Source organism: Cheilinus undulatus, linkage group 12 (assembly GCF_018320785.1).
Source record: "Cheilinus undulatus linkage group 12, ASM1832078v1, whole genome shotgun sequence".
Lineage (NCBI taxonomy): Eukaryota > Metazoa > Chordata > Actinopteri > Labriformes > Labridae > Cheilinus > Cheilinus undulatus.
The window spans coordinates 8,091,337-8,163,013 of NC_054876.1; the positions used below are offsets into that span (position 1 = coordinate 8,091,337).

General features: G+C 38.7%; 5 protein-coding genes across 5 annotated transcripts in view; all 5 read left to right on the plus strand.

Annotated features, from left to right (window-relative positions):
• Positions 1-1,719: 1,719 nt before the first annotated feature.
• LOC121518500 (matrix metalloproteinase-18-like) lies at positions 1,720-8,493 on the plus strand. Its single transcript, XM_041800839.1, has 10 exons — positions 1,720-1,877; positions 2,023-2,270; positions 2,355-2,503; positions 4,268-4,396; positions 4,484-4,645; positions 6,288-6,417; positions 6,515-6,648; positions 6,742-6,901; positions 7,753-7,856; positions 7,946-8,493. Exons 1-10 carry the CDS (start codon positions 1,770-1,772, stop codon positions 8,053-8,055), a joined length of 1,434 nt encoding a protein of 477 aa, XP_041656773.1. The 5' UTR covers positions 1,720-1,769; the 3' UTR covers positions 8,056-8,493.
• A 6,140-nt stretch (positions 8,494-14,633) lies between these two features.
• On the plus strand, positions 14,634-21,287 carry LOC121518502 (matrix metalloproteinase-18-like). The gene is made up of 10 exons (XM_041800841.1): positions 14,634-14,744; positions 14,891-15,138; positions 15,224-15,372; positions 17,374-17,502; positions 17,590-17,751; positions 19,551-19,680; positions 19,796-19,929; positions 20,040-20,199; positions 20,984-21,087; positions 21,178-21,287. The coding sequence occupies exons 1-10, from the start codon at positions 14,637-14,639 to the stop codon at positions 21,285-21,287; spliced, it is 1,434 nt and encodes a 477-aa protein (XP_041656775.1). The 5' UTR covers positions 14,634-14,636.
• A 6,462-nt stretch (positions 21,288-27,749) lies between these two features.
• On the plus strand, positions 27,750-35,595 carry LOC121518658 (matrix metalloproteinase-18-like). Its single transcript, XM_041801122.1, has 10 exons — positions 27,750-27,862; positions 28,004-28,251; positions 28,337-28,485; positions 30,438-30,566; positions 30,654-30,815; positions 33,879-34,008; positions 34,108-34,241; positions 34,351-34,510; positions 35,293-35,396; positions 35,486-35,595. The coding sequence occupies exons 1-10, from the start codon at positions 27,755-27,757 to the stop codon at positions 35,593-35,595; spliced, it is 1,434 nt and encodes a 477-aa protein (XP_041657056.1). The 5' UTR covers positions 27,750-27,754.
• A 9,626-nt stretch (positions 35,596-45,221) lies between these two features.
• On the plus strand, positions 45,222-55,909 carry LOC121518657 (collagenase 3-like). Its single transcript, XM_041801121.1, has 10 exons — positions 45,222-45,320; positions 45,418-45,665; positions 48,070-48,218; positions 51,099-51,227; positions 53,133-53,294; positions 53,378-53,504; positions 53,593-53,726; positions 53,816-53,975; positions 54,055-54,158; positions 55,800-55,909. Exons 1-10 carry the CDS (start codon positions 45,222-45,224, stop codon positions 55,907-55,909), a joined length of 1,422 nt encoding a protein of 473 aa, XP_041657055.1.
• A 13,949-nt stretch (positions 55,910-69,858) lies between these two features.
• mmp30 (matrix metallopeptidase 30) overlaps positions 69,859-71,677 on the plus strand; it is an 11,296-nt gene continuing 9,477 nt past the window's right edge. The window contains exons 1-3 of the mRNA XM_041801841.1: positions 69,859-70,070; positions 70,157-70,305; positions 71,606-71,677. The exon at positions 71,606-71,677 is cut by the window's right edge and continues 54 nt beyond it. Of these exons, the coding sequence (XP_041657775.1) occupies positions 69,874-70,070; positions 70,157-70,305; positions 71,606-71,677 (418 nt within the window). The 5' untranslated portion in view covers positions 69,859-69,873. The remainder of the gene's footprint in view (positions 70,071-70,156; positions 70,306-71,605) is intronic.

Here is a 71,677-nt window from a genome sequence, read left to right on the forward strand (position 1 = left end):
CTCATTGTTTCCACTTGTATTTCTCTTTTTCTTGGACTAAAAAAAGCAGCTTTCCCATTATAATCATGTAACTCCACAAGGTCTCAAGAAATTTGGGGAAAATGTACATTATCATAGGGAAATGGGGTGTAAAAAAATTTTCTACTCTTTTCAGTCATATGTTTGGTCCATCCAAGATCAGAACTGCTAAGATTTTAATCAAAGAACTTATTCTTTGTAGAAATTTTTTAAATTTGGTTTGTGGTGTGTCCTAAGGTTATTTGAGAATCCCTGCTCCAAATCACTTTCCCAAAAACTATGATACCTCTATTTTTTATGGGATTCAGTGCATAGACCTGAAAAACACATTTTTGTGCCAACCTGCAGAACTGAAAACACAGAAGCATGATTCTGGGGCAGCGCTAACTGGCGTACGCCTGTTTATTTGTCCAAGACACTGGCATGATTTTAGGAAAAGGGAAATTGAGACAATTTTGATTATCAACATTGAGATAGCTAGCAATCTGCTTATTTGTGGTCATTCTTGGTTGATTTGAAGCATTTTGAAGGCACCCCGATGATTCCTAAAGACACTCTCTGATCAAACCTGAGGTAGTCATGTATACAGCATTATCTAACATCATTTACCTGATTATGAAAAATCACATAAACACATAGTACATTATTGCATAATCATCCGCATGTAAACTGTTTAGCCTAGTATGGAGTCATTTTTGTTGTAAAACTCAAAAGCACATTTTAATGCTTAAGAGTATTACTTATTGATTTAAAGCTGAGAATTTTCTTTGAAAAACCATTAAAGCCTGCCTTTGTGCTCTAAATGTCTGCTGGGTCTCAAATTCAGTTGCTTGCTCATAATTTCCCGTGTGTAACAGCCACTCTCCTCTCATCCAGGTTGCTTCCACTTGCTTTTGAAACTGCCGCACACTTATTTTTCTATACCTGCATAGGAAACCTTTTCTGTGTGTACATATGTCTGCTGTTGGATTTTCTTTGATGAACCCACCAATAGGAAGCAGGTAGAGGATTGTTGCTGCTGTGCTGTTCTCCAGGAGTCCTCTACTTTGACTTCACATCTTAAATCCCATACTTCTGTTAGCGTACTTTATTACAGTACACTTGAATGCAGTATAGAGCCCTGAATCACAGTGGGTTAGTATTGACCCAAATCGCACACTGCTGTTTTGCACTGTTGCTGTTTTGGGACATTTATGCCTGTATTTTGCAAGGATAGTGAAAAGATTTTGATGGAATAACTTCCTACATTTGCTAGTCATTGTTTTTCGAACAGTTTTAAGTATTTTTGTTTTTTTTTTATCATGTTCATTATGTTCTCTCTGCTTGTCTACTATCTTTATGACCTTGACATTAAAATGAGGAAAATACAATGTATTTTCATAAGATTAAAGCTTTGAATGATCTGATTTTCCTTTATTTATTTATTTATTTATTTATTTTTTAGTCCAGAGTTATTTTGTAACAAGGACATATTCTAAAACTACACCTGCAGGAGATTGTGACAATACAGTAGTAGTATTGTGGAATCATTTCCTGAAAATCTTCCAAATTATAGTGTTATGTCATTAAATCAGAGTGTCTTTATGTGGGAAACTTTTTTATATGATGAGCAATAAAAGTGCCACTTCCTCTCTTAACCAAGTAAGGAAAACTGAGTCACTGAGTCCAGGAGGTAGTTCCTCAACACGCCCTGTTTCTGCCTTTAAAAGAGCTGCCTGCAGAACAGGGAGACATTCAACCAAAGACATTCAATGAAAAACATGAAGACTCTTAACATATGCCTTCTACTGAGCCTTGCTGTCACTGTTTACAGTGCACCGCTGCAACAAGCTTCTGTGCAAGATGAGACGTTTGCAGAGGTATGTATGCTTGATTCTGACCATGTTTTATGCTTTCTAGGAATCCTCACTCTAGAAATGTGAACGCTGTGCTGCAATAGACAGACAGAAAGAGCTATGCACTGATGCATGGTTAAGTTTCCAACTCCTGTCCTTTTTTTTGCAGGGCTACCTGAAGAAATTCTTCAACCTGACAGAAGAGACCGGTCCAACTGTGAGACGAGGAATCAGCCCTCTCAACAAGAAGCTGGCTGAGATGCAGAGATTCTTTGGTCTTCAGATCACCGGGTACATCGATGCAGACACCATGGCCATGATGAAGAAGCCCCGCTGTGGTGTCCCTGATACCAACATCGGCCAGTTCTCCACCTTTGGAAACAACCTGAAGTGGCAGACAAACAGCCTCACATACAGGTGAGTGACCTAAAGAGAGAAAATGTGAGAGAAATAATGCATTGCATGACAAAAACCATTAAAACATGATTTTCTGTCCTCCAGGATTGAGAACTACACTCCAGACATGTCTGTAGCAGAGGTCGATGACTCCATACAGAAAGCTCTGGATGTTTGGGCCAAAGTCACTCCTCTGAGGTTCACAAGGATCTACAGCGGCACCGCAGACATCATGATCTCCTTTGGTGGCGGATGTGAGTCCAGAATTACTTCTTCTTTACCTGTACCAAGTTATATACCCTCTTTGTATAGTTAATGCTGTTTTTGAAAAGGTTTTATCCTCGGAGTAGACTGCAGCCTCTTGGTTTTAAAAGTAAAGCAATGTGGAATTGTCCTATACATGCATTCTTTCCAATAAGGGAGACTCTGCTGGGTGCAAAAAGTTTTCTAACAGTGTTATATATGCCCATGAGAAAATGAAACTTTGCAAATATTTTAAATCACTAATGTCCCATATACAGTTAAAAAAAAAAAAAAAGTTGCTTTACAAGGTTTTTTTAAAGATTACTTTTGGGCATTTTGCCTTCATTTGGATAGGACAACTGAAGAGAGAGACAGGAATATGTAGAGAAAGTGGGGAAAGACCTGCACCCAACAACACTGGGACTGGGAATCAATGTACATTACTCATGTCCAAAGAACCAGAAGACTGTCTGGAACTTTTATTCTTTGCAGGAGCCTGTAGTGGGGTGCCAATAGTCTGATAGTAAATAACAAGATTTTATAAAGTTGGTATTTTGCTGGTTTCAAGTCTCCTTTAACATTACATGATGTTAAACTTGTACATTAAGCTAATGTCCAAACATTAGTCTGCATATTTGAAGTGGACAGTTGGCTTTTCGGTTTAAATGTGACAAAAGGTCTCAAACCCAGACTTTTTGTAGGAGGGGACTCAACTGGGTGATTGTGCATGGCTTAAAATATGTGACATCCATTAAATTCATTGCCAAGGTTAACCTTTTATAGTAGCTTAACTACAAGTTGTAAGTCTTAGTTTTTGAATTATGGACTGCATGGGGCCCTTTCTGCTCTGACAATGTCAAAATTATATTGCAAATATCCTATAAAAATCATGATTAGACACATGATATACAACAGCATATTGGAGCCACCCTAAAGGATAAAAATAAAGAGGATCCATTTTTTTTAAGGAAAGTGTAAAGAAAAAGCTCATATTTTTGAGATTATAACATCAGCAAGATGCCAAACTCAGAATTTCAGAGTTTAGAAGTCATACATTTTGCTATTATATACACAAAATTTCACATTTTTCTAGCCATAAATGGAAGACAGTATAAAGTTGTTAATTTATGAGAAACCATGAAGAAAAGCAGTGGCATGTTTCACTCTTATGATAATGATGAAGTGATTATTCTTGGCTAAAATTACAAGCAACTATTTACTGATCTGTCCCAATAAGAAGTATCATTTTATTACACCCTCAAGTGCAGGACCCGTGCAAGGAAAATGGATTTATCTTGTAAGATTTACTTTGATTTAGTTGGCTATCTTCGACTTAAAAATATAAAAATTCTAACTGTTTAAGTAAATAAACAGCTTTTAGAGTAAAAATCTCATGTTATTCGCATAAAGGTACAACTTTAAAATTGGTAAGTTAAGTTTTTTCCTCAAAATGATCAGATCTTCTTAATAGATGAACAAATTGTAGAAATAATGGAATGTACATAGATCTTTTGCCAAGAACAAGAGTATGCAAGTCAATTATGTTGAAGTATTCTCAGTGAAAACAGTTAAAATTAATAATTAATTTTTTCCAAGTTGGTCCTGGGGGGCTTCGCTTTCCTTAGAAACAAGTAGGCAGGCCCTAAGGAAAAAAGGTTGTGAACCACTGACTTTTGGTGTATAGCTATCTTGGATTTATAAGATTCTGTAATTGCAATGTGTCAGTCTAGATGGAGATGTGGCATGACTTGACATGATGTAATTTCTTCTAACAGCTCATGGTGATTTTTACCCCTTTGATGGTCCTGATGGAACTCTGGCCCACGCCTTCGCCCCGTCCAACGGCATCGGAGGAGACGCTCACTTTGACGAAGATGAGACCTTCACCTTCCGCTCTCAGACAGGTCAGTTTATGGTCTCTTTAGCTTCCTTCTGTTTCTGATCTACTCTGGAGCTCTTTATGAATTTAACTCTGGGATTTTTTGCTGCAGGTTACGTCCTCTTCATGGTGGCTGCCCATGAGTTCGGTCACTCTCTGGGTTTGTCTCACTCTGATGACCCCGGTGCTCTGATGTACCCCGTGTACAGCTACAGAAACCCTGACACCTTCGTGCTGCCCCGCGATGACGTCAAAGGAATCCAGTCTCTCTATGGTGAGTGCTTTACATTTTACTTACAGTTTTACATCCATGTTAAGTTTTGCACTCATAAAAATAAACATCTACAAAAACACAATTAGTCCCAGTACAGCAACAGAAAATACTGACATACTGACTGACTTTAGTGTTATGCAATATAAGACTGTGTTTTTATGAAGTTTCTTCAATAAGTTTCTGAATCATGAAATCTATGCAGTAGTCTCTGTTCTTGGACATGGTGGAAGTGTCCATTGAATGTCCCAAAGTCTTGCCAACTCTGGAAAGAAATACCTCTTTCTACCCCACTAACTCAGTTCTTCAAATTCTGCCATCCAAGATACAGTAGGTGCTCTTGTAGAGGAAGAGCAGAGCTAGCCTGCAAACTGCAAAGCTAAAACTTGTTGAGTATATCAGATTATGCTTAAAAAAACATGAAAAATTAGGTAGTAATCACTGCTCCGGGACTCTGGGATGGCTATGGATGTGTCATATTAAAGGCAACACTATTTAAGGGGAAGATGTGCTCCTCTGTACTTTCAAAAATGCATTTCAGACTCTTCAAAGTCTTGCATCTTGGAAAGATACTGTTGCAGAGAGAGGGCAAAGCTAGCCTGCAAACAGCAGACAGCAACTGCAACCTTGTTAAAACTAGCCACTAAACAATGAAAACTATATATTAAGTTTGTTAGACAACAGAAGACTGCATTATTAAGCCCCTGGCCAAATTTAATTAATGAAAAAGCTGCAAAAGATTATTAAATAATGCTTCAACAACATGAGAAATTAAGCATTAGGAGTGCTGTAGTTATTTCCATCAAATGAGCCAAAAGCAAGCGTATTTATTGAAAATATTGGCCTCTTGCTACTTAAAAAAATGCTTCTCAGATGATTCAGAGTCTTGAATTCCTTCTGCACTAGCAGAATTAAGATAGAGGTAGCTAGAAAAACTGACATGTTGTTAAGAATATTTAAAAAAATGCTTCAAAAACATGAAAAATTAATCTGTGCTCTGGGGTGCTCTAGTCATGCACATAAAATGAGCCAAAAGTATGCCTACTTGCAGAAAAGATGCAACCTTTCCACTCTTCAAAAAAAGCATCATAGACTCTTCAGAGTCTTGCATCCATGAACACTGCCCTTGCAGAATGAAGATAGAGATGTTCTTTTAATTGGAGTGATAAAAAAAGTTGCTAAGGAAATTAAATAATGCTTCAGAAATACAGAAAAGTGAGCATTAATCTCTCCTCTGGGATACTGTGGTCATGTCTGTTGAATGGGCCCAAAGCATGCCTTTTTGGAGGAAAGATGCACTTCCCTAATAACGAATTTCAGACTCTTTAGATTCTTCAGATTGAGGGAAGATGACCTTGCAGAATGAGGGCAATACTGCAGACTATAATATTGAAACTTTTGGTCAAGCAGGAGAAAGAAAGATGTTGAAGTGCCTAGTACTTTTTAGTGTTGTAGAGCTTAGCCAGCAAGGAACCCCAGAGCATCACAGAGCCCTATATTTGGCCGAATCTAAATGCGATGAAAAACTTTGAAATGGTCTTGGTAGTTTCCAGCATATAAGACTTATTTTAACACAGATTCTTTACCTCAGAAAAAATCCCCATTGAAAATGTCAAACAACTCAATAATTCTATCAAACCTCCAGGTTCAAATCCTGATGATGATAACAACGAGCCTGGACCTGAGCCCCCCACCACCCCTGACTCCTGTGATTCGACCATGGTTCTGGACGCCGTTGCCACCCTGAGAGGAGAGATGCTCTTCTTCAAAGACCGGTATGAAGACACGCAGTAATTCACTTAAACATCTAAATTAAATCATTTTTTACATAAGATCTGGATCTTTAACTTTTTTATTTGTGTTTGTTCGCAGCTTCTTCTGGCGTAGCTACATTCAGAGCCCGACCCCTCAGCAGACCCTCATCACAAACTTCTGGCCAAACGCTCCCGTCAACATCAACGCTGCCTATGAAAGCAAAGTGTTGGACAGTGTCCTGCTCTTCAAAGGTACTTCATTCACTCTCCTGATCCATTCAGAGCTCATGATAATGCCTCTAATTTTCACATATGATTACTAAAACATTTGTTATCTCCTCACAGGCCGTAGGGTTTGGGCTTTCAGCGGCTATGATCTTGTGCAAGGCTTCCCTAAGTCTATCTCCAGCTTTGGCCTCCCTGAAAGTGTGGACAAAATCGACGCAGCTTTTTATGACGCTGAATCTCGCAAGACTCTGTTCTTCGTCGGCAGCCAGTACTACAGGTATGTTCAAATACGTGACATGAGATTTATTCCTACACTGATTAAGGCATGACTATCATTTATCAAAGAAATCAGAAGTTTTAATAGATTGTTATCTCATTTAAAAAAAAATATTTCCATCAGACAACTCACTTTGGAGTTTGGAAATTGTTATTGGCTTATTTTTATTAGCCATTGTTTTGTGTTGTTTTTAAATTTGGACTAAACCAAGATGTCACTGTAAATGGTAAACATACTGAAAACTAAAATAATGATGGTATCTTGATTTGTAACACCCCGACAGCAGCAAATAGTTGTGTCAATGGTATTCCCAGGGCAGAGCCAGTGGTAGCCAGGGCTGACCCAGGCCACTGAAATCTGGTTGACCTCCCCAAAATCCATAAAATGATTGTCTATTGCAATGTCAGTCATTAACTCTCTATATAGACATAGATCAGATTGGTTATAGTAACTTTAATATCCTCAAGGGAAGGTATGTGGAAGTGGTCCCACCATCCTTAACATTTTATGAGGCCCTCAGTGGAAAAAATTTGGATACGCCTAGTTGACATCATTTGTTTCCATTCTGGGGTCTAGGGCATGTATGAACTGTTACCAATGTAACACTTACTGGGTGGTTCATAAAAGTTGGTGTTAAAGGGCCAGTTTCAATGGGATTTTATCACTAAAACAATTATAGATTACAACAGTCTTTCACAGCACTGCATCATTTTTCCTTACATGTTGGCCCTTGGAGGCTCACTATTTCTTTTAAATGCAAGTTGATGGGCTTCTGAGAAAACATTATGGAAACCACTAGTGTACATGATGGTGTTCATGCATCGGTCTAATTCCTGCTTGTGTTTCTTCAGCTATGATGAGGCCAAGAAGAGAATGGACAAAGGCTTCCCCAAGAACGTGGAACAAACCTTCCCTGACGTGACCCGCCCGGTGACCGCAGCCTTCCAGTACAGAGGTGAGCAGAACTGAAATCTAAACCAGTGAAATCTACAGGACAAGTAAATTTTGTGTAGAAATTTACATTTATCCTATTTTTGGTTGCAGGTTTCACCTACATCTACAGTGGATCTTACATGTACGAGTACAGCCTGAGGACCGGCAGGTTGTACCGTGTGCTGAGGAACAGCTACTTCTTGCGGTGCAACAGACGTTAGACCAGTTCAGGTGTTTATAAAACTGCTCTGAGCGGCAATGAAGGCATTGTTGTTGTGTAGTTATAATATGTATTTCAAAGCAACATGGCTATACATTTACAGGTACTGGATTTATGTCCATCCTGAGAACAGCACCTTACATTTTTTAGTATTTCTTTTTTAAGAGCAAGCTTTTTAACAAGTCTATTACAATTAATTTATGTTTCTATTTATGTGGTAATCTTTGCTTATTTATTAAGCTATTCACCTGACTGTTTGAAATGTGTTTTATGAAATTTACCTGTTGACGTTGAAACATGTTACATTAATAATTTAACATTGTTACATTACATGTCAAATTGCACTGAATTTAAACACCACTGAACAAGACAGATGAATGTATGCCTTTAAAATGTACTCTTTTCTACTGATTGATTAATAAAAGTTGTATGAAAATAGTTTGAAGTATCTTTTTGTTGTTTATCCATTTCATACTCATTATAAGTGAAGAGATTAAATAGAGATTAATTCACCAACAACCACAATCTCTCAGACTCGACATCTTGCATGGTCAAACATGAATTTAGAGCAAAGAAGCTCAGTGTGACTTGCTGTTTGCTACATGCTACATCCATTCAGTTGAAAAGGATCTGGCTGCAGACCTCTATGGTGAGGTGTTCAGCTGCAGACCTCTACACTGGAGCGACCTTAACCATGGTGCAGGATGGGACGTATGTTTGTCAGAGGTTACGATGACTATTTTTCACAACAGTAGAATATTATGAATAAAAAAGTTAAATTTACTAAGGGGCATTAATGTTTATATAACACACCATCAACTAAGGAAAACCCAAAAAGGGCTAGGGTTAGGAACTCAAACCCTAAAGGTTAGGGGGAGAGATGGGGCATGAAATCAACAATAACACCCCACAAATTAAGAAAAACCCAAATCAAAATTGCCAGTATCTCTGGGCCTCTGGACAACACAAATATCTGAGAAAGTATTAATGTGAAGTGAGGACAAGTATGACCTCTGGTGGCACCAAATGGCCCCTTGACTGTGAGCTTCTGTTTCATCCATGTGTCATTGACATGTTTACACAAAATAACGGTTTAGATATTTCATTGTGGACTAAATATGTGTGTATGTATTCATTTCCTGTGAATGAATACAGCGTGTGCTTGTGGTTTGCACTGAGAAAAGCAATAGAAGTGCCACTTCCTGTCTTACTCACATGAGGTCAGTCAGGACTCATGAAATAAAAATAAACAGAAGTCCCCTGTTTATCAGTGTTTTATGACAGTCCTCTGTTGATCAGATAAACCTGTAGATTTGTGAATTTTAATGTGTGTGTTGTTTGTGCTGCTATCCTAGTGAGGACTTTGAACAGACTCTTGATTCCATGCTGACAGCCAGATTAAAACTTGTATCCTCAACCCTCTAACCTCCACAAAGCTATACAGATGACCCCCAGATGAGGGCGTACCTTGTTTATGGAGGTTTAAAGTCCAGTCATTGCACACATCCAAGTATGCAAATAGTGGCAGTGCAAATTTCATTTTATATCTGAGCAGGTGAGCACACAGTGTTCAAATCAGTTTCAACTTTATGTTAAACTGATTCCATTCATATCTATGTAGCATATAACCTGGTACACCAGATGGATTTGTTTCATACATCCATCTGGGGCCTATAGCACGAAGCAGGATTAATGTCTTAAACAGCTAACTTCAGGGTTAACCCTGGGTTATCGATAGCACAAAGCCGGTTCATTTATTATCGGGGTAGATCACCATGGTGACTTACTCTGAATGGCTAACCTGCCCCGGAGCAGGGTAAGTTGGAGGTTGAATCTGATCCTTTAAAATGCCCACCCCACTGGCCAATCAGCTTCTCCGAAACGATGGCCAGCCCTTTTCTCCTGAACCCGGTAGACAGAGGAGCACAACCAGTGAGGAGAGCATTAAGACGTGAAAGAGTGTTCCGAGACCGTTTAAACCCACTGGATCAACCCGATGATGCGCTTTATGCGAGGTACCGGGTCTCGCGTCCCGGACTCATCTACCTGTGTGAAATCTTGGAGCCGTTTATTGCCTGTGCGACCCGCAGGAGCAGTGCACTGACTGTCCCGCAGACATTGTACATTGCCCTGCGGTTCTTTGCAACGTCTGTCTGTTTTTTAAGTTCTTCTTCCTGTTGGCTGTAACAGTGTAAATCAGAAGGGGAAATGTGGTGAATATGAAGCTGCTCCCATGTGGAATTAGGGAAGTGATTGTCCAATATGATATGAAATCATACGTAACATACAGTTAGAGGTAATATACTAGGGAGAGATAATCAAACTTCATTTATATAGCTCCTTTCACACATTCAAATGCAACACAAAGTGCTTGACCAATAAAGGTGATGTAATGCTAATGTGAAACAACACATTATTCCATCATGTCATTCCTACACTTCATTCATTGTGTTTGAGGGCTTTCTTTCTATAAAGAGGGAGAGTGTATTTGAGTCCAGCTGCTGATTAACAATTTGTTAATTTAGGTCAGACATCAACTCGGTATGCATGATTTCAGTGCGGCGACAACTTTAAGCTTAATTGTAGCATGATGTTAAGACATGAAACAGACCAACTTATCAGACGCAATGATGTTTTTATACTTATTTTTAATCTGCCCCCACGTTCTTTTCACTCAGAAGGATTACATCTGGGGGAATGAGATGATGATTGTAATGCACGCAGTTCATTTGCAGAGTATATTGTTCATGAGATTCATGAGTGTGATCAATGTCAGACTGAGCCATTGATGAGTAACTTACGCATTTACACAGTCCGCTATGCGCTGCCACGCATTTTGCCTGTGATTGGCAGCCGCTACGGTGTTTCCTTTTACCAGGATTCAGACTTTTTCCTCCTCGTACTTCATCATTATTAATCTTTGCTCCTCACATTGAAGTAGGGTGCCCTGTCATTTGCTTCCTTGCGATTCTCCATCTGTTTAGCGCTCAAGGTTGCGATTGTTCAGCTGCCTCTGTGCCCTCCCTTTATACGTGCGCATTCACGGCTCTTGATGAGACAAACCTGGGTTGAGTTACCGTGTGGATAACCCGCGTCATGCTATCGATTATCCTGATTGCCATTGTTGGGGTTAGTCACCCCTGGATAGATGTGAGTTACCCAGCATAAGTTGATCATGCTTCCTGCTAAAGGCCCCTGGTAAACCATTTATAGACGGCGTTTGGGAAAGGGCCGTCAAAAAGAAAACTTGCAGGGTGATTGGATGAACGTTCTGTGTGTCACATCTTTATGGACCAATCAAAGCAACAAAACACGGGATGTAGTTGCTACCGAACTACGCCCCTACCGAAGGAGTAGACGCCATAGAGAGCTGCATAACGTGAACCATGGAGACTGTAGACATATCAGTACACGACGTTTGTTGTTTTTGCAAAGAAATCAACTCAATGCTGTTCTTTTTTCTTCTTGTAATGAAGAAATATCATCAAGTTCTGATAAACTGCTGCTTTAGCAGCATCCACGCTAATGTCTTCCACCATAATGGCACCGGCCTCTTGTTGCTGCTTGTTTACGTCACGACTCCGCTGCACTGGAAAGTACTGTCCCTCGTCACTGATTGGTCCTGCGACTTTCTAACCGGCCCCGAATGGTTCAGACGAGAGCTTTGCAAGATGGATTCGCCAGGGAGAAACACAGAAACAGGCATATCCATCTGCTTTGCAAGGTTATGCAGCATATACGCAGGAACTAAATAGGTTACTCAAAACCGTGTCAAAGAAGACATCAAGTTAATAAACAATATTTCTATGAAATGATTAAAAACAATCTAAGACAAAACGAGCAATAAAACAATGAAAGCAATCAGTGCAAGAATTAAAATAAGTTGCATAAACATCTAAGATGCTCAACAGAGATCATGAAAAGTTAGCATGGTGTTATTGACTTCAGCAGCATGATGATAGCTGTTTTAGGTTCTTTGGAAAGACTTTCTTACACATACTGGCTGTTCTTGACCTAATGGAGCAATTTCTCCTACCAGTCAGCAGGAGATCAGGCAGCAAGCAGGATGAAAAGTGTAAATTGACATTTGCATCAGATGGAAATAGGAAAGACTCCTGCAGTGCATGCCAAAATGCTCTGTGCCAGTTGTGAATTAGGGCCTTCAAAACAAGAAAAACATAAAAACACAAGTTAAAATGATAGCCTATACTGCTATAGAACCCCACACACAAACACAGGTTTGTGTTTGTTCTTGTCTTGATTTTGGCTTTAGGTTTGGAATATTTGATATAATTCGTGAACTCCCTTTGCCAGCAATGATCTGGTAGGGGTCCTTAGAAAAGTCTCCATGCAACACTCAGTGACACCTACACAACTCTTCTGGCTTGCCAGCATGCTATGGAGAAGACACAGAGTACCTGACTCTGAGAGGGACTAGAATTGAGTTGTCAATGATGTCACTGTTCATAAACAGTGGCTTCACCAAAGCCTTTGGAAATAGGGTTAGGGTTATGCAAAGGAGAAGGCTTAGTGTGTTTAAATTAGTGCCTAACACAGAAGCATTTGGGAAATTAAATGATTTCTGTTTTACGACATAGCGTACATGTGAGCCAGCATGATTTCTTGGCCTAGTTTTACCTAAAACTCCTTATACTACACATTAATAGCCAATATGCTGGGGTGTTCTCTCATTATAATTTAAGGAGCAACTTTCACAGAAATCACCCGAAGCTAATGCCACTTCCATAGCCAAGCACCTAACGACCCAACTTCAAAAATCCTGAAATGTCCCTTTAATGTGTGGTAACCTTGCAAAGCAGATGTATTGTTCAGACTCAATGACTGTCATCACACAAATCCATCTTGCAAAGCTTGCATGTTGTGGCAATACATCATGTATTTTTTTAAGTCTTGGTCCTGGTCCTTTTTTTCCCACCAAAAAACAAATAAAAGCTGGACATCAAAAATGGCCTGAAAGTGGCAGTCTCACAGCTGCACCCAAAACTATAGCAGAAGATCTGTAGCACCAACCAAGCCCACAGTATTCACAGAAATTATTGCAGGACTTGGTGTATAAATCTTCAAGATGTTCATTGAGTTTTAATTTTTAGGGAAATGTTCATCGTTAGCAAGCTTGATTTTTAAAACTCTGACAATGTATTTGTAAAACATCTAAATGTTTTTAAAAGTTGGGTGGGGGGACGACCTGAGAATATTTTTACCTGCCAAAAGGGGGCCTGAAGTTAATGACAGCTTTAGCAGGTTTTTACTGAAGGTGTTTTGGTAAATGGTATCTCCTTATAAGGTCAGCAGACAGACTTGTTAGTCGTTGAATGTGTTGTACATCCTCTGTTAACCACAATGTTTCTATAAATAGGCCGGTTTCTGTTGAAGGCTGTAAGTCTGGTAAAACGTGGTGACATCAACGTGTCAAACAAGCACAAAAGGTGCAAACAGCATCCTGGAAACAGAAATGAATATTTTTATGGATATTACTTCAAATGTAAAAAATATGCATTTTTAACTCTAAATTAAATTGTAAGTAGTACTCAGTAATACTAAGTAATAAGTTATACTAAGTGTGATCACAAAGGGGACATATCTTCGATGCAAAATCTCAGTCTCAGTTAAAGCATACGTATACATATATACATACACAGAAACATACACGTCATGTAACATGTTCAACCCCAATTCCAAAAAAGTGTAAAATGTAAATGAATATCTTATGGACCTATATATCATTCACACAGATCATTAAAAACATCAGATGTTTAAACTGAGACAATTTGCTTTTCATAAAAATTCTATCTTATTTTGAGATTCCATGCAGCAACACATCTCAAAAAAGTTGAGACGGGGCATTAAAAGGCTGGAAAAGTAATTGGCAACAATGAAAAACAGCTGGAGGAGCTTTCTGCAACTTAGTAGATTAATTAGTAACAGGTCAGTAACATGACTGTATATAAAAGGAGCATGTCAGAGAGGCAGTTCAGTATTTTACGTACTGTACTGTACTGTATTTGCTTATTTATCCAGTCTTAATAATGAATGATAAACAAGCTTGTTGCTATTGTCAAGAGCAGTTACCTTACCCCAGCAGAGCAACTTTCACAGAAATCACTGGAGGCTAGGGGAAAGAAGGGGAGGTTTTTACTATGTTTATCATGTTGTCTCTGCTTGTTTACTGTCTTTATGACCTTGACATTAAAATGAGGGAAATGCAATGTCTTGTCATGATAAGATTAAGGCTTTGTATGATTTGATTTTCCTTTTTCTGTCAAAAGTTATAATGTAACAATGACATATACTAACACTACACCTGCAGGAGATTGTGACAATACAGTAGTAGTATTGTGGAATCTTTTCCTAAAAAATCATCCATGTTATAGTGTTATGTCATTAAATCACAGTGTCTTTATATGGTAAACTTTTTTACATGATGAGCAATAAAAGCGCCACTTCCTCTCTCTAAGGAAAACTGAGTCAGTAGGAACAGGAGGTAGTTACTCAACACGCCATGATTTCTGCCTTTAAAAGAGCTGCCTGCAGGACAGGGAGACATTCAACCAAAGACATTCAATGGAAAACATGAAGACTCTTAACATATGCCTTCTACTGAGCCTTGCTGTCACTGTTTACAGTGCACCGCTGCAACAAACTTCTGTGCAAGATGAGACGTTTGCAGAGGTATGTATGCTTGATTCTCACCATGTTCTATGCTATCTAAGAATCCTCACTCTAGAAATGTGAACGCTGTGCTGCAAGAGACAGACAGAAAGAGGTATGCACTGATGCATGATTAAATTTCCAACTCCTGTCCTTTTTTTTTGCAGGGCTACCTGAAGAAATTCTTCAACCTGACAGAAGAGACCGGTCCAACTGTGAGACGAGGAATCAGCCCTCTCAACAAGAAGCTGGCTGAGATGCAGAGATTCTTTGGTCTTCAGATCACCGGGTACATCAATGCAGACACCATGGCCATGATGAAGAAGCCCCGCTGTGGTGTTCCTGATACCAACATCGGCCAGTTCTCCACCTTTGGAAACAACCTCAAGTGGCAGACAAACAGCCTCACATACAGGTGAGTGACCTAAAGAGAGAAAATGTGAGAGAAATAATGCATTGCATGACAAAAAAACATTAAAACATGATTTTCTGTCCTCCAGGATTGAGAACTACACTCCAGACATGTCTGTAGCAGAGGTCGATGACTCCATACAGAAAGCTCTGGATGTTTGGGCCAAAGTCACTCCTCTGAGGTTCACAAGGATCTACAGTGGCACCGCAGACATCATGATCTCCTTTGGTAGCGGATGTGAGTCCAGAATTACTCCTTCTTTATCTGTACCAAGTTATATACCCTCTTTGCATAGTTAATGGTGGTTTTGAAAGATTTTATCCTCGGAGTAGACTGCAACCTCTTGATTTTAGAAGTAAAGCAATGTGGAATTGTCCTATACATGCATTCTTTCCAATAAGGGAGACTCTGCTGGGTGCAAAAAGAATAGTCTAATAGTACAATATAGGCCCATGAGAAAATGACACTTATTTTTGCAAATGTTTTAAATGAATTAAGGTCCCATTTTTAGTACCATAAAAAATGCTTTACAAGGTATTTTAAAGATTACTTTTGGGCATGTTGCCTTCATTTAGATAGAACATCTGAAGAGAGACAGCACTATGTAGAGAACATTGGGAAAGACATGCACCCAACAACACTGGGACTAGGAATCAATCCAGCCACCATTATCGAGGACACTAGCCTCTGTATGAGGGCGCCTGCTCTACCAGTTGAGCTAAACCAGCACCCTGTACAATGATGATTAACCATGTCCAGAGATTATACTGTAGATTAGAGGTGGACAGTCACCTGTTGGGTTCAGTAAGACTGTCTGGAACCTATATTCTTTGCAGGAGCCTGTAGTGGGATGCAAAAAGTCTGACAGTATATAACAAGATATTTTAAAGTTGGCATTTTGCTGGTTCCAAAAGACCTTTAACATTACATGATGTTAAACTTGTACCTTAAGGAACTGTCCAAACATTACACTGTATATTTGAGGGTTAGGGTTAGGGGTAGGTGTCCTTCATGGAGTGGACATCTGAGGTGAACCTTTTGCCTTTTGGGTTTAAATGTGACAAAAGTGGCATCTCAAACCCAGATGTTTTTGCCGGACAGGACTCAACTGGGTGATTGTGCATGGCTTAAAATATATGGCATCCATTCCTAGTAAATGCACTGCCAAAGTAAACTTTTTATAGTTGCTTTAGTACAAGTTATAAGTCTTAACTTTTTTTGGATTATGGTCCCATTTTAAGTGAGATAGGAAAAAAGGCTGGTGTGCTTTATGACACTGGAGTCCAACTCTGGGACCCTAAGATCTCAGGGAGGGTGCAGGGCTCCATCTACTCTGATGTTGTCCAAATAAGATTGCAAAGATTTACAAATTACAAATTTACAAATTTAAAATCATGATTAGAAACATAATATACAATGGCATATTGGGGACACAATAAAAGATATAACTAAGGATCCATTCATTTTTTAAAGAAAGGTGTAAAGAAAAATCTCATAATTTCTCAGATTATAACGTCATATAGTTGCAAGAAACCAAACTCAGGATTTGAAAGTTTAGAAGTCATACGTTATGACATTATATGCTGCAAAATTTCACATTTTTATAGCCATAAATGGAAGACAGTATAAAGTTGTAAATTTACGGGAAGCCATAAAGAAAAACAGTGGCATGTTTCATTCTTATAATGATGCAGTGGTGATTCTTGGCTAAAATCACAAGCAACTCTTTACTGATCTGTCTCAATAAGAAGTATCATTTTATTAGACCCTCAACTGCAGGACCCGTGCAAGGAAAATGGATTTACCTTGTATGATTTTCTTTGATTTAGTTGGCTAATTTTGGCTTTATAATATCAAAACTACGAACTTTCAGTTAAAGTAAAATATGCAACTGCTGAGTTTTTTCTCAAGTTACCCTTTCCTCTTAATAGAGTGGTCCTAACAAACTGTAGAAATAATGGAATGTACATAGATCTTTTGCCAAGAACAAGAGTATGCAGGTCAATTATGTTGAAGTATTCTCAGTGAAAACAGTTAAAACTGATCATTTATTTCCAAGTTGGTCCTGGGGAGCTTCACTTTCCTTAGAAACAAGTAGGCAGGCCCTAAGGAAAAAAGGTTGTGAACCACTGACTTTTGGTGTATAACTATCTTGGATTTATAAGATTCTGTAATTGCAATGTGCCAGTCTAGGTGGAGATGTGGCATGACTTGACATGATATAATTTCTTTTAACAGCTCATGGTGATTTTTACCCCTTTGATGGTCCTGGTGGAACTCTGGCCCACGCCTTTGCCCCATCCAATGGCATCGGAGGAGACGCTCACTTTGACGAAGATGAGACCTTCACCTTCCGCTCTCAGACAGGTCAGTTTATGGTCTCTCTAGCTTCCTTCTGTTTCTGATCTACTCCAGAGCTCTCCATAAATTTAACTCTGGGGTTTTCTGCTGCAGGTTACGTCCTCTTCGTGGTGGCTGCCCATGAGTTCGGTCACTCTCTGGGTTTGTCTCATTCTAATGACCCTGGTGCTCTGATGTACCCCACGTACTCCTACAGAAACCCTGACACCTTTGTGCTGCCCCGCGACGACGTCAAAGGAATCCAGTCTCTCTATGGTGAGTGCTTTACATTTTACTTACAGTTTTACATCCATGCTAGGTTTTGCACTCATAAAAATAAACATCCACAAAAACACAATTATTTCCAGTAAAGCACTAGAAAATATCTATATATTGATATTAGTGTTATGCAACAGAAGCCTGTGTTTTTATGAAGTTCCAAAAATTAGTTTCTGAATCATGAAATCTAAGCAGTAGTCTCTGCTCTTGGACATGGTGGAAGTGTCCATTGAATGTCCGAAAGTCTTGCCAACTCTGGATAGACATGCCTCTTTCTAACCTACTAACTCAGTTCTTCAAATTCATCCATCCAAGACAGATACTCTTGCAGATGAAGCAAAGCTAGCCTGCAAGCTGCAAAGCTAAAACTTGTTAAATACACACCACAAAGCATATAAAAATAAGTAAATTTGGTTAAGTATAGAATAATTTATCCACAGTCATATTCCAGGGATTAAAGTGAAAAAGTTTCTGGGTATATCAAATTAAGCTTAAAAAACATGAAAAATTAGATAGTAATCGATGCTCCGGGACAGCTATGGACGTGTCATGTTGCAAACACAACACTATTTAAGGGGGAAGATGTGCTTCTCTGTACTTTAAAAAAAGCATTTCAGACTTTTGAAAGTCTTGCATCTTGGAAAGATACTCTTGCAGAGAGAGGGCAAGCAAGCCTGCAAACTGCAGACAGCAGCCACTAAACAATGAAAAATGTGTATAAAGTTTGTTAGACAACAGAAAACTGCATTTTTAATCCCCTGGTCAAATTTAATTGATGAAAAAGATGCAAAAGAATATTAGGTAGTTCTTCAAAAACATGAGAAATTAAACATTTGGAGTGATGTATTCATGTCCATCAAATAAGCCAAAATCATGCATGTTTATTTAAAATATTTGCCTCTTTCTACTTACAGAAAATGCATTTCAGAGGATTCAGAGTATTGAATATTTTCTTCATTAGCAGAATGAAGGTAGAGCTAGTTAGCAAAATTGAAGACTGTTATGTTTAAATTCATTGAATCTATCCAAAAAGCAATGTAAAAATGTATTTTTAGTTTGGTAGACAACAGAAGACTGTCATTAATCTACAGGTCAAATTTAATGCTGAAAACATTGCTAAGAATATTAAATGATGCTTCAAAAACATGAAAAATCAATCTGTGCTCTGGGCTGCTCCAGTCATGCACATAAAATGAGCCAAAAACATGCCTACTTGCAGAAAAGATGCAACCTTTTCACTCTTCAAAAAATGCATTGTAGACTCTTCAGAGTCTTGCATTCAGGAACACTGCCCTTGCAGAATGAAGATAGAGATGTTCTTTTGTCTTACATCAGAAGACTGCTATCAATGTACAGGTCAAATTTCAGTGATAAAAAAAGTTGCTTCAAAAATATGGAAAATTGAGCATTAATCTCTACTGTGGTCATGTCCATTGAATGGACCTAAAGCATGCCATTTTGGAGGAAAAATGCCCTTCCCTTTTAATAATGCATCCAGGGAAGATGCCCTTGCAGAATGAGTGCAATACAGACTATAATGCTGAAACTTTTGGTCAAGCAGGAGAAAGAAAGATGTTGAAGTGCCTAGTGCTTTTTAGTGTTGTAGAGCTTAGCCAGCAAGGAACCCCAGAGCATCACAGAGCCCTATATTTGGCCAAATCTAAATGCAATGAAAAACTTTGAAATGGTCTTGGTAGTTTCCAGCATATAAGACTTATTTTAACACAGATTCTTTACCTCAGCAAAAATCCCCATTGAAAATGTCAAACAACTCAATAATTCTATCAAACCTCCAGGTTCAAATCCTGATGATGATAACAATGAGCCTGGACCTGAGCCCCCCACCACCCCCGATGCCTGTGATTCGACCATGGTTCTGGACGCTGTCGCCACCCTGAGGGGAGAGATGCTCTTCTTCAAAGACAGGTATGAAGACACGCAGTAATTCACTTAAACATCTAAACTAAAGTCTTTTTTCTTTGTTTTGTTTTTTTTACATAAAGTCTTGATCTTTACCTTTTTTATTCCTGTTTGTTGTCAGCTTCTTCTGGCGTAGCTACATTTACAGCCAGAGCCCCCAGCAGACCCTCATCACAAACGCCTGGCCAAACGCTCCCGTCAACATCGATGCTGCCTATGAAAGCAAAGTGTTGAACAGCATCTTGCTCTTCAAAGGTACGTTATTTACTCTCCTGATCCATTCAGAGCTCATAATCAGACTCTGATATCATAATTGCCTCTAATTTTCACATATGATTACTAAAACATTTGTTATCTTCTCACAGGCCGTAGAGTTTGGGCTTTCAGCGGCTCTGATCTTGTGCAAGGCTTCCCTAAGTCTATCTCCAGCTTTGGCCTGCCTATAAGTGTGGACAAAATCGATGCAGCTTTTTATGACACTAAATCTCGCAAGACTCTGTTCTTCGTTGGCAGCCAGTACTACAGGTATGTTCAAATACATGAGATTTATTCCTACTCTGATTAAGGCATGGCTATTATTTATCAAAGAAATCAGAAGTTTTAATCAATTGCTATTTCAATTTAAAAATATATTTCCATCAGACAACTCACTTTGGAGTTTGGAAATTGTTATTGGCTTATTGTTATAGCCACACCATTGAGAGCCAGAGAGGCCAGGAAACTACCTTGACTTATCTTTAAAAACTTAACATTTGTAAATAATCAAACAATTCCATTTTTCTGAACTCAGTTCTGTCAGTTGAAGTAAATTACTTCTTTAGTTAAAATTGGTGCAAAGAAATACTGAATCTGTTTGCCTATGAATGGATATCTCCCCTTTGTGTTAGCATCAAGCTAACAATCTCTGTACATCTTATTCCATCTCTTAGAAATCAAAAACATCCTTTTGAATAATTGAGTGATTTTCATAGAGTAGGGTTCCTTAAAATGGTTGTTCATAGTTTACATCACTTTTGTCCAGACTAAAGTACAGCGGGCCAATGCAGCCCAACTTTGTTAAGTGGCCTGCAGCAAATTCTATAACTAAAAGGAAATATGGTCCAAATTAGAACATAACGCTTGTGATGGACTGTTTTGTACTTCTTATTTTCAGCACAATGCATTATTTTTCCTTGTTACATGTTTGCCCTTGGATGCTCACTATTTCTTTAAATGCAAGTAGTTGGGTTTCAAGGAAAAAGTTTTGAGAACCACTAGTGTACATGATGGTGTTCATGCATCAGTCTAATTCCTGCTTGTGTTTCTTCAGTTATGACGAGGCCAAGAAGAGAATGGACAGAGGCTTCCCCAAGAACGTGGCTCAAACCTTCAGTGACGTGACTGGCCAGGTGACCGCAGCCTTCCAGTACAGAGGTGAGCAGAACAGAAATCTGAACCTGTGACATCTACAGACCAAGTAAAATTTTTTGTAGAAATTTACATTTTTCCTCTTTTTGTTTGCAGGTTTCACCTACATCTACAGTGGATCTTACATGTACAAGTACAGCCTGAGGTCCCGCAGGTTGTACCGTGTGCTGAGGAGCAACTACTTCCTGGGCTGCAACAGACATTAGACCAGTTCAGGTGTTTATGAAACTGCTCTGAGCAGCAATGAAGGCATTATTGTTGTTTAGTTATATCATGTATTTCGAAGCAGCATAGCTATACATTTACAGGTACTGGATTTATGTCCATCCTGAGAACAGCACCTTACATTTTTTAGTATTTCTTTTTCAAGAGCCAGTTTTTCAGTACTTTTATTTAAATTAACTTGTTTCTCTATTTATGTGGTAATCTTTGCTTATTTATTAAGCTCTTCACCTGACTGTTTGAAATGTGTTTTATGAAGTTTACCTGTTGACGTTGAAACATGTTACATTAATAATTTAACATTGTTACATTACATGTCAAATTGCACTGAATTTAAACACCACTGAACAAGACAGATGAATGTATGCTTGCAAAATGGTACTCTTTTCTACTGATTGATTAATAAAAGTTGTTTGAAAATAGTTTGAAGTATCTTTTTGTTTATCCATTTCATATTTATTAGAAGTGAAGAGATTAAATAGAGATTAATTCACCAACAACCACAATCTCCACTTTCAGACTCGACATCTTGCATGGTCAAACATGAATTTAGAGCAAAGAAGCTCAGTGTGACTTGCTGTTTGCTACATGCTACATCCATTAAATTGAAAAGGATCTGGCTGCAGACCTCTATGGTGAGGTGTTCAGCTGCAGACCTCTACACTGGAGCGACTTCAACCATGGCGCAGGACAGGACGTATGTTTGTCAGAGGTTACGATGACTATTTTTTACAACAGTAGAATATTATGAATAAAAAAGTAAAATTTACTAAGGGGCATTAATGTTTATATAACACACCACCAACTAAGGAAAACCCAAAAAGGGTTAGGGTTAGGAACTCGAACCCTAAAGGTTCGGGGGAGAGATGGGGCATGAAATCAACAATAACACCCCACAAATTAAGAAAAACCAGAATCAAAATTGCCAGTATCTCTGGGCCTCTGGACAACACAAATATCTGAGAAAGTATTAATGTGAAGTGAGGACAAGTATGACCTCTGGTGGCACCAAATGACCCCTTGACTGGGAGTCTCTGTTTCATCCATGTGTCACTGACATGTTTACACAAAATAACGGTTTAGATATTTCATTGTGGACTAAATATGTGTGTATGTATCCATTTCCTGTGAATGAATATAGCGTGTGCTTGTGGTTTGCACTGAGAAAAGCAATAGAAGTGCCACTTCCTGTCTTACTCACATGAGGTCAGTCAGAACTCATGAAATAAAAATAAACAGAAGTCCCCTGTTTATCAGTGTTTTATGACAGTCCTCTGTTGATCAGATAAACCTGTAGATTTGTGAGTTTTAATGTGTGTGTTGTTTGTGCTGCTATCCTAGTGAGGACTTTGAACAAACTCTTGATTCCATGCTGACAGCTAGATTAAAACTTGTATCCTCAGCCCTCTAACCTCCACAAAGCTATACAGATGACCCCCAGATGAGGGCGTACCTTGTCTATGGAGGTTTTTTAAGTCCAGTCATTGCACACATCCAAGTATGCAAATAGTAGCAATACAAATTTCATTTTATATCTGAGCAGGTGAGCACACAGTGTTCAAATCAGTTTCAACTTTATGTTAAACTGATTCCATTCATATCTATGTAGTATATAACCTGGTACACCAGCTGGATTTGTTTCATACATCCATCTGGTAAACCATTCATAGACGGCGTTTGGAAAAGGGCCGTCAAAAAAAAAAAAAAAAAAACTTGCACGGTGATTGGTTGTACGTTCTGTGTGTCACATCTTTACAGGCCAATCAGAGCAACAAAGCATGTGATGTAGAAGCTACCCAGCTGTGCCCCTACCAGAGGAGTAGACACCATAGAGAGCTGCATAACGTGAACCATGGAGACTGCAGACATGTCAGTACATGACTTTTGTCATGTTTGTAAAGAAATCAACTCAATGCTGTTCTTTTTTCTTCTTGCAACAAAGAAATGTCATCAAGTTCTGATAAAACTGCTGCCTTAGCAGCATCCACGCTAATGTCTTCCACCATAATGGCACCAGCCTCTTGTTACTGCTTGTTTACGTCACGACTCTGCTGCACTGGAAAGTACTGTCCCTCATCACTGATTGGTCCTGCCACTTTCTAACCGGGCCCGAATGGTTCAGACGGGAGCTTTGCAAGATGGATTTGCCAATGAGAAACACGGAAACAGGCGTATCCATCTGCTTTGCAAGGTTATGCATCATATACGCAGGAACTAAATAGGTTACTCAAAACCAGTGTCAAAGAAGACATCAAGTAAATAAACAACATTTCTATGACATGATTAAAAACAATCTAAGACAAAAAGAGCAATAAAACAGTGAAAGCAATCAGTGCAAGAATTAAAATGAGTTGCATAAACATCTAAGATGCTCAACAGAGATCATGAAAAGTTAGCATGGTGTTATTGACTTCAGCAGCATGATGATAGCTGTTTTAGGTTCTTTGGAAAGAATGTCTTACTGTCAAGATTACGGAAAAACTGGAGGACCCAAATGCAGATAAAACAAAACTGATGTAATTAACAAACAAAAGAACTTACTACAAACCAAAGTCCATGAAACAAACTAAAAGACACGGGAGGCACGAGGAGTAACCGGAGTAACAACGGGGAAGACATCAACAAATGAACCGTCACAGACACAGAGAGACACAGAGTTTATATACACAGGGAGTGATTAACAATGGCGGACAGGTGTGGACAATCAGACACAGGTGAAACTGGTGAAGATAATCAAAGTGGAGGGAAACTCAGGCAGGAAGCAAAACTTGAATCACACACAAGGGAAGGCAACTACAAAATAAAACAGGAAACATGGAACCTAACACAAGAAGCACACAAGGACTGAAAACTGGACACAAGAAGCTAAACTACAGAAACACTGAAAACACAGGAGGATACAAAGAACCAAGGAGGGAAACTCAAACACAGGGAGTAAAACTAGAACATGAAACAACAAAACAAGAAGCACAGGGAAACTTAACATGAAACAGGGAATTAACTAAACATAAAACACAAGGAGCAAAAACTGAACATGAAACAGGGAAATAAACTAGACTGAAATACATGGAGTACTACACATGAAACACAGGGGAAAACCTAAACATGGAACACAGGGAATACTAAATACAATAAAAAAAGTAGACACATGGAAAATAACAAAAGCCCAAAATACACAGAAACACAAAGACTATATAAAGCACGAAATGAACTGAAGTAAACACTAAAAGCTGAACAAAGGAAACACAAGGGCTACAGATAACATCTAAGAACTAAACCTAATACAAAGTCAACCTAGAAATCACAGAATTCACAAAGGAAAACTATAGGAAAACTCAGAAACATAATAAACCAAAACCTGGGTCATGACACTTACACATACTGGCTGTTCTTGACCTAATGGAGCAATATCTCCTACCAGTCAGCAGGAGATCAGGCAGCAAGCAGGATGAAAAGTGTAAATTGACATTTGCATCAGATGGAAATAGGAAAGACTCCTGCAGTGCATGCCAAAATGCTCTGTGCCAGGTGTGAATTAGGGCCTTCAAAACTAGAAAAACATAAAAACACAAGTTAAAATGAGAGCCTGTACTGTTATAGAACCCCACACACAAACACAGGTTTGTGTTTGTTCTTGTCTTGATTTTGGCTTTAGGTTTGGGATATTTGATACAATTCGTGAACTCCCTTTGCCAGCAATGATCTGGTAGGGGTCCTTAGAAAAGTCTCCATGCAACACTCAGTGACACCTACACAACTCTTCTGGCTTGCCAGCATGCTATGGAGAAGACACAGAGTACCTGACTCTGAGAGGGACTAGAATTGAGTTGTCAATGATGTCACTGTTCATAAACAGTGGCTTCACCAAAGCCTTTGGAAATAGGGTTAGGGTTATGCAAAGGAGAGGCCTCTATGTGTTTAGATTAGACCCTAACACAGAGGCTTTTTTGGGGGTAAAATGAAGTGCTTTGTGTTTTACGGCATAGCGTACATGTGAGCCAACATATTTCCTTGGCCTATTTTCCCTAAAACTCCTTAAACTACTCGGCTAGAAGATACCCATTCATAGCCAATATGCTGGGGTGTTCTCTCATAATAATTTAAGACGCAATTTTCACAGAAATCACCCGAGGCTAAATCCATTTCCATACCCAGGAACCTTACCCAGGTGCGGCGCAGCAAGGCCAAGCAATACTGGCTGATGACTTCACGATGCAAAAGAGGAGCTGTTCAGTGATGTCACCTCAGATTCTACCGTGTTATTGCAGTTCTAGTCGAAGACATCGTTAGCATTGTGAACTGGAGTGGAAACCACAGTGGGTACCACTGCTAGCCTTGGCCACACTCTTTCCTTTTGCAGCATCAAACCAGTGTGAGATCTTTTTTTTTTTTTTTTTTTTTTTTCGGCTGTTACCTTAATTAAGACCAAAAAAAAAAAAAAGCTGGACATTGAAAATGACCTGAAAGTGGCAGTCTCAAAACTGCACCCAAAAACTGTAGCAGAAGATCTGTAGCACCAACCAAGCCCACAGTATTCACTGAAATTATTGCAGGTGTATAAATCTTCAAGATCTTTATCAAGTTTTAATTGTCAGGAAAATGTTCATCTTTAGCAAGTCTGATTTTAAAACTCTGACAATGTATTTGTAAAACATTTATATCTTTTTACAAGTTAATATGAACTGTGAGGGGTGGACCTGAAAATATTTTTACCTGCCAAAGCGGTGCCTGACAGAAAGAATTTTGGAACTTCTGCCTTACAGGAACAAATGTCCATCCTTGGGTAAGATGTGAGCTAAGTTAATGACGAAGGCTTAGCAGGTTTTTACTGAAGGTGTTTTGGTAAATGGTATCTCCTTATAAGGACAGCAGACAGACTTGTTAGTTGTTGAATGTGTTTTACATCTTCTGTTAACCACAATGTTTCTATAAATAGGCCGGTTTCTGTTGAAGTTGCAAGTCTGGTAAAATGTGGTGACATCAACGTGTCAGACAATGACAACAGGTTCAAACAGCATCCTGGAAACAGAAATGAATATTTTTATCAATATTACTTCAAGTGTAAAATAAATGAATTTCTAACTCTAAATAAAAAAATAAAAAACAGTACATTTGAGTTATACTGAGTGTGATCGGTAGCATATTTTTGAAGCAAAATCTCAGTCTCAGTTAAAACACGCGTATATATACATACACATAAACATACACATCATGTAACATGCACACCCACAATTCCAAAAAAGTTGGGGCACTGTGTAAAATGTAAATTAATATCTTATAAACCTATATATCATTCACACAGAGAATAAAAACATCAGATGTTTAAACTGAGACAATTTGCTTTCCATAAAAATTCTATCTTATTTTGAGATTCCACACAGCAACACATCTCAAAAAAAGTTGAGACAGGGCATTAAAAGGCTGGAAAAGTAATTGGCAACAATGAAAAACAGCTGGAGGAGCTTTTTGCTACTTAGTAGATTAATTAGTAACAGGTCAGTAACATGACTGTATATAAAAGGAGCATGTCAGAGAGGCAGTTCAGTATTATATTTACTGTACTATACTGTATTTGCTTATTTATCCAATTTTAATAATGAACTAGAATGGCCGTTTGAGGTGGCAGACCCACGCCTAAGCAGTGCCACCGAGGAACTTATGCTCCCATTGATTACCATGGTGTTCAAAATTTCGAAGTCCGAGAAAAACTGAACGGGTGCGCGGATCATCACCAAAATCTAACAGGTTCTTCCCTGTCACTATCCCAATATTCCCTGAAAGTTTGGTGAAGATTCACAGAAATCACCGGAGGTTAATGTCACTTCTATAGCCAAGCACCTTATAAGACCCAACTTCAAAAATCCTGAAATTTTCCTTTAATGTGTGGTGTGATGTCACCTCAGATTCAACAATGTTACTACTTTTCTAGTCTAAGACATTGGATTGTGAAAAGATTTTGATCAAATAACTTTCTACATTTGCTAGACAATGAGTTCCAAATAGTTTTGAGTGATTTCTTTTTACTATGTTTATCATGTTCTCTCTGCTTGTTTACTGTCTTTATGACATTGACATTAAAAAGAGGGAAATGCAATGTCTTTTCATTATAACGCGATGATTTGATTTTCCTTTTGTTTGTTTTTTCTTTTGGTCAAAAGTTATAATGTAACAAGGACATATTCTAACTACATCTGCAGGAGATTGTGAGAATACAGTAGTAGTACTGTGGAATCTGTTCCTAAAAAATCTTCCAAATTATAGTGCTATGTCATTAAATCACAGTGTCTTTATATGGTAAACTTTTTTACATGATGAGCAATAAAAGCGCCACTTCCTCTCTCTAAGGAAAACTGAGTCAGTAGGAACAGGAGGTAGTTACTCAACACGCCATGATTTCTGCCTTTAAAAGAGCTGCCTGCAGGACAGGGAGACATTCAACCAAAGACATTCAATGAAAAACATGAAGACTCTTAACATATGCCTTCTACTGAGCCTTGCTGTCACTGTTTACAGTGCACCGCTGCAACAAGCTTCTGTGCAAGATGAGACGTTTGCAGAGGTATGTATGCTTGATACTGACCATGTTTTATGCTTTCTAGGAATCCTCACACTCTAGAAATGTGAATGCTTTTGTAATAGAGAGAAAGAGTTATGCACTGATGCATGGTTAAGTTTCCAACTCCTGTCCTTTTTTTTGCAGGGCTACCTGAGGAAATTCTTCAACCTGACAGAAGAGACCGGTCCAACTGTGAGACGAGGAATCAGCCCTCTCAACAAGAAGCTGGCTGAGATGCAGAGATTCTTTGGTCTTCAGATCACCGGGTACATCGATGCAGACACCATGGCCATGATGAAGAAGCCCCGCTGTGGTGTTCCTGATACCAACATCGGCCAGTTCTCCACCTTTGGAAACAACCTGAAGTGGCAGACAAACAGCCTCACATACAGGTGAGTGACCTAAAGAGAGAAAATGTGAGAGAAATAATGCATTGCATGACAAAAAAACATTAAAACATGATTTTCTGTCCTCCAGGATTGAGAACTACACTCCAGACATGTCTGTAGCAGAGGTCGATGACTCCATACAGAAAGCTCTGGATGTTTGGGCCAAAGTCACTCCTCTGAGGTTCACAAGGATCTACAGTGGCACCGCAGACATCATGATCTCCTTTGGTCGCACCTGTGAGTCCAGAATTACTCCTTCTTTATCTGTCCCAAGTTATATACCCTCTTTGCATAGTTAATGGTGGTTTTGAAAGATTTTATCCTCGGAGTAGACTGCAACCTCTTGATTTTAGAAGTAAAGCAATGTGGAATTGTCCTATACATGCATTCTTTCCAATAAGGGAGACTCTGCTGGGTGCAAAAAGAATAGTCTAATAGTACAATATAGGCCCATGAGAAAATGACACTTATTTTGCAAATGTTTTAAATGAATTAAGGTCCCATTTTTAGTACCATAAAAAATGCTTTACAAGGTATTTTAAAGATTACTTTTGGGCATGTTGCCTTCATTTAGATAGAACATCTGAAGAGAGACAGGACTATGTAGAGAACATTGGGAAAGACATGCACCCAACAACACTGGGACTAGGAATCAATCCAGCCACCATTATCGAGGACACTAGCCTCTGTATGAGGGCGCCTGCTCTACCAGTTGAGCTAAACCAGCACCCTGTACAATGATGATTAACCATGTCCAAAGATTATACTGTAGATTAGAGGTGGACAGTCACCTGTTGGGTTCAGTAAGACTGTCTGGAACCTATATTCTTTGCAGGAGCCTGTAGTGGGGTGCAAAAAGTCTGATAGTATATAACAAGATATTTTAAAGTTGGCATTTTGCTGGTTCCAAAAGACCTTTAACATTACATGATGTTAAACTTGTACCTTAAGGAACTGTCCAAACATTACACTGTATATTTGAGGGTTAGGGTTAGGGGTAGGTGTCCTTCATGGAGTGGACATCTGAGGTGAACCTTTTGCCTTTTGGGTTTAAATGTGACAAAAGTGGCATCTCAAACCCAGATGTTTTTGCCGGACAGGACTCAACTGGGTGATTGTGCATGGCTTAAAATATATGGCATCCATTCCTAGTAAATGCACTGCCAAAGTAATTTTTTATAGTTGCTTTAGTACAAGTTATAAGTCTGAATTTTTGAATTATGGTCCCATTTTTAGTGAGATAGGAAAAAAGGCTGGTGTGCTTTATGACACTGGAGTCCAACTCTGGGACCCTAAGATCTCAGGGAGGGTGCAGGGCTCCATCTGCTCTGATGTTGTCCAAATAAGATTGCAAATATTCTTTTAAATCATGATTACAAACATGATATACAACAGCATATTGGTGCCACCCCAAAAGATACAAATAAAGAGGATCCATTAATATGCTTAAATTAAAGTTTAAAGAAAAATCTCATAATTTCTCAGATTATAACATCATATAGTTGCAAGAAACCAAACTCAAAATTTCAGAGTTTAGAAGTCATACGTTATGACATTATATACTACAAAATTCCACATTTTTCTAGCCATAAATGGAATACAGTATAAAGTTGTTCATTTACGAGAAACCATAAAGAAAAACAGCAGCATGTTTCATTCTTATAATGATGCAGTGGTGATTCTTGGCTAAAATCACAAGCAACTCTTTACTGATCTGTCCCAATAAGAAGTATCATTTTATTAGACCCTCAACTACAGGACCCGTGCAAGGAAAATGGATTTATCTTGTGTGATTTTCTTCGATTTAGTTGGCTATCTTTGGCTTTATAACATCAAAACTTTGAACTTTCAGTTAAAGTAAAATATACAACTGCTGAGTTTTTTTCTCAAAAGTTACCCTTTCCTCTTAATAGAGTGGCCCTAACAAACTGTAGAAATAATGGAATGTACATAGATAGAGAAGTATTCTCAATGAAAACAGTTAAAACTGATAATTAATTTATTTCCAAGTTGGTCCTCGGGGGCTTCGCTTTCCTTAGAAACAAGTAGGCAGGCTCTAAGGAAAAAAGGTTGTGAACCACTGACTTTTGGTGTATAACTATCTTGGAATTATAAGATTCTGTAATTGCAATGTGCCAGTCTAGGTGGAGATGTGGCATGACTTGACATGATGTAATTTCTTCTAACAGCTCATGGTGATTTTTACCCCTTTGATGGTCCTGGTGGAACTCTGGCCCACGCCTTCGCCCCGTCCAACGGCATCGGAGGAGACGCTCACTTTGACGAAGATGAGACCTTCACCTTCCGCTCTCAGACAGGTCAGTTTATGGTCTCTCTAGCTTCCTTCTGTTTCTGATCTACTCCAGAGCTCTCCATAAATTTAACTCTGGGGTTTTCTGCTGCAGGTTACGTCCTCTTCGTGGTGGCTGCCCATGAGTTCGGTCACTCTCTGGGTTTGTCTCACTCTAATGACCCTGGTGCTCTGATGTACCCCACGTACTCCTACAGAAATCCTGACACCTTTGTGCTGCCCCGCGACGACGTCAAAGGAATCCAGTCTCTCTATGGTGAGTGCTTTACATTTTACTTACAGTTTTACATCCATGTTAGGTTTTGCATTCACAAAAATAAACATCTATAAAACACAATTAGTCCCAGTGAAGCAATAGAAAACATACATATATATATATATATATATATATATATATATATATATATATATGTTAATGTTATGCAACAGAAGACTGTGTTTTTTCATGAAGTTTCTGAAATAAAGTTTCTGAATCATGAAATCTAAGCAGTAGTCTCTGCTCTTGGACATGGTGGAAGTATCCACTGAATGTCCGAAAGTCTTGCCAACTCTGAAAAGACATGTCTCTTTCTAACCTACTAATTCTTCAAATTCATCCATCCAAGATGGATGCTCTTGCAGAGGAAGGGCAAATCTAGCTTGCAAACTGCAAAGCTAAAACTTGTTACATACACACCACAAAGCATGTAAATACGTTGAATTGGTCAAGTATAGAATAATTTATCCACAGGTCATATTCCAGGGATTAAAGTGAAAAAGTTTCTGAGTATATCAAATTAAGCTTAAAAAAGTATTGAAAGATTAGGTAGTAATCGCTGCTCTTTCTACTTAAAAAAATGCATTTCAGATGATTTAGAGTATTGATTTTTTTCTGCATTTGCAGAATGAAGGTAGAGCTAGTTAGCAAATTTGAAGACTGTTATGTTTAAAAACGTTGAAACTATCCAAAAGCAATGTAAAAAAATGTATATTTAGTTTGGTAGACAACAGAAGACTGTCATTAATCTACAGGTCAAATTGCATGGCTGAAAAATCTTGCTAAAAATATTAAATAATGCTTCAAAAACAAACAAAAAAAAATTGTCTGTGCTCTGGGCTGCTCCAGTCATGCACATTAAAATGAGCCAAAAGCATGCCTACTTGCAGGAAAGATGCAACCTTTCCATTCTTCAAAAAATGCATTGTAGACTTGTCAGAGTCATGCATCCAGGACCAATGCCCTTGCAGAATGAAGATAGAGATGTCCTTTTGTCATATATCAGAAAACTGCTATCAATATACAGGTCAAATTTCAGTGATAAAAAAGTTGCTAAGGAAATTAAATAACGCTTCAAAAATATGGAAAATATAGCATTAATCTCTACTCTGGGATATTGTGGTCATGTCTGGTGAAAGGGCCTAAAGCATGCCTTTTTGAAGGAAAGATGCACTTCCCTTTAAACGATGCATTTCAGACTCTTCAGATTCTTGTACCCAGGGAAGATGCCCTTGTAGAATGAGGGCAGTACTGTAGACCAGGGTTCCTCAATTAGTTTTTCCTGGGGGCCAACATTTTTCAAGGATAGAAAGCTGAGGACCAGACATGATTTCTTGGATGTTCACACATAAGCTTTATATATATATATATATATATATATATATATATATATATATATATATATATACAGTGCTTAACAAATTTATTAGACCACCCTAACCCCAACCAAAGTAAGGTTTAAGCCACAGCTGCCCTAAATGAATAGCATTTGGTAATTACCAAAATCATTTTTTATGTTTCTGCAATGGTTAATACACCAATATGTAGAAGCTCATACACTGAAATGATATTTTTAATGCTAAAATATAGTTATTGTTATCCATGAATTTTCAAATTTACTGATTTACAAACAAACTGAAAAAATAGTAAAGCACATGAAAATTTCTTGATTAATATGTCAAATTATAGTTATTTACTGTCATTCCTGAACAGAAATATGAGTTTTAGTGGTTGAATGTTATGCTTGATTAATTTCTGACTTCTCAGAGAAGCCCAGTGAGCCGGCTCAAATTTGGGTGAATTCAGTTTGAAATTCCTCATTCCTGTTCAAAATAGTAAAAGCTGAGTGAAAATGAAAGAGTCCGCATTAAAGCACTTCATGATGCTGGATGGTCTTTGAGACAAATATGAAAGGTGGTCTAATAAATTTGTTAAGCACTGTATATATACACCCACACACAGAGTATGGCTTAATTAGCAACACTTTAGACAGAGGATTTATTTGCAAGGAATCTTAACAGGTCAGTCATGCTGTCCTTGTATCAGGTGGCATTTTTTTTTTCCGCACTTTTAACATTTTTAAGACCCACTGATGACGAGATGATGATGATGATTGATGAGACCTGGAGTCAAATACGCGTAGGATTTATAAACTATGTCCTGTTTGACAATAATGATCAAGACCTTAATTGCACATCTGATTGACATAAAATGAAACTGTATGCAAATAAATGTTGTTGATATTAGTTTGGCATTAAAGATTCTTTATTATGAGGGATTAAATCAGGCTGACATTGAACTTGAAATTGAAATTGAATCACCAAAGCAAGATACGATGTCTGTGTTTGGAGCCGACGGGCAATTGTGCAGGGAAAGTGTTTGCTATCCTGAGAGCAGCTGTTTAAATCCCCCACAGGAAGAGAAGTTTGGTTTTACAAGGCAAAAACCTCTGACATTCTTTAAGGCCTGAGATGCAGAAAACTAGTCAGAGGTGCGGGAAGGGCTGGACTCAGTGAGAGTCTGTGCAGCTGCGCACGGTGGTTAAATTCTTCATCTTCAACAAAATAATCAATATTAAATGAGACAATAAATACTTCTTCAGTCTTAAAAATCATGCGGTCTGTATCAGCCTCTTTTTGGGCAGCATGTTTGCAGAGCTGAGGTGATGAAGCAGTTAGCCGTGTGTCTTTTTACGATGCTCCTCCCTGCTCTAAAGAGAGTTCAACATACTATATCTAACTCATTTATTGCATAGTATTACTCCCTTTCCTCACTATAATTATAGAAAGATCATGATAAATGAGTGAAAATTTGTATTTTAAACACCTAAGAGGGTAAAAATTAAAAATTAATATATTTTTTTAAATTTCCATCTTTTTTCCAAAATGTCTCGCAGCCAGATGACGCCTACCGGTGGGCCAGAAGTGGCCCACAGGCCACCATTTGAGGATCGCTACTATACTATACTATACTATACTATAGTATATAAGACTTATTTTTTTACCTCAGCAAAAATCCCCATTGAAAATGTCACACAACTCAATAATTCTATCAAACCTCCAGGTTCAAACTCTGATGATGATAACAACGAGCCTGGACCTGAGCCCCCCACCACCCCTGACGCCTGTGATTCGACCATGGTTCTGGACGCCGTCGCCACCCTGAGGGGAGAGATGCTCTTCTTCAAAGACAGGTATTGAAGACAAGCAGCAAATTTTCTTAAACATCTAAATTAAATCATTTTTTACATAAGATCTGGATCTTTACCTTTTTTATTCCTGTTTGTTGTCAGCTTCTTCTGGCGTAGCTACATTTACAGCCAGAGCCCCCAGCAGACCCTCATCACAAACGCCTGGCCAAACGCTCCCGTCAACATCGACGCTGCCTATGAAAGCAAAGTGTTGAACAGTGTCTTGCTCTTCAAAGGTACTTTATTCACTCTCCTGATCCATTCAGAGCTCATAATCAGACTCTGATATCATAATTGCCTCTAATTTTCACATATGATTACTAAACATTTCTTATCTTCTCACAGGCCGTAGAGTTTGGGCTTTCAGCGGCTCTGATCTTGTGCAAGGCTTCCCTAAGTCTATCTCCAGCTTTGGCCTGCCTATAAGTGTGGACAAAATCGATGCAGCTTTTTATGACACTAAATCTCGCAAGACTCTGTTCTTCGTTGGCAGACAGTACTACAGGTATGTTCAAATTCATGAGATTTATTCCTACACTGATTAAGACATGACTATCATTTATCAAAGAAATCAGAAGTTTTAATCGATTGTTATCTCAATTTAAAAATATATTTCCATCAGACAACTCACTTTGGAGTTTGGAAATTGTTATTGGCTTATTGTTATAGCCACACCATTGAGAGCCAGAGAGGCCAGGAAACTACCTTGACCTAACTTTAAAAACTTAACATTTGTAAATAATCAAACAATTCCATTTTTCTTAACTCAGTTCTGTCAGTTGAAGTAAATTGCTTCTTTAGTTAAAATTGGTGCAAAGAAATGCTAAATCTGTTAGCCTATGAATGGATATCTCCCCTTTGTGTTAGCATCAAGCTAACAATCTCTGTACATCTTATTCCATCTCTTAGAAATTAAAAAAAATCCTTTTGAATAATTGAGTGATTTTCATAGAGTAGTTTTTCTTAAAATGGTTTTTCATAGTTTACATCACTTTTGTCCAGACTAAAGTACAGCGGGCCAATGCAGCCCAACTTTGTTAAGTGGCCTGCAGCAAATTCTATAACTAAAATGAAATATGGTCCAAATTAGAACATAATGCTTGTGATGGACTGTTTTGTACTTCTTATTTTCAGCACAATGCATTATTTTTCCTTGTTACATGTTTGCCCTTGGGGCTCGCTATTTCTTTAAATGCAAGTAGTTGGGCTTCAAGGAATAAGTTTTGAGAACCACTAGTGTACATGATGGTGTTCATGCATCAGTCTAATTCCTGCTTGTTTCTTCAGTTATGATGAGGCCAAAAAGAGAATGGACAGAGGCTTCCCCAAGAACGTGGCTCAAACCTTTAGTCATGTGACTGGCCAGGTGACCGCAGCCTTCCAGTACAGAGGTGAGCAGAACAGAAATCTGAACCTGTGAAATCTACAGAACAAGTAAATTTTGTGTAGAAATTTTCATTTTTCCTCTTTTTGTTTGCAGGTTTCACTTACATCTACAGTGGATCTTACATGTACAAGTACAGCCTGAGGTCCCGCAGGTTGTACCGTGTGCTGAGGAGCAACTACTTCCTGGGCTGCAACAGACATTAGACCAGTTCAGGTGTTTATGAAACTGCTCTGAGCAGCAATGAAGGCATTATTGTTGTTTAGTTATAATATGTATTTCAAAGCAGCATAGCTATACATTTACAGGTACTGGATTTATGTCCATCCTGAGAACAGCACCTTACATTTTTTAGTGTTTCTTTTTTAAGAGCCAGCTTTTCAATACTTCTATTAAAGTTAATTTATGTTTCTATGTATATGATAATCTTTGCTTATTTATTAAGCTCTTCACCTGACTGTTTGAAATGTGTTTTATGAAGTTTACCTGTTGACGTTGAAACATGTTACATGAGTAATTTAACATTGTTACATTACATGTCAAATTGCAGAATGGAGAATTTACAAAAAAATTCTTCTGCACTGAAAGTTCCCAAGAGCAAAGTGGTCTCCATGATTCTCAAAGCTGTCCTGGCTTTCAAGGGGAGTTTTTTGCAAACTTAATATCGGCTTTCATATGTTATGCACTGGGGAGAGGCTACTGCCTAGGCACAATCCCTCCAAAATGGGCTGCATTTCTTAACTCCTAAGTCAAAATTACCAGTATCTCTGGGCTTTTGGACAACACAAATATCTGAGAAGGCATTAATGTGAAGTAAGGACAAGTATGACCTCCTGGTTGCACCAAATGGCCCCTTGACTGTAAGCTTATGTTTAATCAATGTGTCATTGACATGTTTACACAAAATAAATAACAGTTTAGATATTTTATTGTGGACTAAATATGTGTGTATGTATTCATTTCCTGTTAATTAATATAGTATAGTGCATGCTTGTGGTTTGCACTGAGAAAAGCAATAGAAGTGCCACTTCCTTTCTTACTCATATGAGGTCGGTTAGGACATAAAATAGAAATAAACAGAAGTCCCCTCTTGATCAGTGTTTGGTGACAGTCCTCTGTTGATCAGATAAACCTGTAGATTTGTGTATTTTTATGTTTGTGTTGTTGTGCTGCTATCCTAGTGAGGACTTTGAACAGACTCTTGATTCCATGCTGACAGCCTGATTAAAATTTATATCCTCAGCCCTCTAACCTCCATTAAGCTATACAGATGACCCCCTGATGGAGGCGTATCATGTTTAAGGAGGTGCAAAGCCCAGTTGTTGCACACATCCAAGTAAGCAAATAGTAGCAGTGCAAATTTCATTTTATATCTGAGCAGGTGAGCACACAGTGAAAAAATCAGTTTCAACTTTACGTTAAACTGATTTCATTCATATCATGTATCATATATACTATTTTTCTTATTTTTACTGTGTATGATTGCCTTTAATCAAATTAGTCTAGCTGGACATTTTTACCTGACAAACCTTGAACAAATGTAAACTTACTTTGAAGTTGCCAGCCTCTTGTCTGCTCAATTGACTTATCTGTCACTTATCTGTCTTTTTATACATTGTCTGCGGTAAAAATCAACACTTAACTGTGAGTGGGCAAAAATAAATACTACACACGCTAAGATCTGCTGCCATAATTGCACCAGCCTCTTGTTGCTGCTTGCTTATGTCATGACTCTGCCGCGCCTGAAAGTACTGCCCTTCGTCGCTGATTGGTCCTGTCACTTTCTAACCGGGCCTAAACTGTTCAGACGGGAGCTAAACAAGATGGATTCGCCAATGAGAAACATGGAAACAGGCGTATCCATCTGCTTTGCAAGGTTATGTAGCATATAAACAGGAACTAAATAGGTAACTCAAAACCAACATCAAAGAAGACATCAAGTAAATAAATAACACTTCTATGAAATGATTTAAAACAATCTAAGACAAAAAGAGCAATAAAACAATGAGAGCAATCAGTGCAAGAATTAGAATGAGTTGCATAAACATCTAAAATGCTCAACAGAGATCATGAAAAGTTAGCATGGTGTTATTGACTTCAGCAGCATGATGATAGCTGTTTTAGGTTCTTTGGAAAGACTGTAACACATGTTGGCTGTTCTTGACTTAATGGTGCAATATCTCCTACCAGTCAGCAGGAGATCAGGCAGCAAGCAGGATGAAAAGTGTAAATGGACAACTGCATCAGATGGAAATAGGAAAGACTCCTGCAGTGCATGCCAAAATGCTCTGTGCCAGGTGTGAATTAGGGCCTTTAAAACTTGGTATATAAATCTTCAAGATGTTCATTGAGTTTTAATTTTAAGAAAAATGTTCATCTCTAGCAAGTCTGATTTTTAAAAGTCTGGCAATGTATTTGTAAAACATTTACATGTTTATGCAAGTCAATATCAAAATACCTACCAAAGGGGGGCCCGACAGAAAAAGTTTGGGAACTACTGCCTTAGAGGAACAAATGTCCATCCTTGGGTAAGATGTGAGCGAAGTCAATGACGAAGGCTTTAGCAGGTTTTTACTGAAGGTGTTTTAATAAAGGCTGGCTCAGACTATACGATTTTTGGTCGTTCACAACAGCACCATGCCAGACTATGCGACCAAAATCTTGTCCCGTCTTGGCCGACGGTCTGGCCACAGTACAAGAGTGGTCCGGACCGCTCAGCGTATGCTCACGTCACCACTATAGCGAAACGATAACGAAAATAAAATAAAATAAAATGTACACATTAGTTTTTGGGAATAAAAGGTGGTAAATCTTGTAAGTGATGATGCAAAGACAATGAGCAAATGTTCTCCTGTTGTTAGACGTCAGGATTCACATCACTGACGTCAGGTCAGGGTGTCAAACTAGGCGACGATGTACAGAAAATTCTGACATGCTAGTCTTGTTGAATCGTGATCGTGAGAAATCGTGAGGAGTCTTTGACGCGTTGTTAATTATGTCACACTACAAGACTGTTTGTCGTTTTTGACTCTCAAAATCGGCCCGAGTTTTGACGACGAGCTGCGATGTTGCAGTCAGGCTTAAATCTGGCTGAATTTGTGCAGTCTGAGCTGGCCTTAAATGGTATCTCCTTATAAGGACAGCAGACAGGCTTGTCAGTCTTTGAATGTGTTGTACATCCTCTGTTAACCACAATGTTTCTATAAGTAGGCCGGTTTCTCTTCGGTTACCTTTGATCTCTTTTTGTAGCAACCTTCAAAGGCTTCCAAATGATTACTCATAATCAATGGAGTAATTGACAGGCCGGATCATTTTAACTTTTATCTATCTTTTATATATGTGCATACTCACTTCATGAATATGCTATTTTATATCATGGTATTTGCTTAGCAGAGCACTACCTATCTCTGTGAGGTTTTAGAGGCTTTTCCTTTTTTTTTTTTTTTTTTTAAATTCTTCAGATCCAGGTCATGAACCTGTTCTCTTGGTGTGTATCTATGAAACAATCGAAAAAGGACTCATGCTGTACTGTATTACATAGTTTGTACATTGTTTGTCTGCCTGAAATGTTCTTTTTTTAACTGGTAAGCCTTTTTTTTCTTTCTTTCTCTTGCTCTTCCTTTTTAAAAAAAAATTATTTTACATTTGTACGTAGTTTATACAAGTATATTTACGCATCTATTGGTATACATGGATATATATATGTATGCATACACACATATATATATATATATATATATATATATACACATTTGTTTATATGTATATTTTTGTTTATATATGTGTACTTTTATTAGTATTCCTTTTTTAAAGTTTTGTTACTTTTTTGTTTGTTTGGCTGTTTGTTTAATTTGCTTTCATAGCAGGTCCAAGGTCTGCTGGGGTGGGATGGGGGGGGGAGTGTCTCCTTTTTTTACAGTAACTCTTGTTGTCATTTACATTACTGATGTACTTAAATGTGTAAAAATCCAATAAAATTGTCTGTGCAAAAAAAAAAAAAAAAAAAAAAAAGAAAAAAATAGGCCGGTTTCTGTTGAAGGTTGTAAGTCTGGTAAAACGTGGTGACATCAACATGTCAGACAAGTACAAAAGGTGCAAACAGCATCCTGGAAACAGAAATAAATATTTTTATGGATACTATTTCAAATGTGAAATAAATGCATTTTTAACTCTTAATTAAAAAAAACAGTATGTTTGAATAATACTGAGTGCGATCACCAAGGTGGCATATTTTTAAGGCAAAATCTCAGTCTCAGTTAAAACACACGTATATATACATACACATAAAGATACACATCATGTTACATATACAATTGGGGTTGGGGCACTGTTTAAAATGTAAATGAATGTCTTAAAAGCCTATATATCATTCACACAGAGCATAAAAACATCAGATGTTTAAACGGAGACAATTTGCTTTTCATAAAAATTCTATCTTATTTTGAGATTCCACACAGCAACACATCTCAAAAAAGTTGAGACAGGGCATTAAAAGGCTGGAAAAGTAATTGGCAACAATGAAAAACAGCTGGAGGAGCTTTTTGCTACTTAATAGATTAATTAGTAACAGGTCACTAACATGATATAAAAGGAGCATGTCAGAGAGGCAGCTCAGTATTATATTTACTGTACTATGCTGTATTTGCTTATTTATCCAATTTTGATAATGGATGATAAACTAGCTTGTTGCTATTGTCAACAGCAGTTACCTCGCTGTAGTGGGTCTTCAATTTCTATTCATTCACTCATTCTTTCATTTCACTTTTTTCATGAAATGTCATACCTCAACTTCAAAGTATGAAGGCAGGGATGTTGTCAGCTCGACAAACATTTCCCCTTTCTCATCTCATAGTTTCCTCTTGACTACAGTTGGGAGACACCATGGACATTTGGAAGAAAGTTCTTTGGTCTAATGAGACCTAAATGGTGCTTTTTGGCCATCAGACAAGTGGACACCAAACACTATACATCATCACAAACACCCCACCATGAAGCATGGTGGTGGCAGCATCATGCTGTAGGGATGCTTCGCAGCTGGATATTGAAGGCTTCTAAAGGTAGAGGGTAAAATGAATGCAGGAAAATATCGGAGGACAGTCTTATTCAGGCTGCAAGAGAGCTACGGTTTGAGAGAAGATTTATTCTCCAGCAAGACAATGAGCCGAAGCATGCAAGCTTCACAGAAATGGTTTAAAGACAACAAGCTGAATCTTCTGGAGTGGCCAAGTCAAAGCCCAGACCTCAGTCCAACAGAGTCCAGATGTGTAAGCCTGATTAAGTCTGACTTCTTTCACAGTCACATGTTGAAGTGTCACTTTAAACTGTTTCCTCTTTTATAGTGGCCTCATAGATTATTCAGTTCAATGGCACATTCTTAAGTGGCCAGTCTTTGTTTTATTTTTGCTGACATTTAAAATCAAAACAACTTCAACATTTCATGTACTGAACTGGAAGGGGTTCCCAACTTTGCTCACTGGGTTTAACTCAGAGTATTATAATATGTGACATAAGAATAAAATGTCCTAATAAGGATTTGAGCTCACATACTTGTCTCATATGTGTCTGTTTTCCTGTTTGTCATCAACTCCTAACCACACAGTTTCTAATAAAAGGCCTGTGTTTGGTAAATGATTCATGTTAGTGGTAAAAAGCTGTGACATCAGTGTTTTTTTTTTTTTTTTTTTTTTTTTGTTTTATTTTGTTTTTTTGAAGTTGCAATAATAAATCAAAGATGAGGACTACAAATGGCACACATCATATGAAATTATCGTTTTTATGCATGTTTCAAAATCTGGAACTGCTGCTCTTTTCAAACATGCACTCGTGAAAATGTCTGGAATATGCAGACAAGCCACTAAAATCTCTGAGTTGCTTGTTCACACTTAACTGTGTCTGTCATGACCCCCCAATCCCAGAATGCTTAGTGAGTAGGTTTAAACACACACCTGAAGAAGCATCACCACTTCTTAACAGCTTTTCTCCCTCATACAGGAAGCTGCTGTTCTGTTGCTGTGCCTTATTCAAGTGTAGTGCTGCTAACTGGAATCTATCCATTAAACAGACTCATTCACCTTGTAGAGGGATGTTTTTATACAAGTAGGCAGATCATGGCAGTCCATTTCTGCCTTGCTTAGATGGATCCAGTGTTTATGCACCATCACATCCACTCTGTCTTTGCACACTGCAGCTCACATACGTCACGTACATTTCTGAGGACATGCAAAGGCAATGCATCAAATGAATGCAGGGAAAGTATGGCAGTTATGATGCATGTGCATATGCATTGTTACAAGTATATATGCGGCCAAAACGCAGTTAATGTTTGGGTTGTTCACATCCAAGGTCTGGCTCCATTTTTAACAGTTTGACCTAAATTTGATTGTAGAGGTGGGCTTGGGCATGATTTATGTGGATTTTGACTTGGTACATGAATGATGCGACTGCTCATCAGCAAGCAGAGCTTAAAAGGCAATATGTAGTGTCTGCTGTCTCTTTGAAAACCATTATTCTCTGAGTTGCACGCTTGATGTGTAAGAAGAAAGATGTAAAAAATAATAAAAAACATCCATAGTAGCCCTCAGGATGGACTCCATTGTCTGTACAGAGTGTAAACAAATGCCAGTCAGAATGACTGCCAGGATTTCAGAGTTTGAAAGAACAGTTAATGAGACAGTTTCATTAAAGCAAACTCATGTTAATGTGTTTAAATTGGCTATAGATGCTTGTTGTCTGTTGCAACACATTCCATACGTCTGTGCTTCAGCCTGAGGCATACATGAATAAATTTAACAGTTACGACAGCTCTGCTCCTCCCAGTGTCCAGGATTTAGAAATAGAGACCACAGTGTAGTTTTCCACAGAAAATGACATCCACATGTTTCATCAGTATGTAACACCATTGCCAAAAAAGTTGGGACACCATGTGAAATGTGAAGAGAAACAAAATGTGATGATTGCCAAAACTCATAAACCAATATTTTATTTATAATAGAACATGAACAACATATCAGATGTTGAAGCTGATAATTAACAATTCATGAAAATATTAGCTCATTTTGATTCTGATAGAAACACATCTCAAACTAGAAAAGCACTCAGAGAGCACAGACCACTGCCAAGGCAGCTCAGCCCTATCTCCCCAAAGTAAAGAATCCTTTAAAAAATTCCTGGATCCAGACGGTGATCCGGATCAGTCCCAAAATCTAATCAGTTCTTCCAAATTCCATTTGTGACATTTCCTGAAAATTTTATCAAAATCTGTCCATAAATTTTTGAGTTATGTTGCTAACAAATTAACAAACAAACTAACAAACCCAGCCGATCACATAACCTCATTGGCGGAGGTAAAAAGTAGGGATGACACAACAAAAGGCTGGAAAAGTAAGCGGTACTAATGAAAAATAATTGGAGGACCATTTTGAAACTAACTGGGTTTATTGGCAACAAGACAGTAACATGACTGGATATAAAAGGAGCATTTTAGAGAGGCAGAGTTTCTTAGAACTTAAGATGGTTAAGGATTCACCAATATGTGGAAAAACTGCATCTGAAAAAATTTCAGAAAACTGTTCCTCAACATAAAATTGTGCAGACTTTGGATATCCGCCCATCTACAGTACATAAGCCCTGATGGCACTGCATTACAAACAAGTATGATTCTGTACAGGAAATCCCTGCATGGGCTCAGGAACACTTACAGAAATCATTGTCTGTCAGTTCACGGTGCCATCCACACATCGCTGGCATTGGGCCAAAATCTTCTACCTCCATTTTCATGATTTTATTTCATTTTTTCACGAAATGGTAAAATGTGTAGGTTTCAACATCTGATTTGTTGTTTATGTTCTATTGTGAATAAAATGTATGTGATTCACAAATCATTGCATTTTGTTTTAATTAACATTTTACACAGTGATGCACATTATATAACATTTCAAAACTCAAATTTTATAATCCTGGGAGGAATTTTCCTAAAAGTGACCTAAAACCATGACAGTCAGGCTGCAGACCATTCATTTCTGACAGCCACTCTCACAAACTGTTCATGTGAGAGGCCGTACGGTATATCTCACAACAGAAATACAAGCTAAAACTTTCAAAATTAAATTTGATAAAACTACCATTAAGTAATAGGGTAAGGGTTAGGGTACCAAAAGTTAAAAGTTAAAAACCTGACCTGTAAATTACAAAATGTAAAATAAAGCTGAGTAAACAGTCTGCTTACAGGAAATACGCTTGTCCTCCTTGAAAACATTCCATTGCAGCAAATGTAGCTAACTTAGCTCCGTTAGCTAAGTAAGCTATGTATACAAGGGAGCTCCATTGCTAACTGAGCTAAAGCAAAGCTCAAAAGCAACTACATAAGCTACATATCCACATTACCTACATATTAGTGGCTATAAGGCTACGTAACTAATGAATCTAATGCAAAGCTCAAAAAGCAGCTATGTAAGCTTAAGGTTTGTTTGCTAAAGCTCACAGTGCCAATGCTCACATCGCTAAAGCTAACTTAGATATAGACAACATAGCTATGTTGCTAACTTATCTAGTTTGACTAAAGCTAAGCCCACATCTGCTACATAAGCTATGTTTCTTAATTATCTGTGTAGCTAAGTGAGCTCTTGTTTGCAAAGCTCACTTAGCTATAAATAATGTAGCTTTGTAGCTAATGTATCTAATGGTAACCTCACAAAGCAGCTTGTAGATATGTAAGGTTTGTTTCCTTCATTGCTTAAGCTAACCTAGCTATAGGTAATGTTGCTACGTAGTTAACGCAATGTTTGTAAAGAGGTTATTTCATGAATGTAACTTCCAGACTTTGTTTATAAATAAAGTTGCATTTTCTTTTAAAATTTAAAACAGGAACTATGCTGTAGCCGCAAATTACATCACTTCCTTTCTGAGATTTGCAGTTTCTCAGATGAACAGTCAGCAGCCACTAAAGGACTGATTCTGCCTGTATGGAAGACCGACACGCAGACAAACCTCAGTTTTTCAAAGTACTTGTCTACAATGGTTCTTTTGTTTTGTCTTCTATCACCCATCAATGTGTTAAAGAATAACCAGACTTAATAACTGAGATAAAGTCACTGAAACCTCTGACGTGATGATGTCAAAAGTTTAAACTGACTCATAGCCATAAATGACATTCTTAAACTTTTTTATTGCTTCTTTTGATGGTGAGTAAACTTATAGAGCATGCTGAGCAATCTATGGCATCTCCAGATCCTCCATAACATGTCATTAAGCCGTGTTCAGACATGACAGAGCATGTAGGTTTTCACTCACAGGGTACATCACTATGTTGTCAACAGAAGCAGGAGCAGCCTGAGGGCCACTGAGGAGAGATGGTGAGGAGAGACATGAATTCAAGACAAAATGTCTTTAATATCAGAATATCACATGAACAACACATTTTAAAGTTTAATTTCTTTGAAAGCTAGTCATGCAGGAACAGAACTGTACAACTATGACACAATAAACAATCTTTTTAAACACAAAATCAGGGAATCTGCCTGAGTTTAGAGCTGAATATGTTAAATAAAACTGACCTACAGAAATACATTTCCTCATCCCTTATTTAGGTCTAAATCTGTCCCTCTAGTATCGATGTGCTTCGTGTCACCTTGTCATAATTACATCTTGTTTGGGGGATTTTTGATGTTACTGTCAGAGCAATCTTATCTTTCTTGTCATCTGTTTAAGGAAGCATTGAGTCACAAACCTGGGTAGATGGTTGCTCAACACGCCCACTCCCCAACTCTCCCACTGATCAGCTATAAAACAGCTGACTGCTGCACACACAAGCAGTAGAAGCATCCGAACAGGAAGCATGAGGTCTTACTGTGTTTGCATCATCCTGAGCCTGGCTCTCACAGCTCACTGTGCTCCAGCATCACCAGTCACTGTGCAGGATGAAAACTTCGCAGAGGTATGTGTCTTTGCTTTGATGTAGCATTTAAACTAGCATTATCACATTTCTTTGCTACTTAACATAATGAGTATTAAATTCTTATTTTATTTTACAGAGCTACCTGAAGAATTTCTTCAACCTGACAGAGGAGAGAGGTCCATCTGGCAGACGAGGAATCAACCCTGTGGCAAGAAAGCTGAGTGAGATGCAGAGATTCTTTGGTCTTCAGATCACTGGGACCCTCGATGCAGACACCTTGGCCTTGATGAAGAAGCCCCGCTGTGGTGTCCCTGATACCAACATTGGCCGATTCTCCACCTTTGGAAGCCACCTGAAGTGGCAGACAAACAGCCTCACATACAGGTGAGTGACCTAAAGAGAGAAAGGATTTATTCTAGAGCTGCCAAATAATCAAAAGCTTTATCAGGATTTTTGCATCCTTTCATTGCATTTGAGAACTCCAGTATTTGTGTTTAGAGCTGTTTTTGGATCATTTTGTTTTTTTTTTTACTGTCTTAGGGCTGTGCTGTTTTCTTGGACAAAAGCTATGACTAAAAATGTTTGTGCGCACACTTTTTTCCAAGAGGAAGACGAGACTGAGACTAGCCAAATCATATCTGTGGTGATAAAAGCCCAGTTTAGGAGACTTAAACAAGACCCTCCTTGGATCTGATTTAATAAAATCATTTTATTGGGGATGCATGACTTTATCAGCATGTTTCACTATAGGCAGATGTAAAGATTTCTGCCACTTTTTAAAACCAATATACCAGTTGATGATCACTGGTGTACAGTGATGGACCATCTAGAATTTTGGCAAATGCCACAATGGCCTTTAGGACCAATCAGAATGGCTCACTTTTCCACTAATTTAAAAAACAAAAACAAAACAAAACAAACAAACAAACAAACAAAAAAACAATAATGACAGATAAAAATTCTCATAAATCTAATTTTCTCATAAATATTTTTTACTGCAAATTATTTTCAAAATCAAAACTCAAAAAGGAATTGGAAATAAATCTCTGAGACAGATTTTTTTCTTTAAATATGGATCAAGTATATATATATATATATTTGTCTTGAAATAACATGATTGACATTTAAATATGCAGTAATTTACTTTTAGTGGTTGAAAGAGACAAGCAAAGTCTTTAAAACGGTTTATAATTTTCCTCTTTATTAAAAGTTAAATGAAACCAGAAGAAAAAGACAAAAATGACCCGGCTGAGGACGGATATTGTTATTACTGGGGCAGAAGCACAAAATGGATTGCAGCACGTTCAGTAACAAATTCTAAACATTAAAAGGAAAAGACGCTTTAACTGTAAATTCAACTGTTTGCATAATGTAGGCTAATTATTTCCCTAATTTTGAATTCTCAATCAAAAACTTTTTTTTTTTAAATCAAATTCGGAGCTTATTCAAAGCAGAAACTGTATTCATTTGCTGCTCTCAACCTAAAAAAGCAGTTTAAACTGTTAATCCATGCACTGATGAGTTGACTATCAATAAAGCTGGTCTGGTGCAAATGCAAATGTTTTAAATCAATTCAAGTATTGATTGCTCATTGATCTGGGTTTTTCAAGTTATGTAGATTTTAAAATTTGGCTGATTAAAGCAGTGCAACGATAGATAGCAAGAGTAGATCAAAGATTATAATATGACCTCAATCATGAAAAAAGGACATTTCTATGGATCTTAAAGAATAAAGGGAACAGTGAAAAGGTGAAAGCTAATGCCAGGTTTTTAAGTGAAATGAGTAGGGATGCATAAATACTACCAGCTTTTACAGAGTACAACTACATTGGGACCAAAGTAAGGTTTATGCCACAGCTGCCCTAAATGAACAGCATTGGTAATTACCAAAATCATTTTTTATGTTTCTGCAATGGTTAATACACCAATATGTTGAAGCTCTTTAACCCAAATGACATTTTTAATGCTAAAATATAATTATTATTGTTATCCATAAATTTTCAAATTTACTGATTTACAAAAAAACTGAAAAAATAGTAAAGCACATTAGTATTTCTTGATTAATATGTCTAATTATAGTTATTTACTGTCATTCCTGAACAGAAAAATGAGTTTAAGCGGTTGAATGTTAAGCTTGATTAATTTCTGACTTCTCAGAGAAGCCCAGTGAGCCGGCTCAAATTTGGGTGAATTCAGTTTGAAATTCCTCATTCCTGTTCAAAATGGTCAAACATGGAGAGCTCACTGAAAATGACAGAGTCTGCATTAAAGCACTTCATGATGCTGGATGGTCTTTGAGACAAATGTGACAGGTGGTCTAATAAATTTGTTAAGCACTGTTTGTTATATATATAATTAAATAAAGTTATGTTAAAATATCATCTAACTGCAGACATGGCTCCAAATTTGACTCTATATTCACATAATGAGAGGCTTCATATGATACTAGGTACAGTAGCTGCTGTTTTTTTATGAGTACAAGTACTAATAAGAGTACTTAGGCCTGGTATCTGCACCTATACCCCTTACTGGTATTTGTGCATCCCTAGAAATGAGACATTAAAGAGCAGAGGTGGGCTTATTTTACGTTGCTGTGGCTGCAGAGAGACTCTGACGTGGCTTAACTAAAATGTGCTGAAAGGGACAATAAAGCATGGGAGTAATTGTGATTTAGAATTATTCATGCACTAATGATGGATCTCTGTTAATCATGATTGAAAGCCCTATATTATTTATTTTTTACTCACATATTTATCCAATATTATTCCCACCTTTTTCCCTCCTCCAGGATAGAGAACTACACCCCTGACATGTCTGTAGCAGAGATCGATGACTCTATCCAGAAAGCCCTGGATGTTTGGGCAAGGGTCACTCCTCTGAGGTTCACAAAGATCCACAGCGGCACCGCAGACATCATGATCTCCTTTGGCCGCAGATGTGAGTCCAATGCTACTTCCTCTTATTTTCAGAGTTATATTCTCTTCAGGATGTTTACAGGTCTTGTTCATGATTTCATTGAACATATTAAGTAAGAAACAAAAATAGAACTCCTTTGTGTCCAATAATAAGGCATATGTCATGTTTAATTAGCAAAATGCAGACAAACTCCAGTGCATTGGCTAAGCTGTAGATAAACACCAGCAACATTTACATTTAGAGAAGCTGTCAACATTTTCTAGACTCTTACGGTTTCAGAGTCCTGTTGTTTAGGGTTGATCTGGGTTATGATAATGGGGCCCAGTGTGATGTATTTTCATGGGGCTTCCTGGCAGAGAATATTTTGCTCAGACTGCATACAGAGGTGGTCTGAGATCCTTCTCCCTGATTGGATTGTTTGTGTAGACACAACATGCACTAGCATGCATACAGGTACGCCTGTCAGCTGATGTAATCTGGGGTACTCACAGCTAAACAGAATGCATGTCTTTATTTATGTCCATTCAGCTTCACTGATACTGACGGGAAGTCCGGCTCTTTTTAGACATGGAGCCAGTCTCTTGGCTCCCAAACAACTCATCGTTCAGTACTTTTTGCTGTTTTGATATCTTTAAATCAGCAACAAAATCCAGAAAAAGAACACCTGCTCTCAAATGGGGGCTATCTCCCATCACTCACAAGTGGAGCCAGCTTTAGAGCAGACATTTGCAAACAGCACATCACAACTCTGTTGTAGCTTTTCATGTTGAACTGAGTCAATCTAACCAGTACCACACAAGACTTACTCACTAAATACATCATTGTGTCCTTTGGAAGCCTTTTTATGATAAAATGACAGGGAAAAGTTGTTAAAGACGTGCCATCTACCTCTTAGCTGGTGGCTAATTAAGCTTATTTTCATAGCCAGTGGCTTCACATCACACAGCATGTCAGGCAGGCATGGGTAACTTTGGTAACCAAGAGGGCCACATCAATTTTAATGTCAATGCCAGAGGGCCAGATTGTCACATATTCTCATTTTAACCATTGTGATTATTAATAATAGAAATAAAAGAAGACTATGTTGCTTTCTGATACCAACATTTATGTTTTAAAACTCAAGATTGTTGATTAAATGAAATCAACATAGGGTTAAATACATTTGAAGCGGCTTATCAGTGCAGTTAAAATGATTGTTCCTCATAATTTTGTTGTATTTTGCCTGCATATTAATTTTTTACGAGTACATTTTTCAATGGCTGTATATAAAAAAGCTTTTATGGAAACAATTTCTGCCAACGATATCTACTAACGTCTTTTAAAGAACTAAACGTATACCACTCATCAAATATTGTTGGAGAAATTTTTTCATATTTTCATGTTCCCATGGTAGCTTTGTCATATTATCTTCAAGTTTATAATTCATTGGTATCTGAAATTAACATTGGAGCCCCCTTGAGTGAAGTGGAGGGCCACAGTTGGCCCCCAGACCAGTTGCCCACTTCTTGATACCAAGCCATGGTAAGATAGCCACAGAAATGATGCATGGGCTGTTGTTTGCATCGAGCCATGAGATCAGAAATCAGATAATCGCTTGAGACATATAAATGTAATAAATGGACACGTATTACAGTGCAGTCTCTTGGTATCAGAATGCCCAAAGCGCATCATAAATGTGAAATGTAAACAGGCCCTCTTTGGAAAAGAAGCTCAGTAGATGCAAAAGGAGTCTGGTTGCTTGAGTCCTTAAAGAACAATGATGATTTTTAAAGCTTTCTTCATTACAGCATGATTACTTTGTAAATGATGGCCCTGGTTAGAGCAAAACAGTAATCTGAGTACTCTAACAGATTACTTTGTAACACGTTACCCCCAACAGTGTTAAGAACAAGTAGAAATCTACAATCTCAAAGTTGCTTAAGCATAGTAGTACTGTGGCCAACAAGAGTTCAACCCGTCAAACTTAAAAGCACTATTTCATTTATTTAAGGTTTATTTTATAGGGACAGATACAGTAAACATAGACAACTGAGAACAGGCATCCCATGCAAGTATCATAGTTTTTAAATCGGATGCTAATTTGCAACGCCTGTCCCTAGAAGGGCTTTTGTGAGCATAAAAAAGCTAAAACAGTTAAAAACAGCAGCTCCATTTTCACTTCACGATTTCATGTTTTTGGTGCAGTGCATGTTTCACTCTTAGGCACTTACAAGTCTTACTGAGGAAGGCTCATCATATTCTATGCAAGTAAACTCTTGCTTTCCTAAAATAACAGCTAATCAGTCGTATCAAAAAGTAAAATAAACCAAGTCCTTCTAAAAGTAGCTTTAAAGCATGCCTCTTAAAACTTTATGCAATGTTAAGTTTGCCCATGTTTAAATTTTGTATTTAACATAGAAACTGAAGAGAAAGTCTGAAAGCACCTAAAGCCTAACATCCATAGAACTTCCTGTTGTTCATATTTGAGTGACATTTATCCTTTAATGACAGGCATTAACCACATCTTCACTTACATAAGTGTATCCTTAGAGAAAACAAGAACACAAGGCTCTTTCCAGCATCAGCATGCCAGTACTCGCAGCATTCACTGAGCCTAATTTTTGTGGCCAAGTCTGTGTTTATCTAATCACAAGTTTGTGGTTTTAATTTGTTCTTAGTACACTATCAACATGATAAATGGTAGCAATGAAGCTTCTGAGACATGCATGTCTTGTTTAATTTTTTTCTCTCTTTAATACCCAAAATGAGTTTATTCTTACTAACATGAGCTTTAATTACCTTTAATTTCTGGTCTGATATCTGCTTATGACAGAGTCTGAAAACCAAGCCGTGATCAGATCAGGATCATCCTTTCTTCTGCTTGGTTTGCATAACTTGACATGATATCATTTTTTCTAACAGCACATGGTGACTATTACCCCTTCGATGGCCCAGATGGCACTCTGGCCCACGCCTTCGCCCCGTCCTCTGGCATCGGAGGAGACGCTCACTTTGACGACGATGAGACCTTCACCTTTCGCTCGACCCGTGGTAAGAAGAACACACAGAGAAGTCATCTGTCACTCCCCAGTCCAGAGTAGGTGTGCTTTACCAGCTTCACCAGTGGCTCTTAACTGGGGATCTTGCACAAATGTGTTTTAGGGAACAAAACATGTGCCAGAAAGTCAAAAAACTTCTTTAAAACATGCTGGTTTTGTCTGCTCTATTTGATCTGTTACACGGGTTGTACTGTTTCAGATTCAAACTGTGCTATTGTTTTTTAAAATAAATCTGAATGGTTGTAATTTATAATAATAATAACAACTTAATTTATAAAGCGCTTATCAAAATTTAAAAATTTAAAAAGGTCAAAAGAAAAGTAAAAAAAAAAAAAAACAACAGGACTATTACACTGGATGAAGTATGGCAAAGATTACAAGGATGGGGTAAATACAGATTGACTAGATCCCAAAATAACATGGAATTCTTAATTCAAAATTGGACTCCTATAAACATGGATTTATAAACAGGAAACAACAGTCTTGTGTCCTCTGGTGGGGAATTCCTGACTTTAGGGCTCAAACGGCAAACACCCGCTCACCTTTGGTTGCCAGTCTGGACTAGGGAACGGCAAATATAGAGGCTCTTAGGGATCTTAAATTATGATTTGGGGTAAAAGTTCAGTGATAGAAGAAGGGGTCAGATGGTGTTGTGCTTTAAAAGTTTATAATATAATCTTGGTAATTTGATGATGATTTTTAACAATATCTATAAATTATAATGTATTTTTGAACTATAATTCCCCTGTATTAATGAGCAATATTTTTTTGCTATGTTTAAATTAAGTTACTTGTATCATTTTCTTTCACTTTGGAGCAGTGGTTCCCAAAGTGAGGGTCGGGACCCCTTGGGGGGTCATGAGACACTTAGTGGGGGTCGCAAGATGCCTTCCAGGAAACAGAGAGTATTTTCAAATGTGTTTAAATGGTATATTGTGCACATTTATGTAGAAACTTAAGCATAAATTGGTTCTTTATGCAGAAATCAAAGCAATGTTTAAAAAGTCCTGCACATGACATTTCTTGAATGGCTGTATTCAATTATGCCACAACCAATCTTTGAGACAGTGGGGGTCCCTGGTCTTCATCACCATTATTTTGGGGGTCAAGGGCTAAAAAAATTTGGTAACCTCTGCATTAGAGAACATGCTTATTAGCCTCTCCCTAAAGTATGAGGCAATACATATAATTTTAGCTTTCTAACCCCCACAATAGAAAAATGCTTTTTCATGCCCACTGACATGTAGTTTAATTCAATAATGGCACCAATAAAAAAAATGGAAACAAAAAAATATAATTACCCTTTTCTTCCAGGCTTCTCAAGACCCCCCTCCCCCAATACTGTGGGCCCAGGTAATCAGAACCATTTTTCCCCCCAGTGCTACGCCCATGTACATTAATGCCTATGGAAGTTCAGGACTCCTCTACTATGCAATCAGCAGAGCGTTGGTGACTTTTTCATACCATGTGCCTGAGCAGTCACCATTTTACATGGTTCTCCACTTTGTGGCTGAGCTGCTGTTGTTCCTAAACTCATCCACTTTCTAATAATATCACTTACAGCTGACTTATGAAATGCCATGAACCGTCTTATTGCAAAGGTGTCATCCATCACAGTTCCATGCTAGAAGTCTGAGCTCTTCAGAAAAACCTGTTTGGTATCACAAATGTTTGCCAGTGGAGACTGCATGGATAGGTGCTTGATTTAATACACCTGTGGCTATTGGGGAGATTGCAATGCCTGAATTCAATAATGAACAGGCGTGGTCAAATAATTTACTCCATATGAAGATTATTGAATGAAATAGTTTCTTATAAATTGTCGACTCGTGTCTCTTCTGTTTCTGATCTACTCTGGAGCTCTTCATGAATTTAACTCTGGGATTTTCTGCTGCAGGTTACGTCCTCTTCATGGTGGCTGCCCATGAGTTTGGTCACTCTCTGGGTTTGTCTCACTCTGATGACCCTGGCGCTCTCATGTACCCCACGTACTCCTACAGAAACCCTGACACCTTCGTGCTGCCCCAGGACGACGTCAAAGGAATCCAGTCTCTCTATGGTGAGTACTCAGACATTGGTTTAATATCACAAGTCTACAAAAATGTACCAAAACTCCAATTCTCTATTTAATTAAACCTCTAGGTCCAAACCCCAACAAGCCTGCTAAGCCTGAACCTGAGGCCCCGACCACCCCTGACGCCTGTGATTCCACCATGGTGTTGGACGCTGTCACCACCCTGAGAGGGGAGATGATCTTCTTCAAGGACAGGTAGGAGATGTATCAGCAGCTGGAAAACCAGTGAAACCATCCATTTTGCTCTGATTGTAATCCTATTGGCTGTGTTGTTCGTCCTCAGCTTCTTCTGGCGTAGCTACCCTCAGAGCCTGACCCCTCAGCAGAGCCTCATCTCAAACTTCTGGCCCAACGGTCCCTCCAGCGTTGACGCTGCTTATGAAAGCCGTCAGTCTGACATGATCTTTCTCTTCAAAGGTTAGTTTTCTTTTCTTCTACCTGAAGTTTCAGTGTGACACCACTTTAGTTTTCTGTATGCGATGTTTTTAAATCTTTCCTTTCTTCAGGTCGTAGGGTGTGGGCCTTTAATGCCTACCAGCCTGTGCGCGGCTATCCTAAAAAGATCACCTCTATGGGTTTCCCCAGAGGTGTGAGGAAAATCGATGCAGCTCTTTATGATGCTGAAACTAGCAAGACTCTGTTCTTTGTGGGCTACGATTACTTCAGGTATGTATGAAGAAAATATGAATGATTTGATGTACGATAGCCAGCTTTTGACCCAAACTGAAGTACTGTTTGTGTTTAGTTATGATGAGAGCAGAGGGAGCATGGATCCAGGGTCCCCCAAGAGGGTGGAGGACACCTTCCCTGGCCTAAACGGGAAGGTGACAGCAGCTTTCCAGTACAGAGGTGAGGAGCAATGAAAACTAAATCTGTAAAGGCCCAATAGTTTTTGCGTCTTATTCCCCAATGTCTTTGTAAACAACCCCAGTTTCAGCTGAGGTCCATCTACCCTTTAATTTAAATTTTGAAAAAGCCTTTTAAAGGTCATGGAGAAGATTAGGGGGAGGGGGATAAGATGCACCAACTCCCTCCTTACTTCTGTCCCTTATCAGCCACAACATCATTTACTTAATGCTTGCAGATTTAATTATTAGACATAATAATGTCTGGACACTGCTCACATAGACTAATTGACCACTGATCACCAAAAACAGATATCCTGAGCATTGATTTACTAATATGTGATATCCAGGAAATGTTTATGTACGGTCACAGCTTTCTATGCATTACCTTGATAAAATGTATTATACAAACGCTAGCCCATTGTGAAGAGAGAGAGGGAGAGAAAACACTGAAAGTGATGCCCACTACAGGCGATGAGGCCCTATGCGCAGTGCACGGTCTGAGTATAGGGAAGGGCAGGCCTGTATCGAACTCATTTTGAGGGAAAACATGGTTTATTCCGCATTTTGAGCAATTACCCTCAATCCTAGAGTAATACAGTGACATTTCTGATTGGTGGGGCCTCGCTATGTCCCCAGAGTTTTGGTTATTAGCTGGTAAGAGTGAAGCAAAAAAAAGTGGATAGTAACTGCCAGTAGAGCTTTCTGTTTCAGCTGATGGTTTTGGCACATAGAGGGCAGTCGCTATCCACACTTTTAACACAGAATAAGAATTTAAAGATCCTACAAAGTGAAAATAAATCTGTATTTAGGTTTTTTGTATGGTCGGCAACTGTTTTATGAACCCCAAGCTCAAATTTCAGTTGGATAAAACACCTCTAAGTTTATGAAATTAAACTTCAAAAACAAAAAAATGAGGCGGTTCAATCAAGTGTGGGCGTGTCTGTTGAATGAGCTGAAGCCACGCCCACTCAAAAGAAACACGATCCTCTCAGATTGAAGAAATGCTACTTTCTGAATGGAGGAAAGCAGTCATGCTATTAGCCTGCCCCTTGATCTGATGGTGACCTTATGATCAGAGCGCATCTGCCTGGCTTTGAGCCAGGGAAGAGACAAAGTCTGTTTTCTGTCTCAAATCTGTCTGCGATGGTGTTTTTAAAGATCATAGATCACAGTGGCTGATAGATTTGGTAAATTTACTTCTTAATGAACAAAAACAATATGTAATCAGCTAACAACAGACTGTACTGAGATGAACTGCTCAGGGATTTTATATCATTGTAGCTTTAGGGGGCGGGGTAACCTCTCATGACATCACCAGCCCACAGATTTGCCCCACCCAAATTAAACCCAGCCAGGAAAGAAGTGATAAACTTTCTAAGGATCTAAATCCAGAATTCAGTCACATGTAGATCTCAGTGTTTTCACATGTTTACAGCAGCCATATTCCAACATATCTAGAGTGTTGAGACACTAATTTTGGATTTCACTTTACAGGGTCTTTAAGTACTTGTGTTTTTTAATTCTATTGCTTGTTTTTAATTCTTATTGCTAAAATAAACAGGGTTTCCTGTCAGCCAGAATGTGAATGAGCTTAGATCCTGAATGAATGAGCATGTTGTAACAGTGATCCTCTCTTTTTCAGGGTTCTCTTACATCTACAGTGGACCGTACATGTTCGAGTACTACCTGAGGACCGGCAGGTTGTACCGCGTGCTGAGGAACAGCTACTTCCTGCGCTGCACTAACTACTAGACCGGGTCACTGCGGTGGATTTATGTAGAGCCACTGTGAAGGGGAATGAATGTACAGAAAAAGTGTTATTAAAGGAAATGTTTCTATTTTGACAACTTTGACTTTTTAAATATTTAAGAGCACATATGTGTTGATTTTTAAACACATTATTCAAAGAGTGTCTAAATGTTATTTTTGTATGGTATCTATATGTCTGTTATATATTACGTGGCATTGGTGCTGTGTATGTGCCATTTGGCCTCCTGGATGGCAATTAGAAAATAAAGATTACTATAATTCTGATATTTCTCTCTTTTCATTGATGGCTTTTCCACTGCTTTAGGTTTTATTTATGGACTCGTACAGTGTGTTAGATAGCAGCTGTGATCATAGTGGTAGAACTGGTCTTCTATCAACTGGACTGGGGTGTCAAAATCAATCATAGCAGGGGCCGGAATCTGAATTTAGGTCTAACCTGAGAGTCTAACTGGGTCACAATAAACTTTTAACTCATTTTCATCAGTAATGAATTATGGGCAAACAACATCACACTGATAATAAATGATTTTGAAGTGAAAATGATATGTTTAAAGGCTCAAAATCTGAGATAAAAGTCAAACTCATTAGATCAAAAGGCCAAAACATGAATATAAAAGTAAAACAAATGTTTTAAAAGGCAAATATATGTGATAGAAAGTTGAAATCAGGAGTTTAAAGATTAAGATATGAAATAATATTTTAAATTGCGAGTCTAAAGAGTCCAAATATGAGATGAAATGTAAAAGCATGAGTTTAAAAGGTGAAAGTAAGACTTAGAGTGTAAAGTGGTACATCTAAAAAGTAAAATATGAGATAAAAAGTCAAAATAATACTGCAAAAAGGCAAAATATCACATAAAATTCAAAATAAAGATTTTAGAAAGTAAAACAATCAGTTGAAAATCTTAAATTGTAAGTCTTAAAGGTCAAAATATGGGGTTAAAATTCAAAGATACAAGTTGAAATGGCCAAAACATTAAGTAAACTTAAAAATACTGAGTTAAAAAGGTCCAAATATAGCATAAGATGTAAAGTTGTGCATCAAAAGGTCAAAACACACGATAAAAAGCCAAAATAATATCCTTAACAGGCAAACACATGAGATAAAATACAAAATCATAAGTTTAAGTCATAATTGTGAGTTGCACAATTGAAAATGTGAAACGAAAACATAAATTAACAACTTTTCCCACTCCTAGATTTATATCTAATTGTTTTTACTCTCTGTCTTTTCAAAATGACATGGCAAAGACATTTTTAATCACCATAGTTAAGTTTACATTTTTATACTGAAGGAAATCTGCAGAGCTCCTACCATTGGGTCAGTTATGATAAAAATTTGATATGATCCATGACGATTTGGTTCCCAGGCCTTTAGTTTGACACCCCTGAACTCTTTTGTCTTTAGACAACATCCTGAACATCAAACCAGACCCACAGCTGCATCAGCAGGACGTAATTGTGTCTGAATGTTAGTAGTTGAAGGAAACATATCATTGAAAACACACTTCTTAGTATTTATGCCCTTATTTGTTCTTACTAGTTTCTTATTTGCTCTTAGTTGGAGCATTTGGAGGTGGACTGTCAACCTCATCTGGCTCTGCAAACCCACCCTCTCACAAAGCCTGAGTCTGCTGAAGGTGGCAATGCTATTTGGTAGAGAAAGCCCCCACGTTGGCATGTTGAGCAGTGACAGCTAGCATAGAGGTAATCTTGCAAAGCAGATGGATTCGCCTGTTTCCGTGTTACTCACTGGCAAATCCATTTCGCAAAGCTCACATCTGAACCGTTTGGGCCCGCTTAGAAAGTGACAGGACTAATCAGCATCGAGGGGTAGTACTTTTGGGCGCAGCAGAGTAAGCAAGCAGCAACAAGAGACCAGTGCAATTACGGCAGAAGAGAGATTAGCGTAGATGCTGCTGAAAGCGCCACTTTAATCAGAACTTGACAACATTTCTTCATTAAAAGAAGAACAAAGAACAGCATTAACGTGTTTTCTTTTCAAAAACGACAAAAGTCATGTATTGACAAGTCTATAGTCACCATGTTTTGCTTTATGGCTCTGCCCTTTCCCGACTGCTGTCTACAAGAGGTTTACCAGATGGATTTGTGAAAGGTTAGCATAGAGGGGGTTCGCTCTGGGATTTTTGGAGATCACTGTTCTGTCTGTGGGACTACCTGAACAAAAAAACCTGCAAAAGGGGGGTTCCCACTTGTCACATTTTTAGAAAAAATGAAACTTTAAATTGAGCTTTTCTACTCAAATCCTTCAGATCTGCACGTCAGGTAGTTTAAAACGAGGTAAAATCAGCTAACCAGGATGGAGGGGAAATGCTGCTTAGTATTCTCAAAATTCAAGTTGACCACTAAAGATCTCCTGAAGTTATCTCTTATCTTAAACATAATAATATGTTGATAATGAGAACGTGTTTTGTTGGTTCACTTCCTTCATGTTCATACAGGCCCAGACTGTTCCAGCATTGACCTTACTTTACCTCAGTCCCCCCGTCCCTCCCTTTACCACAAAAACACATCCAAATACACTCTCCAGCTCTCCCTACAGCACTTGTTATTCTAACTCTTTTTTCTTTAAAGGTTCTGTTCGTGTTCAGACTCTTGCAGGAATGTTTTATTGCCCCATCATGCACCTTTCCTGCTCATTACCTCCCCATCAAAAACGCTGAAATAGACAGTTTAAGGAAACAACCAACCAGTGCATCACAAATCTTCATCGGAGCAGATCCTGAGGTTTGAGTCCTTGACGTTAGTCCTCTCTGCAGGAGCAGAAATAAACCATGGAGGGTGCACTGACTCTGATGATGGTTGTGATCGCTGCACTCTGCGGAGCTGTGCCGCTCAGCACATCCAGCCCAGAAGAAATCGCTAAAGCTCAGGTAAACATGAGGGTTGTGGTCGCTGGATTTTTGTGTGGTTTGTGGGTTGTTAGGAAGAGAAAGACAGGTTTTGACTGTCATTCTGCAAGATCCAACCCTTTTCAACAAAGTTGAACAAAAAAATATATCAAATAGTATAATGGACTTTATTTTAATATTTAGATACTAAAAAAAAAACTTCAACAGGCAATAAAATTCAGCTTGTACAAGACTGAAATGTTGTTTGTTTGAACAATTTGAAATTGGGATTGAGACTGTGTACATGGCCTTCTGCAGAAAGTACCTTTACATGAGTCATTAAAATGCAAATCTAAATGTAGACCATGACTGCAGGCATGCATGTCTGTGCTGGTTTTCATCTTACAACCTGGTTGCAGGAAAAAAAAAACAAACAAACAAACAAACATTATTTGTTGCATTAAACTGGCAGTTATTTAATTGAATATTACAGAATCTTTTGCTTCACATCATCATGTGATATTTTCAAGAAATCTTGTTTTGTCGCAGACACACCAGCGCTCAATGATCATTTTATTAGGTACACCTGCTCAACTGCTAACTACCTGAAGCCAGTTGCGTTCCAACAGCCAGTGCAGACATGGTCAAGACATTGAAGGTCAAACTGAATCAGAATGGGGAAGAAAGCAACCTAGCAATGTTTTTCTAAGCTTCTGTTATTTATTGTTGGTGAGCATTTGTGAGTCGAAACCTTAGTTTCCTGTTCTTTGCATTTTCATCTGGTGTTTAGGTGTGGCTAGGAGTTGGCTGGGTCCCTGAAAAACTCAGAGAATGGGCCCTCCCAAGTTTTCATTATTGATGATATCTGTAGCTGTGGTTCTATTACCCTTAGAAATGCGCAAAATCTAAATAGCACAATAAAAAACTGGTAATGGAAACACCTGGATGTCAGAAGACCTCTCATATATCGCTAAAAAGTTTTTACGCTCTCATGAGGAGGTTGTTTCAATATAGAAATACACTATATTGTCAAAAGTATTCGCTCACCTGCCTTGACTCGCATATGAACCTAAGTAGATTCCATTTTTCTTACTCTTCTGGGAAGGCTTTCCACAAGGTTTAGGAGTGTGTTTATGGGAATTTTTGACCATTCTTCCAGAAGCACATTTATGAGGTCACACACTGATGTTGGATGAGAAGGCCTGGCTCTCAGTCTCCGCTCTAATTCATCCCAAAGGTGTTCTATCAGGTTGAGGTCAGGACTCTGTGCAGGCCAGTCAAGTTCATCCACACCAAACTCTCTCATCCATGTCTTTATGGACCTTGCTTTGTACACTGGTGCACAGTCATGTTGGAACAGGAAGGGGCCATCCCCAATCTGTTCCCACAAAGTTGGGAGCATGGAATTGTCCAAAATCTCTTGGTATGCTGAAGCATTCAGAGTTCCTTTCACTGGAACTAAGGGGCCAAGCCCAGCTCCTGAAAAACAACCCCACACCATAATCCCCCCTCCACCAAACTTTACACCTGGCACAATGCAGTCAGACAAGTACCGTTCTCCTGGCAACCACCAAACCAAGACTTGTCCATCGGATTGCCAGATGGAGAAACGTGATTTGTCACTCCAGAAAACGCATCTCCACTGCTCTACAGTCCAGTGGCGGCGTGCTTTACACCACTGCATCTGATGCTTTGCATTGCACTTGGTGACGTATGGCTTGGATGCAGCTGCTCGGCCATGGAAACCCATTCCATGAAGCTCTCTACGCACTGTTCTTGAGCTAATCTGAAGGCAACATGAAGTTTGGAGGTCTGTAGCGATTGACTGCAGAAAGTTGACGACCTCTGCACACTATGCACCTCAGCACCCGCTGACCCCGCTCCGTCATTTCACGTGGCCTACCACTTCATGGCTGAGTTGCTGTCGTTCCCAATCACTTCCACTTTGTTATAATACCACTGACACTTGACTGTGGAATATTTAGGAGCAAGGAAATTTTACCACTGGACTTGTTGCACAGGTGGAATTCTATCACAGTACCATGCTGGAATTCACTGAGCTCCTGAGAGCGACCCATTCTTTCACAAATGTTTGTAGAAACAGTCTGCATGCCAAGGTGCTTGATTTTATACACCTGTGGCCATGGAAGTGATTGGAACACCTGATTTCAACTATTTGGATGGGTGAGTGAATACTTTTGACAATATAGTGTATATCATGAAAGTGCAATGGAAACATTTTTTTCTGTATTTACAAGTCACAGAACGTAACATATTGTGTCACATGACCAGTTCAACCTGAGAAAACATGACGCGGTACATGCGGACAGAAGAGGAGACGAGACTTTTCTTAACATCGTACTTACACCCTTACAAGTGGCCTTTGCCACATACAGACTTTGCCTCTGAACTATCATCCGTTGCTGTCATCTTTTGTTCAAAATTGTCAAGGCAACTACTGTAGATGTTGTCATAACCGTACCAACACATAACAGGTGTCAAACGTCCATCTTTCTTGCAGCGGAGTCTCATGAGATGAGATTTTAGGAGAATTACGAGGCTCATGCCCTAAACTCACTTCAATGGAAGCACATTCAAAGCACAATGGTACAGAAATATTGCTTTATTTTGCGAAAAACTGTAATGGAAACACAGCTTGTGTATTTGTGTGCAAATAGCTTAACTATTTAGCTTAACTTTTCAATGGACCATGATTTTACTGACCTCCGTGGGCCCCCAGTTTGGCTGGGCTCCAGAAAGCTACCCTCTTTTTCCCCCCTTATGAGCGGCCTTGGGTGTGGCACCAGGACTACAGTTTTGGACTGGCCCATGTAATTTTGACTGGACCAATAAACATCGGTAGTTGATCACCATGTTTCTGCTTTTTCCCGTGTGAAAATTCGGCAGGTTTTTGAAACCTTTAGCCTACAGGCTGGTTCAGACTTCACAAATGAAGATTTTGACCTGACTGAGTTTGAATTTTATTCAAAGACAATTTAAAGACAGTCAGATCAGACAGAAACATTCAGCTCTACCTGTTCGTTTTCTTTTGTGGTTTTTGGTTTTTGTTGTGTCCTTCAGAAATGTTATTCCAGTGATAAAATGAGACACTGCTCTATTAGCAGAGGTAGCCCCAGTCACTGTAGATGAGATCAGTAAGGAGACAGGTGCTGATAAAAGTTGTCTGATTTCTACTTGGTAGGAGTTGAGATTTTCTCCTTCATGTGGCTCTTTACGGTAGATCATCAGACACCAAGGCATGTCCAAATTCACCTTTCTGATGCTTGGTCTGAACTCCAGCACATCGTCATCACCATGACGATGCACCTAAATGCATTGGTTGCTGCCAAGTGATTGGCTGTTAGATATTGAGAGTTAATGAGCAGGTGGCTGGTGAGTGTATATCTGCAGGCATATTTTCAGATATCTAGAAAAATAGTTTAAGGAAGTGATATAACTCAGACTGATCCCACCAACAGTTGAAAAGGTTAAATCTAAAAAGTTTTTTTGGAAGGAAAATCTGGTGATGGAAGAATCTCAGGATGCCAGTATGTCTTATGTAAAGTCAACAGTCTGTGAGGATACCAAATATGGTCATAGCAATATCATGGAGCTGTGTTTACCTGATAAAGTAAGAGGAAGGGAAACTTCCCTGACATTTCAGTGGAGGCTTAAAGCAGCAATTTCTTTAGTTATACAACATAATAATAGGTGGATCTCTAACACATCCTCACATACATTATTTTGATCTATAATTCAATAATTGGCTTTTATCCATGATGCCGCGAGCAATGAACATCTGTTTTTGTGTTTGGCACAGAGTGGGTAGTTTTCCACTGGACCAGGATTTACCCGGGAGGTTGTTGATTGTCTGCATTTTGCTTCATCATAAACAGAAACATTCTAAATGATCCCACGAAAGAGTTATCTCTTATATTTTGTGGAGGTATTTTGGCAAAATTATTTGTAGAGTTCTGAGTATTTATTGTGCAAGAAACCAACTGATCAATTGTGCACAGCATTTCTTGTCTTGTTGGTACAGGTAAATGCCTGCTTAGTAAAGTAAGGCTGTCTCTGTGCTTTAACGCTCAAGGTGTTATTGGCAATGTTAACAATGTGGATGAGCACTTAGAACTTAACCACTTGGAAAATAAAGTCAGAATTCCAGGCTTAGCCATAATGTGCACAAATAAAGAGTGCCAGATAAAAGATAGAAGAAACTGAGATGACTGAGGGGAAAAATGATTATTTAATTGCAAAGTGTGGCAAAAATGGGTTGAAAGTGGCAGAAAAAGTGGTAAAGAGGGGTTAAAAAAAGATTAGGATTTTGTCAAATAAAATAGGATGAAAGTGGCAAAAAAAAAAAATGGGTTCAGAGAGGCAAAAATAGATGAAAAATGACAAAAAATGGTTGACTACTTAAAGCCTGATAACTCAGATGGTTGCCATGGTTTGGAGCTGAAATGTTTATTCAAAAGAAATATTGCCTTAAAGTTGTACATATATTTTTGGTATCACATTTGATACATAAGGAGTTTTTTTTGGCAGCTCATAATCCACTGGAGGACACTTTTACATTAATCAGATTGTATTCAAAAGGTCTTAATGTCATTTTAAATTACACTGATTTCTCATAAAAGTGTGTATCAAATATGATACAATGGGTTTTAAGGGGTTAAAGTGGTGAAAATGGGTTGAATGGAGCAACAGGTCAAAAATGGGGAAATTTGCTTTGAATTGATTTTGGCATTTTCTGATTTCTAGTATTTTAGTTTTTGGGCATTTTATGGATGTTTGGGAAATGTATCTGTAATTTTGGTAGAGGGCCCACTGGCTCCACCCCTGAAATGTTACTGGTTCTGCTATTTGTTGCTGCAATCCATCAGGGAGTTTTAAATAAATGTATTATTATTTTGGTTGCAACAGTGTTCACTATTTTCAGTGTTGTCGCAGTACAGTCGCGAAAAAAATGAATAAATAATTTTTTTGTCGAAATGTTTGTTTGCTAAATTAGCATTGCCTTGTGCTAAAACTATTAAGTTCAATATGGTCACACACAATGTTAACGTTCAAATTTGGGTCATATTTGATTTTATATCAAACATTTGCTGAGGGCCAATCAAAAATGGACTGTGGGCCACATTTGGCCCCCGGGCCATAGTTTGGACACCCCTTCTTTATAGGATGCTTTAAGAAAGAGACAGAAATTTGAATTAATTTCTTCAACAATTTTAGGGAATTTGTGTGGGTTTTCCAAGAAATTCTTTACTAAAGTCAAGACTCATTTTCTGACCTGTGAAGTCTTACTAATCCCAAATTAGTGGGAGGAACTAAAAATGAATTCAGAATGAAAGCTCAGGTCTCAGGAGGTTAATCCACATCATTCATACCTACGTTTCTTGCCTTTTCAGACATACTAGCAGCTCACTATCAACCATTCAACATTCAGCATTTGCTGCACAATTTCTTCAGAAAGTGCATTCTCTAGCTGTTTTTTAATCTTATTTCATTTCTTTGAAATTTTGATGAACATTGTTTTCTTTTTCAGTTGATTGAGTTTCTTTAACGTCGTGTTTTGGCTTCATGTTCTTCTTGGGTTGGCTGAGGGTCAGTGGTGTAGACTTGGTCATCTTTTAACTGGAAGGCCTAAGGTTTGACCCCTGGCTACTGTAGTTCAAGTTGACATACCCTTGGGCAAGACGTTAAACCTTAAACTTCATATGTGTTTACATGTATTCTGCCAGGTGCACTAATTACCACATGTTCCTCGAGGGACTGAATTTTAACAAGGTTTTAGCCAATTTTACTCAAATATCTTAAACATTCTGGGTTTTTATCTCTTTGACTAATGAGGAGAATGATTTTAATGGACTTTTTGATCTGACTGAAGGAGGTCTGTTTGACGACAACTGCCAACAAACGCCGACAGCTCCTGAAGCCCAGCAGTTGCAGATCAACAAGAGTAAGGAGTAAGCTTAACTGTTCTTAAAGCCTCTACTGGAACATGGCTGTGAGTATGGACTGCAATCTCACCAACTCTCAGCTAAAAGACAATCTCCAACGCCTCACATCAGAAATCCGACAGAAGGACGAGCTCATAGATGGCTTCATCTCCTTAGCCACAGCTCAGGCCAAGCATATCTCTTTCATGCAGGCTAGTGGACAACAAGCTTCACCATCAGCCTGAGATCAGCTGGTGTCTGCGCTGGTCTCTGCCTCAGCAGCCACTCTCCCCTGGGTCTCCTCCATGTATCCCGGCAATGTGCCGGGCCGCGCTGAGGGTCCAGCAGCTGAAGCAAGCAGCCTTCCCCTCCCGCGGCAGCTGGTGGAGGACGTGTCCTCTTCAGCCGCACCTGTAGATCGGATCTCTGACTCCTCAAATCATGAGGCCGGCTTGGAAAGGGGTTTTTTGGCGCCCCCAGTTCACAGCTCAACACCGAAGCCAGCGCCACCAACCTGGTCAACTGTGACTCGCAGGAGGTCGAATCCGGCTCGCAGGACAGCCTCTGCACCATCTCGGCTCTCCCTCTCCAACCGCTTTACGGCCCTGACGCACGAGGCCCCGGTCCACTCCACTGACTCAGCGGCGCCTCCAGCTTCAGCCCCGCCTGAACCGAGCGGTCCCGCTCTAACCGTGGCAACTCCGTCTCCTCCCTTGGTGTGGAGCTCTGTCAGCGCTGCTCGTCCCACCGCGACCATGCAGATGTGCCGTAGGATGCTGCACGATGCCGTCAACAGACGCCTGGGCCATCCGTCTGAGGTAGACACCGCTCTGTCCCGCACCTGTGACGGCCACCCACCCAAATCCACCATCATCAGTGCGGACCAAGAGTCCACCTCCTGGGAACCACAACATTGTCCGCACATCTCCTCGTCCTCTAATCCTCCCACTTCCACTTTAATCATTGGTGATTCCATAACCAGGAATATTCATTTCACTCCATCACTCACTTTTTCCCCGGAGCAACCGTCCCTGTCATCCTAGACAAACTCCTGCAGCTCCTCCCCTTACTCCCCCCCCCCCCCCCATCACAAAGATCGTCATTTATATTGGCACAAACGACACAACCCGCCAGGAATCAGAACACACCAAGAAAGATTTTAACTTGCTTTTAACGTTTCAAAGGACACAGGAAAGACTGTTTTTATCTCTGGCCCAATTCCCACACTCAGCCGCGGAGTGAAATGCTTCAGCCGCCTCTTGGCTCTCAACTCCTGGCTCCACTCCACCTGCTCCACCCATAATTTTGCCCTGATAGACAGTTTTAATATTTTTTGGGATAATGAGTCATTATTTGCCGACATGATGGGATTGATCCTAACTGGCAGGGTAGCCGAATGCTGTCTGCAAACATTTTATATGCCATCCACTCCTCACAACGTGTCTGACAGTCTGCAGCCGTCCGTTCATGCACCCCAGGTAAGACCACGCCTTCTCTCCCTCACCATAATCCCTCGTCTCCCGATCTCACTGATCCCTCAAACCACACCCACATCCCTGCTCCTCTCCTCCCTCCCTACAGTCTCAGAGTCCCTCATCCCCGCCTACACCACCACCAGACAATCTCGTCCACCACCCATCAGACCTCTGACTCTCTCCAATTTAATCCACATCCCCCTGCTACCTCGGCTACCCCGCCCAGCTTTTAACAGTAACCCATCAAACTTTGGACTTTTAAACATCAGATCACTCAACACCAAACCCTTTTATGTCATGATTTTATCACCCAGAATGACCTAGACTTTCTTGTTTTAACTGAAACCTGGTTGACCCCAGAAGACCACAGTCCCCTTATAGAAGCAACCCCACCTGATTTTACCTACCTTCAGCAGCCCCGGCTATCTGGCCAGGGTGGGGGAGTTGCTGTCATTTATAAAAACATTTTTAAATGCTTCCCCATTTTAAGTAACAGTTTTAATTCATTTGAACATCTTGCTTTTATTATCAGATCAAAAGATCCTGTTTTAATCATTATAGTTTACAGACCACCAAGGCCCAACAGTGTTTTAATTCAAGTTTTTAATCCCATTTTATTTCCAAACATGACAGAATTCTTGTTTTAGGTGATTTTAATATACATGTATGCTGTCCCTCACAATCTCTGTCTGTTGATTTTATGGAAACTCTTGAATCTTTTAATCCCACCCAGGCAATACAGGAACCCACTCACTCTAAAGGCCACATGCTGGACCTGGTTTTACACAGTGGTCTTAATGCTGATGGTTTTATTACTAAGGATACCTGTGTGTCAGACCAAAAACTGGTTTTATTCAACATGGTTTTATCCCAGCCAGCTTTTACTGAAAATGCACCTGTTCTTAGAAGAGTTTTTAATTCAGTCTGCTGGTAAGTTTAAGGAGATCTTTGATTCTGCGTCTTCAACTGCCTTTAACTCAAATTTTAACACAGAAGAGCTTGTCTCTCTTTTTAACCACACTTGTAAATCTGCCCTGGACTCTGTCGCACCTTTTAAAGAAAAAAGGCCAAACGATGCACCCCAACCATGGCTGACAGAGTCCATACATGAACTGAAGAGGGGCTGTAGGAGAAAAGAGAGGAAATGGAAAAAGTCAGGTTTGCAAGTTTTTAAAGACATTTGGAAGAATGCAATGGAAAAGTACCAAAAGGCAGTTAAAGACGCAAGGGCCGCATTTTATTCTAATTTAATTTTAGTCAACCATTCTAACCCCCGAGTTTTATTTAAAGTTTTAGAGTCAATCACCACCCCCTCCCCTTTCTATTTTACTGATGCTTTGACCGATTTTTGTGAGAAGTTTTTAATTTTTAATTATCTTAGTAGTTTTGAGCCGGTGTCCTTGTCCATTTTAGCTGAAATTTTAGCCCAGATGAAAACAGCTACATGCAGCCTTGATTTTATTCCCACCAAATTTCTAAAAGAGGTTTTTAGCACGGTTGGGCCCAGTATTTTATCAATAATCAATAGTTCTTTGGCAGAAGGTCTAGTTCCCTCTGTTTTTAAACACGCTGTGGTCCAACCTCTTTTAAAGAAACCCAACCTTGACCCCTCTGATTTTAATCATTTTAGACCTATTTCAAAACTTTCATTTTTATCTAAAATCATCAGGTACACTGCACTTAGCTGGTTTTATTCTTATGTTTTGGAGCGAACCTTTGCAGTCACCATAGGTAACCACTCCTCTACCTCTTCTCTTACCTGTGGTGTACCGCAAGGTTCAGTTTTAGGTCCCATTTTATTCTCTATTTATTTGCTGCCCCTTGGTCAAATCATTCAGAATCATAAAGTCTCCTTTCACTGCTATGCAGACGACACACAGATATACCTGCCCCTGAGACCCAAGGACCCTAGAATCCTAGCTGCTGTTACAGACTGTCTAAATGATATCACCTGCTGGATGGCTCAGAATTTTCTACAGTTCAATAACTCAAAATTAGAAATAATACTTTTCAACATTCAAAACTCCACCCAGCTCATACAGTCAAATCTCAATTCCCTCTCAGATAACATCAGACCCACAGCCAGAAATCTAGGAGTAAAATTTGATTCAGATCTCGCCTTCACCACCCATATCAGTAAAGTTGTCCAATCATGTTTTTTCCACATCAGATCTATAGCCAAAACAAAATCAATACTCAGCCAGTCAGACCTTGAAAAAGTCATCCATGCGCTCATCTTCTCCAGACTCGATTACTGTAACGCTCTCCTCTCCGGAATCACTCAGAAATCCCTCTCCCACCTTCAGTTAGTTCAGAATCCAGCAGCTAGGCTTCTAACTGGTTTTGACAGAAGGCATCACATCACTCCTATTTTAGCATCCTTACACTGGCTCCCTGTAAGTTTTAGAATTGATTTTAAAATTTTACTTATCACTTTTAAAGCACTGAAGGGCCTGGCTCCAAGCTATTTAACAGAACTTTTAACTCCCTACGAGCCAGGCCACAGCCTTAGATCCTCAGGAGGGGGCCTCCTAGTTGTTCTAGGGTCAAGGCTCAAAACTAAAGGTGACAGGGCCTTCTCTGTCGGGGCGCCTCGACTTTGGAACGACCTGCCCGAGGAGATAAGGAGTGCTGAATCAGTGACATCTTTTAAATCACTTCTTAAGACTCATTTTTATAGACTTGCTTTTATGTGATGCCGTCTAATGTCTTTTACTGTCTTCTTTTTATCATTTTTCTCTAGTTCTCCTACTTTACTGTCAAATTTAACCATAAAACCTCTATATCTGCTTTTTGCGACTGTGTATTTTATGCTTATTGATTCTTATGCAATATCTCCACCTCTCTTACTCGCTTTTAGGGCCCCCCTGCTTTTATTGTGTCCCCTTCTTCTTGCTGCTATGTCGGTTTTACCAGACTATTATCATTATCATGATTATCATTGATATCTTTTACTGTCTAGAATTTTAATTTTTTTATGCTGACTTATTAGTCTCGACACATTTTAATTGTTTTATTTCTCATTCTTACCATTTTTATTTATTTTCCTTTCCATCTCTACCTAATATTTTAAATGCTTTTACATTTCTGGTCCTTAGGTCTCTTTTATGTAGTTGGTTCCTGTGTTGCCTGGATTGGTCTAGGTCATTCTTGGTTTTTATTTTTGTTTTTCTTTTTATTCGTGGTCTTCAGTTTTATTACAGAATCTTTTCATATCTGGGTCTTTATGATGTCTCTATAAGCTGACACCATTTTGTCTTTAAAATGTTCAGCTAGTCTTTATGATGTTGGAGTTACATTGCTGGCTGAGTTTTTCATGGGTTCTTCTGTTGTTGGGGTTTTCTCTTTCTTGTGATGTTTTTGTTGTTTGTGTTTTGCTTTGTAACTGTGATTCTGCTTGCTGTCAAAGCATTTGTAAACCTCTGTTTTTAAAGGTGCTATACAAATAAAGTTTATAATAATTTATTATTATGTATGAATGGGATTATCCAACACTAGTATCTGCTTAGCTAATAGCATCAAAATGTGACTTTTTGAATATTCAGTGATATTTCAGTAGCATCCTTCATGATCAGTCATATAAATCCCTTTAATTATTACTAATATCTTTGTGTTTCCTCTGTCCAGGATTATCTGTCTCGATATTTCTCCAACGTCGGCGTCAGTGCCCCCAACAGTATGTGGCGTAGCTCTCTCGACTCTTTTGATGAAACTCTCAGAAAGATGCAGAAGTTTTTTGGTCTGGAGGAGACGGGACAGCTGGACTCAAACACCTTAGAGGTGATGGCTAAACCACGCTGTGGTTTCACAGATGCCAGCAGTTACAGCCACTTCGAAGGCCGACCCAGGTGGCGCAAGAATTTGATCACATACAGGTATCTGGTCTTCATTAGAACAAACAGAACAACAATTATCAGCATGATCTTCCCGAGTAATGGTTTTCCCTCTCACATCTTCACAGGATAACTGAATACACTCCAGATCTGAGTCAGAGCGCTGTGGATGCCGCCATCGCCAAGGCCCTGAAGGTCTACAGCGACGTCGTTCCTCTGGATTTTAAAAAGATCTACAGTGGAACGGCTGACATGATGATCAAATTCAGGGATCATGGTAAATAAGTGCACACAGTACTTAGAGAAAAAGTTTGATTTAACTTATGCCAAAGGAAGACTGCTCATCCAACATTTAAGCCCATAAGAAGGATGAAGGAGAAAGTTTTCTGGGGCCAAGCCAAATAGGGGGCCCACGGAGGTCAGGAAAACTATGGTCCATTGTAAAGATAAGCTAACATTTTTTTACATTCAACCTGAGTAATAACTTTTTATTTATTTATGCTTTAGTAAAATGTGGTATTTTCAAAATGTAAACCCCTTTCTTAAACCAGAAATACCTTTTTCATTGGTGATGTTAATGCGGATGGTCACATTGACTAAACCATTCCAACAGTAATGTCAGACTTCAAAGCATGATGTGCACAAACATTAACATATCAGAGAATAAAGTAGAAGACCCTGAAATAACTTTACGGGTAAATGATTAAATAATTGAAAAATAAAAGTGAAAATTGGTTAAAAAAAAAAAAAAATAAATAAATAAATAATAATAATAATAATAATAATAATTATATATATATATATGTTAAAGACTCACACAAACGGGTTCTAGGAGGCAAAAAAAATGGCTTAAAGTAGAAAGAAATTGACAAGAGCTGACAAAAATGGGCGGTAAAAATGGTGAAAAGCAGGTAAAAAGTAGCATAAAGTGTTATAAAACTTGAATATAAGTGGTAAAAAATGGTTAAAAAATAAGTGGCGAAAAGTGGTTAAATAGGCAAAAAGGGTTTGAAACAGCAGACATGGGTTTAGAAAGGAAAAAAAGGCAAAAATTGGAGGTAAAAATGGTGAAAAGTAGTCTAAAAGTGGTAAAAAATGGGTTAGAAGTGGCAAAAATAAGCCAAGTGTGACAAAAATTAGTTCAGAGTGGCAAAAAAATGGCTCAGGGTTGCAAAAGTATACAGTAGAAATGGTGAAAAGCAGTTAAAGAGGGGCAAAATGGGCAGCTAAAGTAGTAATAGGAGGTTAAAAATAGGAAAAAAAACTGGCTTTAAGTGGCAAAAATGGGTTTAATATTTAATAATAATGTGGCAAAATAGGCTGGAACAGTGATAAAAGGGGTAAAAAGTGGCATGGATAAATAATTTAAACATCAGAACCCAATAAGAACTTCTCACACTTTTTGGCTCCAAAATGAAGTAACTGTTAGTGAGCACACTAGCACCAATATTAATGATCCAACACCTGCACTGATATCATGAAAAATCACAACCAGGGAGATTCCAATCTCTGGGTTTTTCAGGGTCTTGGACACTTCTGTGGGTGTTCCTGAACTAAAGCTCTGTTCTTGTTATCAGTTCATGGGGATTTTGCTCCGTTTGATGGCCAGGGTGGGGTCTTGGCTCATGCTTTCTCCCCTGGTGAGGGAC

Excerpts from the sequence above, each read along its gene's own strand:
- LOC121518502 (XM_041800841.1), top strand. The coding sequence starts at position 14,637 with ATGGAAAACATGAAGACTCTTAACATATGCCTTCTACTGAGCCTTGCT. Across the intron at positions 15,139-15,223 it reads ACAAACAGCCTCACATACAG|GATTGAGAACTACACTCCAG; the intron begins GTGAGTGACCTA and ends TCTGTCCTCCAG. Across the intron at positions 20,200-20,983 it reads GTTGGCAGCCAGTACTACAG|TTATGACGAGGCCAAGAAGA; the intron begins GTATGTTCAAAT and ends GTGTTTCTTCAG.
- LOC121518500 (XM_041800839.1), top strand. The coding sequence starts at position 1,770 with ATGAAAAACATGAAGACTCTTAACATATGCCTTCTACTGAGCCTTGCT. Across the intron at positions 4,646-6,287 it reads AGGAATCCAGTCTCTCTATG|GTTCAAATCCTGATGATGAT; the intron begins GTGAGTGCTTTA and ends TCAAACCTCCAG. Across the intron at positions 6,418-6,514 it reads ATGCTCTTCTTCAAAGACCG|CTTCTTCTGGCGTAGCTACA; the intron begins GTATGAAGACAC and ends GTTTGTTCGCAG.
- LOC121518658 (XM_041801122.1), top strand. The coding sequence starts at position 27,755 with ATGAAAAACATGAAGACTCTTAACATATGCCTTCTACTGAGCCTTGCT. Across the intron at positions 27,863-28,003 it reads AAGATGAGACGTTTGCAGAG|GGCTACCTGAGGAAATTCTT; the intron begins GTATGTATGCTT and ends TTTTTTTTGCAG. Across the intron at positions 34,511-35,292 it reads GTTGGCAGACAGTACTACAG|TTATGATGAGGCCAAAAAGA; the intron begins GTATGTTCAAAT and ends TTGTTTCTTCAG.
- LOC121518657 (XM_041801121.1), top strand. The coding sequence starts at position 45,222 with ATGAGGTCTTACTGTGTTTGCATCATCCTGAGCCTGGCTCTCACAGCT. Across the intron at positions 48,219-51,098 it reads GATCTCCTTTGGCCGCAGAT|CACATGGTGACTATTACCCC; the intron begins GTGAGTCCAATG and ends TTTTTCTAACAG. Across the intron at positions 54,159-55,799 it reads AGCAGCTTTCCAGTACAGAG|GGTTCTCTTACATCTACAGT; the intron begins GTGAGGAGCAAT and ends TCTCTTTTTCAG.